We start from the raw sequence: 71,474 nt of genomic DNA, 5'->3' as shown, positions 1-71,474 counted from the left end.
AAAGCTTTAGAAGCACATGGTAGGGATTTATTTTCGGGAAGATGAGTCCAGAAAAGCAGGCGACGGTGATGGAAGCTTATGGCGGTGATGGCGAAATGGCCAACCTGCCTATGATAATATACTCTGAAAAACATAATAAAACATGTTCAACTGAAAACAAAACATGAGTTTTCTTCCCGTACAATTAGTCAGTTTACACGGACAGTGGGCCAGGGCCTAGGCACATATATCCCCCATACTTTTATCGCTATCATTTACCAAGAAATAAAACCCTATCCTATTTTTTATACGGTAGGAGTCGGATCCAAAGTACGTTGTCCCTCATTCCCTTGGGTTTCGGATTTCAAGTTACTTTCATGGTCTCTGTTTGAGCTTGAAGCATACGATTCATCCGTTACTTTGATGATAGAAAATTAGATAAATGACGGAGTGATGCGGCAATTAATTGCATTAATTGCGAATGGACAATAGATCTTTTCACGCTGACCAAATTTTATAATGTAATCAAACATAAATAAACGAGCCAGTAATTCAAGAAAATGAGCACAGATATAAGGACGGACCAGCGACCATCATTCAAAAAGATGATTTCAGCCACCGCCCTAGAGCTTTCCTGGCTGTCATTATCATTAGTATTAAAAATTATCGTTGGGTTTCGCTACATTATGTCAAGCCGTGGACAACTCATACTGATTTGACAACGCAAAGGGAAAAAACCCAACTTAGCCCCAAGATCGATGACGCCATTAAACGTTGCCTTCTTCCTCATCATTATAACTTAATGAGTTGAAGTACCGTGAAGTAAGGTCAACCGGTCTTTCTCTCCCACTCCTAAGCGGCTTCCTCTCTTTTCAAGTTTCTTCCTCTTCTTGTCAAGGTCCCACGTTGCCCATCGACATCGTTACAGGTCATACACGTGGTGGATGGCCACCCCTCGCACACTCTTCTTCTCTCTCACTCTCGCTATCGATCCATCTGTCTATCCTTCGATCTCAACTCCTATCTATCAGTATTAATTTGTCCTTCTAAATCGATCTACCAATCTAATAATTTATATGTTATTTCTGTCTATATCCATCTTTTTATATATCCATATATGTGTCTATATCTATCGACCAATTTATGTGTCCATCTTTATCGATCTACCGATCTAATAATTCACTTGTTTCTGTGTCTCTCGATCTTTATATCTATAAATGTACGTGTCGGTCAATCTTCGTCTATCTATTTGTATAGAGAAATAGATACATCTATTTAACTATCCATTTATCTATCTCTACGTCAATCTATCTTCAGTTGGTTATTTATCCGCCGACCCATCCATCTGTGAAACAATGGGGGTCCATGGGGGACAGAGGGCAACACAAGAGAGCGATCTCTCCACCAATAGTGTAAAACCTTGAGGAAGTGGACAAGCAGGAAGCGTGTTTGTTCTGCATTCATGCGAAGTTCAGATTCTCTTTGCCAGAAACTCGTCAGAGCTACTCGACAGTCAAACGGCGTATCGGCGTCGCCGCCGCCGGCGACATGTTGCCCGCCGTCGTGTTCACCGGCGTGAAGCGTTTCAAAGGATAATTTTAAGCGGTGTAGAGCGAATTACCCCGTGAGTTGAGAGAAAAGCCGGCAAACCCCTTTCAATAAGCTCGCATATGAATTCTTGGTGGTGGGTGCATTTACTCACCCGAAAATTATTCAGCACTTGATGACGGGGGAGGAAGACAAGCCTTTCAAGGCGTTGACGAGCGGAGAGTTATATGAGTGAAGATGTTTCTATCTATCTGGGTTTGTTTAGTCTCTGCTGAGTTCCTTTATAACTGAGCGAAGATATTTTTATGTGCTATGGTTTGATGGGGAGTAATGTGTCAACGTCTGGGGGTGATTTATCCTCCATTTAGCGGAAAATATCACCGTTGATGGGAAAGAAACACGTCTGCTTTGCGTAGAGTTCTATATAGTGGAGGCCGGACGTGCAAGGAGGAGGCACTGGCTGTTTCCCCCTTCAACGGTTTTCCGAAGGGGGCGAAGACTAGTCACAAAATGGAGTCATATTCAGCTCTCCTTCTCTTCTGCCTCCTATTTCTCGCCGCATCGCCTCTCGCTACCGCCGCCGCCGCCGCCTGCTCTTCGGAATTATTGGGTAATTATTCTCTTCCATCCATCTCGCACATACTCTCTCTCTAAATCTCTCGCTAGCGCCGCCTGCTCTTCAGAATTAGTGGGTAATCATTCATTTCTAGTTCTTTCTGACTCTCTCTGTCTGTATGTCTGTCTTTCTGTATGTCTGCCTCTCTCTTTCTCTCTTTCTCTCTTTCTCTCTCTCTCTCTCATCTATCTTTCTATCTACCGTTGCCTGCTCTGGGAATTTTTTGGGAATCGATGTCTTCTCTCTCTCTCTCTTCAGAATCATGAGGTAATCGATATCTTCAATTCTACACCGATCTGACAAGGAAAATATTAAATCTTCACCCCTCTGCATCTCTCTATTCTACAGAATTATCGGACTTCTCTCTCTTTCTCTCGCTCTCTCACTCTCTTCCTCTCTTGCTTTCTCTCTCTCTCTCTGTATCTTACTCTTTTTCTGTCGCCCTCTCTCTCGCACTTGCTCTCGCTCTCTCTCGTTCAGGCTCTCGCGCTCTCTCTCGCTCAGGCTGTCTCCTTCTCTCTACCGCGCTCTCTCTTACCCTCGACCTATTTCGTTTAACTCTCCATCTATCGCGCTCTCTCTCGCTCTGTTTCTCGTTCTCTCTCGCACTCTTGATATCTTTCGCTTTTGTTCTCTCTCGTTCTGGTTCGCGTTCTCTCTCACACTCTTGATCTCTTTCGCTTTCTCTTTCTTTCTCTCTCTCCCTCTCTCTCTCTCTCTCTAAATATATATATGTATATATATATCTGAATCTATATCAATCCGATTCCTTCCAATTGCCTTGAGCAACATCTTATTCACCAAAACTCGAAATAGAACCTACAAGAAACCGATTTCTCTCCCGCATCGAATTCCCCCCGAACAAAGTGAAGAGTACAGTCAGAAAGCATATAACAACGATAATAAAGACGATACTAACGAGCGTCGGTAGGTCCAAATAGCGTAGGTAGGCCTAACGAAAACCTCAACTCACAAGAACGTTGGCCCTCGCAGACTCCCTAAGAGCAGAAGCAGTCAACAGCTCGGCGGTCTTCTTCCCCGTCCACGACGTCCACAACCCCTGCGCGGGACTAGCGTCGCCGCCACGCCTCTCTGCCGCGCAACTCCTCCGCCGCGACCAGCTCCGCGCCGACGACTTCAACGCCCGCTTCGCCACCGCCGAAGCGACGAGCGCCGTCTCCGCCCCCCTCAATCCAGGAATCTCCTTCGGCGTAGGCAACTACGTGGGCAGAGTCGGCCTCGGCACTCCCTCCCGCGACTACATCGTCGTCTTCGACACCGGCAGCTCTCTCTCCTGGGTCCAGTGCAGACCCTGCTCGGGCTCCTGTTACAAGCAGGTCGGCCCCATCTTCGACCCTTCTGCTTCCTCCAGCTACTCCCCCATCTTCTGCACCTCTCCGGAATGTACAGAGCTGAGAGCCGCCACGCTCAATTCCCCTTCCTGCTCGGCCTCCAAGCGCTGCATCTACCAGGCCACTTACGGAGACGGGTCGTTCTCTTCGGGCTTTCTCGGCCGCGAAACGATCACTCTCGGCGGACTTTCCGCCCAAGGCTTCATCCACGGCTGCGGAGAGGACAACGAAGGGCTGTTCGGAACCACGGCTGGGTTATTCGGGCTGGCCAAGAACAGGCTATCGCTGCTCTACCAACTCGGACCCAGATTCGGCTACGCCTTCTCCTACTGCCTCCCCTCTAGAACCGGCTCTGGGTTCCTCTCTATCGGAGCCTACGACCCGAGAAGCTTCTCCTTCACGCCCATGGCGGGGAGCAAAATGGACGGCAGCCTCTACTTCCTTGGCTTGGGAGGGATAACCGTGAACGGCAAGGCCTTACCCGTGGGGGGAAGGGAGTATACCAGCGTGCCGACGATAATCGACTCCGGGACTGTCATCACGCGGCTGCCGGTGGCTGTTTACACCGCGTTGAAGGCCGCGGTGGTCGCGGCGCTCGCCAAGTACCCGCGCGCGGCGCAGTATTCTCTTCTTGATACTTGCTTTAAGGGGAGCTTGAAGACGCTGCCTGTGCCGGCCGTGAGTATTGCGTTCGCGGGTGGCGCCACGCTGAAGCTGCCTTCGGCGAACGTGTTTTATGATGTTTCTTCCTCGGTGACTTGCTTGGCCTTCGCCCAGACTAGCAACGTCGCCATTATCGGGAATCGCCAGCACCAGACGTTCAAGGTCGTTTACGACATTACCAGGGCCAGGATTGGGTTTGCTCCCGGTGGATGCGCCTGATCTTTCTCTCTCTAGCTCTCTCTCTTTACCTTTACCTCTTTATCCATTTGTTACGGATGCGAGAAAGCTTATACAAAGACAAGACACCAGAAACCACTCTCTGCGTGTTTGTGTCGCTAGCTCTCCATTGGTGCAGATGGAGGCGACTAATTGGGAGAAAGGAAAATCTCTCGCTACAGCTCCCTTTATCCATTGTTTCAGCAGCAATAAAAAACGAAGTTTATAGCAATACAGGTAGAAACCATTTTCTCTGTGTGTTTGTCTCTCGCTGTTTATTGTTACCTCAGGGAGACTTTTCCTAATTGGTTCTTCAGGAAGACTCCGTCTCTTTTTATCGCTCTACGTCTTGATCCCTGTCCTCTCCTGTTACAAGCTTACAGCTGCCAAAATGCTCACAGCTGGACCGCCGAAAATCCTTTGTGTCTCTCTATATCTATTCATTTATACTGCTGGAAGACAAAGGCTGACAGAAAAGCTAAAGGTCTCTCCGCATCTTTCTCTTTCTACTCTGCTGTTAGAACTGCAAGCCTGCAATAAGGCTCTTAGATAACTAAAACTTCCGTGCTCCTCTATCTCACTCCATTTCCAGATCTGGAAAACTGCTGCTGGATAGGAAATCATAATCTCTCTCTCTATCTCTTCCTCTCCTAATCTCTCTCTCTCTCTTCTCTCTCCCTCCCTCCCTCCCTTTCTCTTCTCTCTCCCTCCCTCTCTCTCCCTACTCTTTCTCCCTTTCTCTTCTCTCTCCCTCTCTCTCCCTTTCTCTTCTCTTTTCTCTCTCTCTTTCTTCCTCCCTCTCTCTTCTCTCTCCCTCTCTTCCTCCCTCTCTCTTCTCTCTCCCTCTCTTCCTCTCTCTCTTCTCTCTCCCTCTTTTTCTCTCTCTCTTTTCTCTCTCCCTCTCTTCCTCCCTTTCTCGTCTCTCTCCCTCTCCTCCTCCCTCCCTCTTCTCTCTCTCCCTTCCTCTCTCTCTCTTCCCCTCTCTTCTCTCCTCTCCCTCCTCCCTCCCTCTTCTCTCTCTCTCTTCCCCTCTCTTCTCTCCATTTCCCTCGCTCCGTTCTCCTTCTCTCCCCTCTCTCCCCCCTCTCTCTCCTTGATGAGAAACATACAAGTGCATCTCTCCCTTTCTCTCTTCTCTCTCTCTCTCTCTCTCTCTCTTCATTTCTACATCTGGAAGAGAGGTGATTAACCTAAAACCAGCTGGGATCCCCATGAAGTGGGAAACGATCTACGATGCTTTGCACTTTGGAGAAAGGGAAGAGCGAGAAAGAGAGAAACGCTGGGCCAAGGTCTACAACGATGACCAGAACATAAGACATTGGTAGGGTTGCCTTAGGAAACGTACCGCTGGGCGCTGGCCCCACTCTCCAACTACTCAAGTTAATGCGAATTTGGCGTATTAACAAAAACATTTTATTATCTCATCTGGGTATGTAAATATCTGATGGATAAATCGTTTGGCGTCGCCCACGTCCAATATGCCGCTTTCAACGATAGCCTTCCCTCCACGTCGTGTCCATGAATGGGTTGTGCTATTTTTTAACTTTAAGTCATTAAATGGGTCATGACGCTTAAATAGATTCAAACAAATGAAAAGCGGAATCATTAAAAGGGAGGCGGAAACAAACACAAAGAAAGATGAGCTGAATTAAAGGAGCGTAATAACATTGAGCTTTAACGAGAAGGATTGTCAATTCAGGGGTGTGACTCAATTTTTGAGATGAAGATTTGTGAATAAATTGATAATTAATTTTGAAAGAGGAAGGTAGGTGGTGGGGTTTCCTTGCCGGTCTGTGGCCGGTATTGATGTTGACAACTTTGGGATTATGTGGTCACTTTTTATTCGCTGCTGATTAACGTTCTGAAAGAACTTCTTACTCCGATCAATGCTAGGAGGGAAGAAGTTAAATATGGTCAAATTAAATTTACATAGGGAAGAACACGTAAATTATGGTCAATTGTAAATATTTTAATTAAACTTATTGAGAGAAGAATAAGTTAAAGATGCTCGATGTAAACATTTTAATTAAATTTGGAGGGGGAAGAAGTTAAAAGATGGTCAATTGTAAAAATCTTAGTTAAACTTATAGAGGAAAGAATAAGTCAAAGATGGTCAATTGTAAACATTTTAATCAAATTTAGAGAGGAAAGAAAGAAAAGACGTGACTAGAGAAGCAGATCTGAGAAAGCAAACAGTGATAGGAGTCCGTGATGATTCTGAGACGTTGAGATGTTATTCATAGATGTGCCTCAAGAAAACTGCCCCCCCCCCAAATTCAAGTTAATTTTTTATTCAATACTCTTCTCGGGGTATGTTCATACTGTGATTATAGTGAGAATATGCATCTGAATATTATGGCGGTGAGTTGATCCTGATCCTTAATTCTTTGGTGAGTTATTTTTGCCAAAAAATCATTGCAAGTATGTTGGCTAAACCTTTGTATTATGCTTATGTGTTAGAGTTTTTTATGAGTGGACTAAATGTTTAAAAGTAATCAAAACTTCCTTATGACCAGATCATTAGGATACAAGGCAAGCTTTGTAGATTTCAAGTACCATCTAATTATATTTTAGAGTATATATTCATAGGTTTGGGTCAAGGTACAATATTTAAGGTTTTTATGGGCAAGGCTGAAAATTTTAAGATAAAGCTTTTACCCAATTAAGTTTTGGCTTAAATTTTGATAGTTGGTAGGTTATATTTTTAAATACACCTATAACTCTTGGCTCTCTTTAGGGGAAAAATCCTCATACCCCGACATGCCGAGGTAAAAAATATATATATTAAAAAACAAAACCATGAACATATCATTTTTTACAATGAATCGCATCAACCTCCGAGCGATTCAAATTCGCATCAATATTAGGCACTGAAGGTGCTTAATATTGTTGGATTTTTTCAAATTTGTTTTTTTCTTGTGTATAAAGCAATGTCATAGGAATGACAAATCAACTCCAAGGCCAGAGGTCCAGTTTTGGGATAAGGGGGTGGGATTTTCTTTTAGTATTCTGTGTTTGAGGTGTTCTCAATTGTGGTGTTTTGGATAGCAGTGGTGGGTTGGTGAGGGAATAGATTTAGACTGTTATGGGTTGTGGGTCAAGAATTCCAGATCCAAATACTTATTGTGATGAATGGAATGATTGTTCAGCGACAGAAGAATGTTAACTAGGAAAATCATTTTCATTATTAATGATATCTCAAGAAATGAAAATTTATCTGGATTGGTAGGAAATAATAACATTCAATATGTATCAAACCAAAACCTAAGAAAACTCATCTTTCATACAGAACTGTGATTTTTTCGGGATATATTTACAAATTTAATAAAATATAAATGACAAAGATAGTTCATAATAAGTATAATCAGGGGAAAACTCGAACAGCTTTGCATGAAGAGAATTATTTTTTTATGCAGGGTAGGTACTCTATATATATGTGATAGGTGGAAGTGGCACCAGCTTAGTTCCAGATTTTAAGGCATAGAAATATGAAGTAGAAGAGAGGGCCCAGTTTCTACAATCTGCTTATATTGTGCTGAAATAAGTACACTCGATTACAACACAGTATGTCTCTTTCATTTTTTGTAGGCATGTGAAGACATGACACTATATGAGAAGAATGTCAACGTTTCATTTTATATGTGTGACTAACATAACCCCTCCCCCCCCCAAAAAAAATATTGAAATGCTAAAATATTTCAGAAACAATTTATATTAGTATGTTTGGAACTAGATAAGCACTAAAGGTAAGTCATGCTTATTTTCGGGCATGTGTTGGGTTCTAGTGCTTTGACTAAAGGCTTGAAAGCATTTTTCTATGAAACTGAAGCTATAATCAATTCCAAATAGATCACTAAAAGAAATCAAGTTTTGTGTACGTCATGGGGAACTTGTTCCACCCTGTCTTTTTCTTTTCCCATGTAGTTCATTGGTCAGACCTACGATTCTCTTCATCTTTATTTTTTGAGTATCACTTAAGAGCAATCACTTCCTATTTGTTTGTCTTGTCAGATAGAAAGAAAATGGGACCAACTCCAATCTTTAACACTTGTGGGGGTGGAGTGAAGGGGAGGTTTAGATACTACGGGGGCTAAAAGGTTTATGATTGAATCTCAGAGGCATTCTTATCATTTGGTAGATCCAAAACTGACGTAGGACGACTAAGGAAAAGGTGACTGAGGGGATGGATGGATGATGACGGGTAAAGGGTAATAGACGGGTTTGAAGGGAGGGATAAAACAGCCGCAGAAATACACGTGGTCGGATTCGGACTTTAAAATTTATGAAAAAACTAGTGGTGCAGCTCCGACCCTTGTCGAGGGCGGGAGTACTGTCTTCACCCACCACGATGATGCCGAAGCGTCGAAATCAATATCCGAATTCGCGTCACAAAGAAACACTCGAAAGAGAGAGAGGAATTGGGAAATCCAAACCAAATCTAATTCTGACGGCGGTGGAAACTTCTCGAGAAAATACTGGACGGAGAACACTTTTGACACCAAAGAGTTCAGGCGTACCTCGGCACCGTAGTGCGTGAAGAGGATGCGGGAAATTCAGATCGTGACGAGGCTGCGTGAATCCAGGCGTTGAGCGGCCCACTGGACGAGGAAGATTATGGGCGTTCCGGGCGTTGAACGGCCCTGGTTGAGAGTAGATGTCGTTGTCGCAGAGTCAGGCGTAGGCGAATACCCGTGTGCATGGAGTGTGCGGAGTGCGCGGAGCACACTCGAAGCGCGCGCGGCTTGAAGCATTGGACGGTATCGACGATGAACCATTGGACGGCCTCGACGCCGTCGGTGGCCGGTGTGCGGCGTGTGCGGGCGACCGCGTGCGCGGTGCGGGCAGGCGATCGGCGCGCAATGTGTGCGGGTGGCCGCGTGCGCGGCGCGGGCAGGGTTGGCGCATGGCGCGTGCGGGTGGTCGCGTGCACGGCACAGTCAGACGGTCGGCGCGCCGCGTGTGTGGGCGGCTGCGAGGCTAGGGGAAGAGAGAGAGAGAGAGAGAGAGAGAGAGAGAGAGAGAGAGAGAGAGAGAGAGAGAGAGAGAGAGCGCGGGAGGGGAAGAGGTGGAAGGCCGACGACGCAATGTGGTGGCGGCGGCGACGACGACGGCCGTGCTAGGGTAGAGGGAGGATAGGGAGGCTGGGCAGTCCTCCAAGAAGAGTTAAACAAAAACTCAATTCTTGAATAATGACTGCCTAATGTTTCTTGAAAACAATGGCCTATATATGGGCCCTGGAGGAAAGAGAAAATGACGAGAAATTAAAGACGATAAATTAAAGACGTGATTCATGTCACGCCAAAGGACAGTTGTTGATCTGCCTCTTGCGACGTGTCATGACGCGCGTAGGGACGTGCGCGGGTGGAGACGTGCGTGACGACGGTTGTGGCGTTTCTGTGTCGGAGATGTTGACTTCGGTTGACTTCGCCGTTTTGTCCGTAGTGGGAGTGTTAACTTCGGTTGACCGTGGCGACGCGTTCGACGGTGATGTGTTGGCATCCTCGCCATCAAAAACCATGGCCTTTATCGAGTTCACTTAGAGATTTTGCAACCTTGGATGATCTCACATCCTTGAGACTCACTTCATTGTTTGCTTGAAACAATAAATCACCTTGGTCTATCAACCTTAATAACTGCCTTCCTAAACTACAAATTTGATTTACCTTATATTTCAAAAAACTCTAGTGATTGAAGATGCCATAGTTAATCATAGAACCTTATCACAGATCTATGTGCCATATGCAGGAAGTCTTGGCATCATGACCAATACCCGGTTAAGGAAAGTAAAGCAGTTTCTCTGTGTACTTTGCCAGAGGTCAACTGTGATAAGACAAGAAAGCTATGACCAAACGGAGGGTCCTTGATGTCCAGGTTTCCCTTGGCTTCACAAGATCTGGAATGGGTGTTGCCTATGCAAGCCAAAAATGGCATAAAGTCGTGGCAGCATTTGTTCTACATTTTGTTGGTAAGCAATCGATGATGGCTCCATACAGATGTGATTGGACTTATTTGCGTTCCTTTATTTGAAAAAGAATCTGTAAATCTCAGAATTAAGTTTGATTGATTACTGTTTTCCCATCTTTCAGAGATGTGGCCGAGATTCATTCTACTGTGTCGGGTCATAACTTCTCAAATGGGATACGCTAGATCTGGCTTATGAAAGATTACATAGTCTCAAGCATGAGAAGGGGTTTTTCCATTAATCCAATTCTCAAAATCTTTTTTCTCATTTTTTGAGATTTTTCGTTGATTCATGGATGTTCTAGAAGCTCTTTTATATCTTCTCACCATGAATACTCTCTTCTTGGTTGATGGAGAATATCAAAAGGAAGAAATAGGGGATGTCCAGCTCTGGCTGGACTGCATGCCTAAAATGGGTTTCCCCTCCCCTTTTTATACTTCACTTAAGAATTTTCACAAAAACCTATTAAGTAAAAGTATATTCACCAATGCAATTATTATCTTTTGTGTGTGAGCTCGAGCGCCATGTATTATTCTAGTTAATAACTTTATTCACCCCATATTAAATATTATTCATTAACTATATCAACAAGTATATTAATTGAATAAGGATCAATTTAACCCAATCAATAGCTTAAGTTTTTAATATGTGGGGTTGCTAAGCAAAATCTCATAGTGTTCAAAATATCTCATGGAACTATTATCGCCATCAACTACTACGTATGTATAATCCTTCATTTGCGTGAGACTCTTGAATGACTTGGGCTATGCTTTATTATCAACGCCTGATATGTCATTTGATTAGTACTTATGTGTAAGGGGGATCATTAGATAATATCATTTGAAATATCCTCACAACCACTAGCCAAAGATTTAGTTGCATTATCAGGGGTTTTTCCTTTAAACCAATTCTCAAAATCTTTCTTCTCATTTTCTGAGATTTTTCTTTGATTCTTGGATGTTCTAGAAGCTCTTTTATATCTTCTCATCATGAACCCTCTCTTCTTGGTTGATGGAGAATATCAAAAGGAAGAAATATGGGATGTCCAGCTCTGGCTGGACTGCGTGCCTAAAATGGGTGTCCCCTTCCATATTTATACTTCACTAAAGATTTTTCACAAAAATTCATTAAGTAAAAGTATATTCACCAATGACACTTATATTTTTTGTGTGACCTCAAGGGCCATGTCTTGTTCTAGATAATAACTTTATTCACCCATTATTAACTATTACAAATATTACTCATTAATTATATCAACAAATAGATTAATTAACTACGGATCAATTCAACCCAATCAATATCTTAAGTTTTCATTGTGTGGGGTTTCCAAGAAAAATCTCATAGTAGTATTCAAAATCTCTCATGGATCTTTTATCGCCATCAATTACTTTGTATGTATAATCCTTCGTCTGCGTGAGACTCCCAAATGACTAAGGGTATGCTTGATTATCAAACTCTAATATGTCATTTGATTATTACTTATGTGTAAAGGGTATCATTAGATGATATCTTTTGCAATATCCTCACAACCACTAGCCAAAGATTTAGTTGCATCATCTTCCCTGAGTTAATCTCCTTGTTAAACAAGGCCTAGCCTTGTCTCTATGTAAATGGGCTTAGCCCATATTCCTCTCTCTCTCTCTCTTGTTCTCTATGTAAGGGGATGTGGTCACATCACAAAAAACAGACTCTAATTTTCCCATTCACATGGTATTAGAGACACACACTAGGGTTCTTCCACGCCGGCAAATCCTCTCTGACGGCTCTTCCTCATCAACACCTCTTTCAAGCATTGCCAGCGACGCCTAGTGCCGTCCCATCTCCTCGACGCCAGTGCCGTCACCTCCCTCACAGCAGCCATCTTCCTCGCGGTGACCATCATGTCTACTCGCTGCCAGCGTCACCATCTCTCCCATGGCGGCTATCTTATCTCTCTGCCATCTTCCTCGTGGAGAGAGATCTTCATTGCGGTGACCATCCATCTTCCTCGCGTCGACCAGCCTTCCTCGCAATGAGAGATCTTCTACGCAGCGGAACCATGCACTCTTCGACGCCATCTCCTTCGAGCAACTTCTCGACAATGCTCTTCTCCAACGTCTTCTCCTCGTCGACATCGATTTCTCAATGATGCCATCTCCTCAGCACTGTCCTCTTCTTGGGGACGCCATCTTCTCGGTGTTGTCCTCCCTTGGAGTCACTCTAGGGCTTCTCGTCCAGCTCATCGTGCTCGACCAGCACTCTGTCTTGAGGTACATACAACATAAGCGACTCAAATCCCTTGACAGGAATTACTTCTCCACTGTAGTCTCCACTTAGACAAGCTGCCCTGAGATACTCCAACGACTAAACCCCCAACCCCCAAACCCCAACCCCCAAGACCCAATCCCCAACCCCCAACCCCCCAAACGCCCCAAACCCCAAACCCCAAACCCCTAACCCCCAACCCCCAAACCCCAAACCCCAAATCCTGGGTTTAGGGTTTTGGGTTTAGGGTTTAGGGCAGCCATTGGTGTCTCCACTCAGAAAAACTGCACCAACCGGCATACAACCTGCACCAACTGCAACAACTATGAGTCAAGGGCGTCAGGGTTCGAGCACTTCCTAATGTCTCACAACCTGAGTCATCACTTGACAACGGAGCCCCCAAGCCTGACCTCACCTGAATACGCAGCTTGGAATCCGCTGGATTCAGCTATCATATCGTGGATGCTTCAGAGTATTGAGCAACCAATCGTTGAATCCCTCGCTCGAATCCACCTCGTCAAACCGGTATGGGCTATGTTGGAGAGTATGAACGCAAATTGGAGTAACTTTGGTCGCACGGTGGAGATCTTCGAAGCACTCATATCATGCAAGCAGGGCGATTCGACACTCCATAACCACTTCAGATGCATTCAGATGATAATCTATGAATTGACTATATGTCAGCTCATAATGACAGACATAAAGACACTAGAGTGTTGTTGCCGGGAATTGATCACAGTTGCATACCTTGGACGATTAAATCCGTCCATCTCCTCACAGATCAGGGGAACTATTCCCTCCAAAGAGAGTGATCCCGATATCACTCAGATCTTGTCAACTACACTTGGAGTATCTACCGGAGCAACATAGTCTCGTAGGGGACTTTTCTTGCCCCATTCATTTTGGCCGTGTCTACATCGCCCGCTCCATAGATGAATGACGGTCGACCACCTCGTGGGAAGGGACGCAACTCCTTTTCACCATGCTCCTAATACGACAAACAGAATCATCATTCTAACGAGTGTTGGAAGCAACTTGGGTGACCTCAATCCGCCCAGGCAGCAATGGAGGCTCTAGCCGCTCTAGTCGCACCTCCACCATCTAGCCTCCCCTCACCTGTTTTTCAGGTAACAATCACACCATGTGAGATGGATGCAGTATGACAATAACGAGGGCTCTCCAATTCTTCTTTCCCTCGGCAACATCTGCCCCATCCGCGTCAGGTACACATGACTTTCTTGCGTCTTAATTTTTGTCGTGCATTATTGACTCAGGGGCCTCCAAACATATGACCGGTACACCCTCTATCCTCTCCTCGTATACTCCTACCTCTCTCTCTCCTTCCGTCACCATTGCTGATGGTCAGACATGTCCAATCAAAGGTAATGGTCATACCACAGCCTCATCCCATCTACCTCTCACCCACGTACTTCATGTTCTCAATTTTTCAACCAATCTTCTCTCCATTAGCACCATCACCCGTGCTCTCCAATGCTCAGTCACATTTTATCCTATATATTTTACTCCATAGGATCTACATACGGGATGGAGGATTGGCTTGTGCCGTGAGAACAGACAGGGATGTACGAGCTCGTCACCGATGACATCCACTCTAGTCGTCAGGCATTTCTGTTTACCCTTCTTCAAAGTTATCTTCTCTTTTGTGGCATCAACGTTTGGGACATCCATCTTTTGAAAAATTACAGAGTATTTTGTTCTCTCACTAAATTCATGTGCGACTCATGTCAACTAGGGAAACATCATCGTTCTTCCTATCCACGCCGTGACGAATCACCTATCTCCTCTCCATTTGGTGTCGTCCATTGTGATGTCTGGGGTCCTTCCTGGACTCCCTCTATTGCTGGCCATCGGTACTACATCATCTTTATTGATGAGCATACCTGAGTTAGCTGGACCTATCTTCTCCATGAATGCACTGAAGTCTCAACTACAATAACTCAGGTTTTTAATGAGGTACAAACACTATACTCCACTACCCCAAAAGTTTTCCGCAGCGATAACACCTTGGTGTTAGTTCAGTCCTTAATTCAAAGCTTCTTTGTTGATCATGGTACCATTCATTAGATGTCATGTCCTCACACCTCGCAACAGAATGACATAGCTGAATGAAAATATTGTTCCTTTCTTGACATAGCTCGCACCCTCCTCATTGAGATGCATGTCCCTTCGTATCTATGGTCAGATGCCATCCTCGCTACCACATATCTTCATAATCGTCTTCCCTCTTCAGCACTCAATGGCGACATCCCACTTCGTCGTCTTTATCCCACCGCCACTCTTTTCCCTCTACCTCCACGAGTGTTTGGATGTGTTGCCTTCGTCCAAGATCATTCGCCCTCTCACTTTAAACTCGTGCCTCACGCTAAAAAGGGGATCTTCATTTGCTACTCCTGGATGTAAAAAGGATATCAGGTTCTCTTTCCATGTACTTAGACTTCTGTCATTTCAGCCAATGTGACATTCCATAAGGAATCTCTCTTCTTTTCTCCATAAATGGCTCCTCCTTGTGTTCGTGTAGCACCTCCACCGGCCTTCTCTCCTCTCCTTGATGTTACGGATAACCCTCCTTCTCTTCTCATTTGTCCAGGTTCCACATCATCGGCTTCTTCTCGTCCATCCTCTGCTCAGCCCCCTTCACTAGCGCCAGATGCAGATCCTACAGCCTCCGATGGTGACTCGACCACGGCCTCTCTAGCCCCACAGCCTGCCTCTCTAGCCTCGGATCCATCTCCTCTCGCCGATGACCTTCACCTTCCCATTGCCCTTTGCAAAGGTGCACATACGTGCACTCATCACCCCATCTCTAATTTGTTGCATATGATCGCCTTTCCCCCTCCTTTTGCACCTTTGCCCAGGCCGTGGCCTCTGAGTCATTACTTAGGACGTATGATGAAGCCGCACAGGTACATGCGTGGAAAGCCACCCTAGATCTTGAAGTTCTTGCCCTCGTCTCTCAAGAACCTGGACCTTAGTCCCTCACCCTCGAGACGCCAATATTGTCACTTCCAAGTGGGTGTTCACGGTGAAACACAATCTTGATGAGTCCATTGCTGAACACAAAGCTCAGTTGGTCGCTCGCAGCTTTACCCAGGTCTATGCGATTGACTACTTGGACACTTTCTTTTCAGTCGTCTGTTTGAATTCTGTTCGTGTGATCCTCTCTTTGTCGGTCAATCAAGCATGGAGTATGCATCAGCTGGATGTCTCTAATGCTTTCCTATATGGTGATTTGGAGGAGGAGGTGTTCATGGAGAAACCTCTGGGGTATGTTGCTCGGGGGAAGTCATCCAAGGTGTGTCATCTCCAGAAAGCCATTTATGGTCTTAAGTGGAGTCCTTAGGCGTGGTTTGCCAAATTCGGTGGTCTTCTCAAAACCTTTGGTTTCACTCCATGTCAGGACAATCCCACCGTGCTCACCAAATGCACACCTTCAGGTATTATTGTCCTTGTAGTCTATGTGGTTGATATGCTTATTACAGACAGCAACACCGCCGGCATTCAGACCACCAAGGCCTATCTCCAGCAACACCTCAGTCTTCGTGACTTGGGCACTCCTCCGTATTTTCTTGGCATTGAGTTCGCTTATCTGGGCAATAAACTCTCCCTCTCCCAACGCAAGAACCCTTTGGATATACTTCAGGAGACGGGACTTCTAGGGTGTAAGCCCGCTTCATCTCCGATGGAGGCCCATTCCTCATTCTGGGACATGTCTTCACCACTCCTACCTCACACTGACCAGTATCGCCGACTCATTAGAAAGCTCATCTATTTGACAGTGATGTGTCCCGACATTGCGTATGCAGTTAGTGTTGTTAGCCAGTTCATGTAGGAACCATGTCAAGTTCATTGGGCAGGAGCTTTAGGGGTACTTTCTTATATCAAGAGTGCACCGAGGTGAGGGCTTCTTTGTTGAAGATATCATCACCTTCGCCGAAGTTTATTCAGATGCATCATATGCAGCTGACCTCGGGAATCACAAATCTACCACTGGCCATTGCACATACATTGGTGGTAATTTGGTTACATGGCGCTCTATGAAGTAGAAGGTGGTCGCCTGATGGCGCACGCCATCAAGGATCACTGACGACGTCGTCCATGCCGACGGCCACCATCATCAAAAGCCAGGTTAAAGATGCTCAACTATCGTATTTTGTTTTTCATCGTTCTTGTTTTCTCGTGTTTTGCATTTTCCTGTTTTCGTATTCGTCTATTTCGTCGCACTTCAACGAACCCCGTGCCATGTTTTGTCATCCTTGGGGAGGGGTCCTTAACCATTTTGGAACCCCTCCCTTGTGCCCTTGTTTCTTTCTTTTCTTTTCTTTTTATTTTAATTTCACCTCTTTATCTTGTAATGAGGGGCCCCATTATATAAGGGCCCCCTTAATGGACACATTTCCCCCCTTTATTGACCCATTTAGGGGGCCCATTTGACCTCCTTCCTTTATAAGGGAAGAGGGAGTGCCCTAAACAGGTAAGACCAGGAAATTTTGAAGAAGAGTCGTATCGTGAGTTTCTTGGTCTCAACCCCCCTTTGGGGAAATCGCAAGAGGGAGAAAGGGGGAGAAGGAGGACGGTGAATCTCCCTGGAGGGTTGCTCTAAGAAGGGGAGAGGGAGATCGATCAAACTCCCCCTCTTCGACTCATCGTTCTACCCCGTCACCAACGGCCACGCACTCGGGAGAGTCCACGCCGCACATGGACAGATGCTGAGTCCTGCCTCCGCCGTGTTGGTCAACGACCTTCCTCCCAGTAAATTCGTCGCTGCGCGAGAATACTGGACCACTGACTGAGCTTCCCGTTCAGTATTGTTTGCGTTGTGGTGGAATTGACAAGGCCTCTCCTCTGGTCTGAAAATATCGACGAGAATTGGGTAGTCCATCGCTATTCGCCCAGGAAGAAAGATTAATCGATCAACGGAGATTAGTCGATCGCACATCTCCCTTGTCGTTCTACTCTGTCATCAACGACCTAGGCATTCGGGAGGGAGCACGCCGTTCACGGACGGACGGTGAATTGCTCCCTCCACGCCATGGAGGTCAACGACCCTCATCCTAGGTAAGCTGGTCGCTACGCGAGAACCTTAGGGTGACAACTGAAATCCCTATTCAGCACCCTGGGTGTGTGGTGGATTTGACGAAGGTCCTTCCGTTGACTTGAAAATTACTGACGAGGATTAGTCATTCCATTGCCGAATCGCCTGGGAAGGAAGCCCGATCGAGCAACGAGAACGAAGGGGAGTCGCGCTACTGCTGAAATTATAACCTTGATCGCAGACTCGACATCCTACTTGCCGCTGAGCCTTGATTGAATTCCCCTCCGATCACCAGTTTCTGGGCTGGTCGTAGAAGGGGTTCCCACGCCGTGGTCTAGATATATGTTGTGGGAGTTCATTGGCGAACAACATTGATCGGCACCACCGATCCTGGACGTAGATTGGATGATCAACGTATCCGCTGCTTCCAGCGCGTACAACCTCACTTATTGCCGCTCGCTTGTCGTCTACGGCACTCAGAGCAGCGGGTGACAACCGCTGCTGCTCGCCCCTGCTTAAGATCTGGTCGAGTCGACTGCACTGTTGCTCCACCGGCTCCACCAGGCTTGCTCGAGCCGTGCCAACACCCGGGACACTTCCATCGACCCCCTCTTCTCCTCCCGCCCCTTTACCTATGCTTCGTCATCATCGCATCGCTCATCGAGCAGCCGTTCACTCTCGGGCGCCTCTCCTCCACACCCGCTTTGACTGCCACCGACAGTCGATGAATTTTGCTCCATGAGCCACGCCGCCGACGAGGTATGCCGTCCTCTTCTGTCGTTCATTTATTTACCCTTTGTAGTATATTTTCGTCTTGACTCCACCGTGCTTGGGTTAGGTAGGTGAGAGAGGCGAATTGAGAGAAACTATGATACTTGAGTGTCTTACCAGTACGGACGTAACCGTGCATTACGTGTGAGCCCTACGGATAGATTTCGTTCGATTGTAGACGCCTTCATCGCTCCGAAGAGGTTTGAGAGGCCACCGTCGCCGTCACCTGACGACCCTGTCCAAGCTTGGAGCTCGGCGCCTCCCTCGAGTCGGAGCCTGCACGTACGACATGTAGTGCACTCATTTTGCGCATCGTAGTTACATCGACCCGTTAGGGTTACCCCTCGGACGACGACACCGTCGAGGTTCGATACCAGCATCACTAATCGGTACCGAGCCATCATACTCGGTGCTGACCGGACGACGTCCCCGACGACGTCCGGCATCATCGCCTGCTCTAGTGTAGAATCAGAGTATTGCGCCATGGCCTCCACGGCGCGAGAGATGGTATGGCTCCAATTTTTGTTCATTGGAGCTCGGCGTAGAGGTTCCGACATGTATGCCAATGCACTGTGACAACCAAGCTGCTATCTTCATCGCTAAAAATGAAGTGTTCCACGAGTGAACCAAGCATATTGAGGAAGATTGCCATTATATTTGCGACAAAGTAGTGGCAGGGGTCATATCGACTCCATTTGTTGCATTGTCCCAACAGCTTGTGGATATCTTCAGCAAGAGCTTTCCGGGCATCTCCTATGACGCAGTCAGCACCAAGCTGGGCATGTTCAATTTATATGCTCCAGCTTGCGGGGGAATGTTAAACAAGGCCTAGCCTTGTCGCTATGTAAATGGGTTTTAGCCCATATTCCTATCTCTCTCTCTCTCTTGTGTTCTATATGTAAGGGGACTTGGTAACATCACAAAAAAGAGACTCTAATTTTCCTATTCACACTCCTCTTATATTGATGATGGATGATCCCATCTTGACCACCTAGTCACCTTTATTTGCTTCTTACTATACCCGATCTAAGAATTGTTTGAATCCCGGTAAAAGATTCAGAAGCCATAGTCAAAACATAGTCATCCATCCAAGTGATGTCCTTGGTATCGCAGGTCAAAAGATCCTTTATACAACCTCATTGTCATTAGGTATAATATCATTCAAGGATTCATACAGATCAGTTTAGTAAACTCTTTCTCCAAAGAGCACACACTATCTATCCTTATTGTCTCCACCTTAACAGCCACAGGATCAACCATACTTATCATATAACTATGATTAGATGGTACTATTTTATTCGAATGATTCAATGTCTATCTCGACTATCCAATAAATAGGAATATTTAGAATACATGTTTAAAGATTAGTGATCATTGCATTATGATATCATGTCAATATACCAGGTTATTGCATGTATTATGAACTTCTTACAAAAATTAAAAATCAATAATGATGAAAAAATATTTCTATCAATGAACTTAAATAAAACTGTGGTGGCGTGATTGGCTTGACAACCACATAATATCCATCAACAGAACCATGTATATTTACCTAAATCATGGGCTAAGATATCAAAGTCAGAACGCCCGAAGAGAAGTGGCAATGAGAGTCCAATGATTTGGAGTTAGACTAGTCTAATCCAATGAGATGTACATTCAAAATTATAGGCATGTGGCTGGAGTTTATTCCGTTTTTTATAAATGTTTCTCCATAATCTATGGCTGGATGTCCAGATTGTGAGCTGAACTGATACTTCGATCCATTTCTGTATTGATTGTGTCAATAATATTTCTGGATGCCTCTGCTTGTGTAATTTCATTGAAATTTCCTCCCCCCCCCCCCCCCCGATTGACAATTGGTTTGATGCTTGAGTGGTTGGCTGATGACTTATTTTGATAAGCTGTGACATTTTTATATGAAAATAGTTGAGGTATCACATCGCCAGTCAGATTGTTACAATTTGGATTGACATTTAACATAAAATATCTGTACTATCGTTCAAGTCTATTCTTTAAAGCACGGATCAAGTTATATGCATCTTCTGCGTGACCTGATGCTGAGAGTTAATCATTCATTGGGTGGGTTGAAAATATTCATCAGCTGTCAATGAAGCTTTCTTGATTAAGTACTTCGGTTTGAAGATCCATGATTCTTTATTTGTTGAAAGATGGCAAGATTTTGATGAGATTGCTCCAAACTTCATTAGCAGAATTCTTTCTGACTAACCAAGGCAATATCATCTTGAACTAGGATGATGTAAATGACTGCATTTACTTGAGAATGATATCATATTCAGTTACATAATCACAATTTTCAATCATATTCCCATTCTCACCTAAACAAATGTTGGATAAATTTTTTCTGAGATATCCTTCAATAAGTTGAATAAATTGTGTTTACCGCATCAAGAAATTCTTCTATGAAATTTTCACTCAGGAATACCAGGAAAACAGGTTGGATAAATTTGGTGACATGCTTGTAGCTCTGATGCCAGAGTTTGATAGTCTCCATCCCAACAAAGGATTCTTTGAGCTCAGTGAAGCCATTTTGATCAGAACACCATTAGGCAATGCAGCTCTGATACCATGTGTGTTGACAAGATCCAACGAAAGGACAAGATCAAGAAGAAATGAGAGAAGAGCGAGAGAGAGAGAGAGAGAGAGAGAGAGAGAGAGAGAGAGAGAGAGAGAGAGAGAAACTTTGATATAGAGTAATCCATGATTATTTGATCATAATGCGCGAATGGTTTCTTACAAAATCATACTAAATAAAGAGTAATATTTGACCATTAGTCTCTTTTATTTTGAGTTCTAACCACTAGATGCATGATTCCTAACCACTTAATTTAATCCTAACCATCGGTGTTGTGTTCCTATTCTATCTTTAATGATAGCGGGTAGATGCATGTCCTATTTCTATGTTTAATCCAAACCATTAGATTTTAGATATAATAGACAGAGGGTATCTGTCCATATCTTAGTTAAATATCAATCAAGTTATCTTGTGTTTTATCTCTATTAGACAGTAGGCAGACCGACCGAACAGAATAGACAATAATTGATGTTTGAGATGGATTGGATCTTTTTGTCTTGAAAGATGGATTAGATATTGAAGAGAAACTAATCTCTTATTGTTGATGACAGAACATAAATTTCGTCAGGACGAAGCATCTTTTCTGAAATGACCAATTTTTCCAGAATTTCAAGCTGCCAGAGGGCGAAAGCTCTCATCTTTCACAATCATATTCAAGAATTGGGTTTTTCTAGCTGCAAAACATGTTGACTCACAGAATTTCTGAGTCAACGGAACCTTCAAAGAATCTTGGAGATGACAATGGCGTTTGCTCTTCCTATGGAGAAAATATAATAAAGAAAAATCACGTAGAAGCATTTTACTTCACATGGAGAAAATACCAGTGTAAGAACCTATTCATCTATCTTCTCTCTTCCCATCTACATGCAATATAAATGCATCTCTCTCCTCTCTCTCTGTCATAGAAGGTACCAAAGACTTTGACAAAGCCCTTCTTCCACCTTTTTGCTGCCCACCATCAATCATACGCCTTAAAACAGAAACAAAGCATGCGGATGTGACAAATATGAATGCTCACACAATATGGAGGTGATAAGACAAAGAGGGAGAAAGCAAAAACACGACCATTCAAAATGGTATATATATTTTTTTGAATTAAAAATGGTATATGTTTAAGAGAGAGAGAGAGAGACCAAAAGAATTGAAAGCAGTATCTCTTTCATATGAGAGACAGATGTCAAAAGTATCCTAGAGGGCCAGAATATGAAATGCTTTAAGATGAAAATTCGCACTTTTCAGTGTAAACTTAATACTTCACACATTTTGAAAGACATTGGATTTGAAAAGGTCTAAGTAAGCCCTCGTCCAATGGTAGAAGTAAATTTTTTCACACTTTGAACCAAAAAAAAGTTAGGAGAGAAATGATCTGAGTCGGCTGAAGGCTAAGACTTGAACTGCTTCCTTACGAGAGGACACCCACACTAATGAGGAAAAATTGAATAATTCTGCCAAAACTAAAATTCTATTTATAAGATGGTTAATAATTCAGTCCCTCATAGGTATTACACCCCTAGAGTCATAAGATAGCAAAAGAAAGTCAATAGGAGTTGACAATCAACCAAGTTTCTGGTTACACTAATCACATGGACAGATCAATTTGATCTCGAATGATCACGATTAGATTGATTCTCGACGAGACCTGGTCGATCAATTATAGTTATATATCGATCAGGATTCTAATCCATTCGTGACCAATAGATGCGGTAGAGTGTATCACAATCATGTCTGATCAGTTGGCTAATTCATCATTGATGGAAAAAAAAAGCAATAAAAAACAAATGATGAAACATGCTTCCTCTTTGTCCCTCACAATCGATCTTGCTTGATTGATAAGATTAAAAAAATCACTTAGAACATACCAAAAGATAGGCTCATACCAAATATATCGAAGGGTTAGATCATATGATCCATATCTACCAGTTATATTTTTTATCAAATCGTTGATCATATCGATCAATCAAGTGCATCATATTGCAATATTGATCAGCCACAAAGCTGCATTTCAAAAGCTGGTTTTATGGGATCTTTGGGCTTGCCACGTGGCAGCATCAGATTGAACAGATATGATCAACCATTCCTTTTATATTGGACCGACTGGACAGATCACTCTTTGAACGGGCCTCTTAATCAAATTGGATCAATCAGATCACAACCCCAGTCATTCAATTGATCAGATCTTATCGACTTGGGTGTGATCTGATCGTTGACCCATAAGAGACAGATAAGTGAGCGGGAAAGATAGATAGGGAGACATAGTGGGTACCTTCTCTCTAGGACCAGCAGTAGAGCCAGGATCATTCTTGTATAACGGATACCATTTCAATCTTCTAATACTGAAAAGTTTTCTGAGACCCAGAATCACCCTTTTTTAGGATCCTTAGCCATCTGGTCGTCTCTGTTCTTGTATGAAGCTACATATGCTCTATACTCCTCCAGCTCCATCTCCAGTTTTTCAATGTACTGGCCCGTGTGCTCCAGAGACTGTTCCAACTTGTACTTCTCCAGCGCCTAAAACATAAGTCCACATCATCATTCTTCAACAAATCCAGACCGAAAGGAACAGAAAGAAGTAGAGAGAGAGAGAGAGAGTTTGCCTTTTGCTTTGACAGTGTGTCAGGAGGGGACATGACATGAGGCTGCACGTAGTTCTTCCCCCGGTAAAATAATATGGTGTTATTTGGCGCTACATCAATAATTATGCCTTTACTTAATCTGGAAATTTCTTCCGCATATTCATGGACTTGCCCTGGTCTGCAGGGCCTACAGACCACTTTAACGGTTTCATGCTTCTTCCAATGAAGGTGCATGTTCAGAACTACTCCACCGAAGACTCCGCGTCGTCCCACGTTAACATAGTTCTTCTTTTTCTCGCCAGTTCGCTTGAGATAAAACCGTTCTTCCTCGGTTAGAATCTCAGGGTCACAGATGGGGTCGACTCCCCTGGGCAGCTCAAATTTCCTTAGTTTTTCTATCAGCCATTCTTCCTTTCTTTTCGCCTGAATAGAACCCATCACTGTCCCTTAAATGTTGATTCTTAACCCATAAATTTTGAAAAAAGAATCAGTGGATTTTAGCTCACCTTGCCAAGCTTGTACCTAATCCTTACTTCAGGGTTTGGAGATTTCATCTTCTTCTTGGCCTTCAACCGGAAAAACCTTAGTTCCTTCAATTTTGCCTTTTTGGACTTCTTCACATGCTTTGTCCCTTCATTAGCTTTTGTCTGAATCTTGTTATTCCTAGCTGTGGAGGGGTCAATTGAAAATCTTGCTATGTCATCTCCTGATTTCAAAGTCACTAACACACTGCTACGAACCCCAAATTCCTTTTGCCCATTTGGACCACTAAAATGAGATTTCCGCTTAGTTGGTGGGAGGGCACATCTTTTTTTCTGCTGTAGATGGGCAGATGAATAAGAGGAAAAAGGAATATCAATGGAACGCAAGAAATTATTTATCGCTAGACGAGATTTCCCAAATTTGTTTCGTGAAGCCCTACAATAAAAATATAGGAATTAATCAATAATGAATAATTTTACACGGAGTGTAGGTTCCAAAACAACAATCAAAAAATAAAAAAAGGCAGAGGGTATAAATGGTCAGAGAAATCAATGTTAACGAAATTAGAAACTATAAATTTGAAAAGGGAAAGATAAAACAAAATGGCATCCGACTCAGACATCCTTTTCGGGAAAAATGTGGATCACATATCGTAATCCCTGTGATAATTAACATAAGTGGAAATATTCATACCGTAGTAGCATTGCCGGGACCAAGGGCAAAATGAGATTGGTTTCTTCTACATCAACATCCAAGATCAATAGTAAGCATTATGGACACCTGAAATATATAGACAAATAAATGCAGCATGCGCTAGATCAAAATAAGATTTTTTAATGAAGAAAATTCATAAAAAAGAACATATCAAGCCATTGATGGTCTAAAATTACGAATACATCATGAAAATTATACGGCTACATCAAAAATTGGCCGCTGACTTCTGTTGCCTGGAAGTAATAGCTTTTTTAAACAAAGGAAACGATCAAATTTCCCAGGAAAAATTTCTACCGTGAAATATGAGAAATAATTTAGGACGAACGAAGTTGAACTGGAAAACATTAAATTTCAATACACAATATTAAAATAGTCTTCGGTCACTATAGATATATAACCCCATAAATATATCAGCAATGCAGATAATTACCGATTTGAAGATACGAAGAAGTTCCAACGCATAGAACCCGGAATTGAACGAAAGTCTAACCAAATCCTGATCAAATTAGAGATGAATGTATTCTATCGTTGAACCCAATAGGCACCAGAACAGAGATTAAAACATAAATCCATATACGTAAAAACTTTACCTCGTTCATTGATTTCTTTCTCCTCGAGACTGAAATTTACCGCTGCAAACTTCGCGAGTGGCGACTTAGAACTCAGTATATATTTATATTAGAACAATCGTCTATTTTTAGGATCCATAATTAATATATTCTGTTTATGTCCTCAAGAGTCTCACCATTTAAAAGCGAGTAAGAGACTAATCTTTTAAATATTGGAATTATATTTTTAAGTCATGATCTCTAGAGTTAAAAAAGTTCAGTGGAATGAATGAGTTTTTGCCTAATTAAAGCATACCATCTTCACATCCAGTGATTTAAAGAACATTGAGAAGTTAATGATAAATAAACGTTTCTTGTGCAGGGCTAAGTTCATTAGTTGTGCAGCTAATTGTCATTGGTGGTCAAACAATCTACTTCATAAATAATATTAAATATATCTAACTTGAGCATCCTCCCACATAGATCCTAATGGTAAAATAAAAAAGAAGCATCTCGATTAACTTAATAACTTCATGTAAATCTGCCAGTGAAATCCAGAACACTGATCTGTCCCCAAAATACTGTTGATGCAAGAGAAAAGGAGATAAAAACATTACCTCTAGGATCACATATTAAATCTAGTCTTTTCCTTTTTTCTAAAATGTTATGATTTATTAATTAGAAAAAATAATATAAATCCTATGACATTTTTTATTACAGAACACTAAAATGCACTTAATAATTTCATTGTTTTGATCCTTAATTAATCCTATGTATACATAATAGTGAAAAAAATTCTGAATACCTTGTTTTGGTGAGAAAATTAAGACAAACTCATACTTCATCTACCCTAAAATTCATGTTTGTGAAAGAAAATTAAAAAATAACTTTAATGTATTTGATCATGTTGATGTATATGATTAATTGAGAATACTTGATCACATACATAAAAGATTAGTTATAAAATACAATTTAAAGATGACTTACATCACATACATAATTTGTGTATTCTACAACGGGAATATTACACCACATAATATCAAAAGTAAATACTAGTTCAATGAGAAACAAATATCCAACATCTAAACTTTACTTCTAGCAAGTATGTTTCTCAAAGGCTAGGAACTGCATTTTATTTTGGATGGTAGTGAAGTCCATCAAGGTAAATGACATATATGCAGCATTCTAAGTCATGATATCATAAAAATAATAATTATCTGACACCTTTTTCAATTGTTTTAGTCCATAGGGTGACATGGAGAGATAGAAAAGAAGATGAAATTAACATTGAAATAAATGCATGCACAAAGACGAAGGAAAATCATTATTTTTTATATCATCCTTGAAGTTTAAAAATAAAAAGGCAGCATGATTCTGTGGCAGCACATGATCCATGGAAAAAAACTATTTGTAGATGTGTCGTTGTAATCCTTGTCACAATGTCATATGTTAATTATTTATTTAAATTACATTTATGTTTCTCTTTTTCTATGTAGGACATGTGTCATTATCAGAGCCAATGATCATTGATGACACAAAAATAGCATATTAATGATCTATAAAGCAGATTGAGTTGAAATTTTGAGGGCATACTTGTCTTTCTCACCTCTTGCCATCCGCATCCTCAGATCTATAAATTTGGCATGGATATATGGCAGAAACATCATTAAAAAATTTTCCTATGTTTGTAGGCTGATTGAAACCATGTGAGTCTAAGAGATCCATCAATCTCATTTTTGGTGTACTAGGTGTTTGAGGGGCAACTGAGAATAAAATGAGCTTACTTGCACTTCCAAATTACCCTAGGGATTTACAGTAAGTGTCATTGCCTTAGTTTTATTTCAATCATCATCATTAGCTTCTGTCCATATTATCATTACATATTACCATCACATCACACATTTTCGCTTATCTTATGCCTTTCACATCATCATGTCTTCATCAATTCCCTTACGTAAATGAAATGAATTTATCATCACATACTACTCATGTATCCCTCTATCTTCTAACATCGTTATCATCACTTCATCCTCATTTTTCATTCTTAATATCTCATAACTATTATACATTATATTAATCATCTTAATCTTATTAGTATTAGCACTTCCTCTCCTTACATTTTCCCCACATCACTATCCTGTATTTTATATAATGTTTCCTCGTCTTTTTTATTTCTCGTTAAAGAAAATTAAATCCCTAAATATAATCCTCTGTGGAGATTATAAGTACTCATCCCTAGCTATCTTTATGAATATCAGTACAGGTTTATATTTTTATTGGTTAAACTCTATAGCAGCAAAAAAATAAATTAAAACCCTAATTTTGAGTTTATGAACAAGTTCATAAAGTATTAAAACACCAACAATCATATGTTTAATATGAATACTCCCTATGATAATGTAGCTATTGGTCATAATAAATGAGGTTTACTTCCTGCCTAGTGTGATCCTAAAGAATCGTGGCATCCCGACTAATGATCGAGTGACCCGTATCGGTCACTCCCTCAGTTCACGTTCTCATTGTTGTCCCACATCTCCCCAGGATGAGACTATGGAGCACCTTTTCTTCCATAGTGAGACAGCCTTAGATTGTTGGCACCAAATCAAACACCATTGGCATCCACTCCATGGTACCTCCTCTACTCTGACACCGTTAGAGTGTTTTGGCAAGATGTATCTCTCGCCAACACGCTCTAAATGGAGCCCCTTCCTCCACGTCATTATAGCCTATTTACTATGAGAGATATGGAAAATGTGAAATTCTTCTTGTTTTGCAGGAACTCCCATGCGCGCCTTGGATATCATGCAACAAGTCAAGCAATGGATGTGGCGCACCCACCATCTTCTACCACTTTGCGCCCACATCTCAGCCCTCGCATGCAACCTCTTTTGCTCTTGGGGCAATATGCTGACCCTCGCCTCCATTCACTTTCAGCTACAGGTTGTTCATTGGCATCCATTGCCAATTGGCACCCTCAAACTGAATGTGGATGGTGCGGCCAAAGGGAACCCGGGGGCAGTCGAGGGAGGCGGTATCCTCCGTGACCATACAGGGAGTATCATCTGTGCATTTTTGGTTTTTAATGGCATTAATACAAATAAAGTAGTCGAGGTTATGGCGATACGTGATGGTTTACTCCTCTACGAGGAACAAAACCTTCACAATATCGTCATAGAATCGGACTCACAAGTGATACTTGACATGCTTCATGTAGGCAAATGCTCCCAATGGCGGTTTAAGCATGTATGGGAGGACATCATACGATGCGACCCTCGCACAACTAGTGTTCATCACCAGCAATGTGAGGGAAATCAGACAACAGATGCCCTTGCCAATCACGCGGTACACACACGAACCCCTACCTCCTTTTTCCTTTATTGGCAGGAACTCCCTTCGACAGCTCGTGGATGCTATCGTGTTGAATGCCTTGGCTTGCAGACTCTTCGCACGTGTCACACACTGTCGAAGGAGGGGTCGAGGGAGTGGTGGATTGCATGGAGCGCTAGAGGCGGGAGAGCTCATCCTCCCGATTGATATTCCGACTTGCCGCGCACCTCAACGTTGGCATTTGCGAACTGTAGGTTAGACTACGCACACTCCAAGTATCGCACCTGCTACGCTGACTCCACACACTCCTGCTGGCACGAATGACCATCTCCCAGCGATTGGCCCCCGCGATTGGCGTATTGCATGAAGCACGGCAGGCGGGAGCGCTCGCTCTCTTGCCTGACTGATGTCCTCGCCACGCACCTCATCTATGCTACTTGTCGACGGTAGGGAGGTCTTCGCACACTCTATGCATCATCACCGCTGCGGGGGGATCTGGAGAGACGCCGGCAGGAGCGACCTTCTCTGAGCACCTACCAGGTATCACTTATATATCTTCTCTTTTCCATGCACATGGGCGTGGACGAGTGGGATCCGAGTGTAATTGGGATATTTATGCTCACTCCACACCTATAAATGCTGATAAATAATCTACTTATAAATAAAATCCCCCTAGGTGGCATCAAGGGCACGGCTGGATCAGTCTACGAACACAACCGCAAGGTTGGGCGTACCCGGCACCGTGTTTTTTCCTGTAAAAAAAAGCATGGATGTCATGGAAATTAACAATATATCAAATGCTGATCAGTTTTATATTACATGTACCATCTAATGACCATTATATCGTTTATATCAATTTGAATTAACTTAATATTTTCTCTTTTTATACACTCTTCAGATTAGATCATTTATCATTACATAATCAGGTTCAAGATGGCAGACTTATCTACTAATCAACTGCCATGAAAGTTTCTTACTCTATATTTTAACAAATAAACACCACATTCTCATGCATATGTACGCTTTAAAATATGGGTGTCAAAAAAATATGAATGATAACTAAAAAGATGGAAATTTATATCTTGAGGAGCTTCCCAATCTTCATGTCTCCATTTATATAATGAAGTTAGGGAGAGAGAAAGACAGTGAGAGAGAGATAGAGGGAAAGGACAAAAGAGATGGACGGATAGAGGGAGGTAGCAAGGGAGAGAGAGGGAGGGATAGTGGGAGATAGGGAGGGAGAGATGAAGTGTAAGACAGGAAGGGAGGGAGGAAAGGAGAAAGAGAGAGAGAGAGAGAGAGAGAGAGGGAGAGAGATAGGTAATAAGTTCTAATCGAAGAAGAAGCCATGTGCTGTCGGTATTGGAAACGTTCTCAGTTCTTCAATTCATTCCGTGGCGCGAAATCCATCATTGGCTAAACAATTGTTTGGTTATGCCATTTTGGGCTTTGCTTTAATAGAAGATATTGCATCGTTTTCTCTCTCCCTTGTTTGATCTTACTCATCAAATGGCACTCAGTTCATATCTCTAAGTAAATTTGATCATTAAAAAGGTTAGGTCATCAAAACATCCTCGACCAATAGGGATAAATTTTACTTTAGATTAGTAAGAATCTTACATGTACCCTATACTCATTAATATACTAACAGAAAAGATTCAAAATAAGATCACAGATTGATGGATAGGATTAAACACATATAGGATTATCTTAGTGTAGTTGCAACTTACTAATCTGTACTTCATAAACACTTGATCTTTAAGGACCACTTCTTGGTGTTATTATCATTCTCTTCTTCCTCCTCCATCTACTCTCAAGCTCTTTCTGGAGTGAGGAGGGATAGAGAGAGAGAGGAAGTGGGAAAGGAGAGAACCACACAGAGAGAGGGGAGGGGAGGAGAGGAGAGAGAGAGAGAGAGGACGGGGAAAGGAGAGAAGCCCAGAGAGAGAGGAAGGGGGAAAGGAGAGAAGCAGAGAGAGAGAGAGAGGGAAGGATAGGAGAGAGAGTAAGAGGAAAGGAGAGAAGCACAGAGAGAGAGGGAAGGATAGGAGAGAGAGTAAGAGGAAAGGAGAGAAGCAGAGAGAGAGAGAGGGAAGGATAGGAGAGAGAGTAAGAGGAAAGGAAAGAAGCACAGAGAGAGAGGGAAGGATAGGAGAGAGAGTAAGAGGAAAGGAGAGAAGCATAGAGAGAGAGAGGGCAGGAAAAGAGAGAGAGTAAGAGGAAAAGAAAGAAGCACAGAGAGAGAGGGAAGGATAGGAGAGAGAGTAAGAGGAAAGGAGAGAAGCACAGAGAGAGGGGGGAGAGAAGGAGAGGAGAGAGAGAGAGGGGGGAGGGAAGGAGAGAAGAGAGAGAGAGAGGAAGGGAAAAGGAGAGAAGCCCAGAGAGAGAGGAAGGGGGAAAGGAGAGAAGCACAAAAAAGACAGGGAGAGAAAGAGATGCACAAAGAGAGATAGGGAAAGAGAGAGAGAGAGAAGGAGAGCAAAACAGAGAGAGAGAAGCAGAGAAGAGAGAGAGAGTGAGGGAAGGAGAGAAGCATAGAGAGAGGGAAGGGGAGAAGCAGAGAGAGGAGAGAAGAGAGAGGGAGGGAAGGAGAGAAGAACACACAGAGAGGAGAGAAGAGAGAGGGAGGGAAGGAGAGAAGAACAGAGAGAGAGAAGGAGAGAAGAGAGAGGGAGGGAAGGAGAGAAGAACACAGAGAGAGAGAGAGGGAGGGAAGGAGAGAAGGACATAGAAAGAAAGGGAGAGGAGAGAGGGAGGGAAGGAGAGAAGAACAGAGAGAGAGAGAGAATGAGAGAAGAGAGAGGGAGGGGAGGAGGGAAGAAGAGAGAGAGAGAAGGAGAGAAGAGAGAGGGAGGGAAGGAGAGAAGAACACAGAGAGAGAGAGAGGGAGGGAAGGAGAGAAGGACATAGAGAGAAAAGGAGAGGAGAGAGAGAGGGAGGGAAGGAGAGAGAGAAGGAGAGAAGAGAGAGAGGGAGGGAAGGAGAGAAGAAGAGAGAGAGAGAGAGAAGGAGAGAAGAGAGAGGGAAGGAGAGAAGAAACGAGGGAGAGAGAGGGAAGGAGGGGATCACAGAGAGAGGGAGGGAATGAGATGGGAGAGAGAGAGGGAGGAAGGAGAGGGGGGAGAGAGAGGGAGGAAAGAGAGGGAAGGAGAGGAGAGAGAGAGAGAGAGAGAGAGAGAGAGAGAGAGAGAGAGAGAGAAGGAGAGAAGAACAGAGAGAGAGGGGGGAAGGAGAGAAGAACAGCGAGAGGGAGGGAAGGAGAGAGAGGAGAGAGGGGAGAGAGAGAGAGAGGGAGAAAGGAGAGGGGGGAGAAAGAGAGGGAAGGAGAGAAGAAGAGAGAGAGGGGAGGAGAGAAGAACAGAGAGAGAGGAGGGAAGGAGAGAAGAACAGCGAGAGAGGAGGGAAGGAGAGAAGAACATCGAGAGAGGAGGGAAGGAGAGAAGAACAGCGAGAGAGAGGGAGGGAAGGAGAGAAGAACATAGAGAGAGATGGAGGGAAGGAGAGAAGAATAGAGAGAGAGGAATGGAAGGAGAGAAGAACAGAGAGGGAGGGAAGGAGAGAAGAATAGAGAGAGAGGGAGGGAAGGAGAGAAGAATAGAGAGAGAGGGAGGGAATGAGAGAAGAATAGAGAGAGAGAGAGGAGGGAAGGATTGAAGAACAGAGAGAGAGAGAGGGAGGGAAAGAGAGAAGAACAGAGAGAGGGAGGGAAGGAGAGAAGTGTTGGATCTCAATGTGGGCTTACACATAATGTACTGTATATCCACGGTTATTATTCGAGATATTTATCCCACTCAATGTGGTTTTAGAAGGACGGGATTAAGGCATCATTATCTATAGCTATGGTTACATATATGTGTGGCAACCGAGTCAGTTACATTACCGTAATGGGTGGTTTTGTAAACTTATATGCCCATGAAGGCCTACAAAAGAATGGTTGTGGTCCCTAGATCATGTAAGGACATGAGACCCTCCAGCCCCCATTTGCAGAAGAGGATTCAGTCTCCACTGCATTGACCCAGAATATCCACTCCAAACCATCCAGGAAGATGGACTCTGGTATGCTTCTGCTGAAGTTATTTTCCATATAGAAGAACATAGAGAGAGAGAGGGAGGAAAGGAGAGAAGAAGAGAGAGAGGGTGAGGGAGAGAAGAGCATAGAGAGAGCAAGAGAGAGGGGGAGAGGGAGAAGGGAAGAAAAATATTGAGAGAGGGAGGGATGTATGGAGAGACAGAGAGAGGGGGGGAAAGGAGAGAGAGCAAGAGAGACAGAGTGAGGGAGGGAAAGCAAATTTTGACTCATAAAAAGTAGTCAAAAACAAAACTCAACATGCATATAGTGCATTGACCCAAACGGGATGGTTATTTCATCTGTGGACAAAAAAATTGTCTTGTCCAAGAGTTCAAACAATGGACGGGACAAAGAATCATCCACCTATCCTCGGACGGGAAAATTGTTTCATCCATGGACGAAATGACCATCTCGTCCGGAGCCTGGGACGGTGGACGAGACAGTTTCTACATCCTGCGGGAGTCATGTATCCGCTTGAGAGTTCCGCTGAAATTTGACACGTGTGCATGTCAAATTCCAAGTGGCCTAATGCACTGCCTCGTCCCGCACGTGGGATGGGATGAGAATGTTTTGGACGGGATGGTTTTCAAAAGGGAGGGGACGTGGATGAAAATATTTAGGATGGGACGAAATCTGGACCAGAAGATTTGAATAAAATTCTAAAAATTGGGATGTAGTCTGAGATTTTCGCCCAAATACAATGCTGGACATGGATGAACCTTCTAAACCATAGGTTGATGATAATACTGCAGCGACAGTTGCACCTTTAGGGCTAGTCATTTCACACGCGAGAGCCATCGTTAATGTCATTTAGAGATCCACACAGCGAATGAAGAAGTATGTTGATATGTGCAAAATGTTTGCGCTCCCGAATTTGAACAAGATAAAGGTTGACTGCCCAACGTGCTGGAAATCCACTTTCATTATGTTAGAGCGTGCTCTTGCCAAGAGAGAGGTATTGGACCATATGTTCCTTTAGACATCGACTAAGGATTACGACCAATGTTAGGAGGACTGGGAGTTGATTGATGAATGTATGGGCATCCTCGGCCCACTGTGCCAGGGTTTTGACTTTGTGTGTTTGGCGAAAAATTGCCAATCATTTAGGTAAGATTATTGGTCGCAGAGCTTAAGAATCACCTTGAGCAGGCTATGTACAATGCAGGGGCAGTATTGGATGCTGAGTGGAGGGATGCATTGCTGTCGGCATGTAGTGCTATGCATACCAAGTTGATGCAATATGCATTGGTACTTTGGGGCAATCATACATTCGCTAATGCATAAACATTGGATCCATTTTCCAAAATAGAGGTTGTGCATATGTCATGTCACCAAGATGTGCTTTCCTATCTTAGAGGTCTTTTAGAGTATGCATCTCTTTCAAAAGCCACTGAGAGTGGCTTAGAGCAGACACAACTGTCAGAAAGTCACCGTCCGCCACAGCATGTTTCCTCCAAGTGACAGTATACATGTCTGTGCAATCATGAGCAACCATGCTGCATGCCCAGATAAGATTTGGATAAGTATCTAAACATCCCATGCAACGAGGAATCCACTAAGCTGGTGGAAGGACATTGGGACGCGATACTTACCGAACTTGACCAAAATTACGTGACAATTTCTTACCATAAGCCCGTCCAATGCACTGGTGGAGCAGCTTTCCTTAGTTGGCCGAGTCATCACCACATATCAAAGATCACGCCTAGATTCATAGAGCATTGAGATGCTGATGATGCTTCGGGCATGGTTCCATCGTGTAGACCAGTACTTCTCAGACTCCGATGATGGCTTTGATGACGATGACAGCTCGTGTGATGGTGTGTTATGTTCTATCACTTTATGATTTTTCCGTAAGTGGTGCTTCTTTTTCTTAACTCTCTCTATTCCATGTAACAAAGGGGGAACAACAGGAAGGCACTCGACAGGTTTATGTAGCTGCTACATTCTAACGTTCACTATAAGTTGTGCTAGTTCACCATCTTTTTACATCATATCCTTTTTTTAAAATAGCACGACGGTGGGAAATGATTCTAAAACCTTTCTGATTTTTTTCACATTCCCTCATCTGAGAATTTCAATGCTCTAAAAATTACCGATGGAAATTAATGTTTTATGTTTCTAGGTTATGAAAATTTTCTATTGGTTTTTAGATGATTGCCGACTTCCACTCATTTATGCCAAATTTATCAGTTTAATTCCTACCCATGAAACTGACTTTTTCTGCATTTCATATACTCTGAAATCTCTATCAATGGCTTCGTCCCTTTAAAACAACTTCTAATAGACGCATGATTGTCCGGAGGATGCTAGTAATGCTTCAAAATCTTGTACCACAAATTAAAATTTCAAGAGCAGCACATTTCCTATCAGAATTCTATACACATGCTGCTCAGATCAGAGTTTCTCAGGAGCTGGAGAAAATTATGCTTGGTTTGGCGTAGATTTCTACGATTTTGTGTGAAACATGCATACTTTTTTGTATGATTTTGTGTAAAACTGGTCGTTCCTTTTTCTTAAACTGGTCATTCTCTATCCTTTCTTTATCTCCCTTGATTTTTTTCTGTGTTACAATCTTTTTTTAGTGGGTGAGTTTGCCCCCTTTTGCGTATACATTTAACCAATGGTAGAACAGTTCTTTTCATGTTGGCATGTCCCTGTTTTTCTATAATTTTCTATTTATGGTTGGTGTGAAAGAGAGCTCAGTTTAAATTTGCATGATTGTACTGAAGCCCAACTCCATATCCATATCATCACAAGGTAGAGTCCATATGCCTTCAGATTTATCTTAACTCCATGTGTTTTTCAATCAAATAAATCAGGTTATCTAGATATCGATAAATTTTGGGAGGTGAGATCTCAACAGAAATTTTGATTACGCTGAGATTAATTTTGATGGATGTTGAATAATGACCGCAGGCGGTTGAGAGTCTTTGGGTTTTTTGTTTTTCATTTTAGACGTTCACATTCCCCAAATCCAATTTGGGTCACCAATCCAGCATATTAGAAGTCACATAATTCCATGAAATTGATTGTATCCAACACTCCAGCAACCCTGAAAGAAAATTCCTTCACATAGTGTTTTAAATATTTGTGCTTAAGCAGGTGAGAGAAATATTTTAGCCATAAATTAATCTCCTTCTATTTTGGATTAGATAAAGAGACTAACCAGTAGTATGTAGATGACTATACCTGTAACAGTACCTACATATGAACTAAACTGAATCTACAATCAATGTAACAAAGGATAAATGGGATATAAAAATCTGATTTTACACTAATTATTGGTTAAATTATTCATTTCGCGCGATTAACTTAAGCATGGAATTACTATAATAGGATGGTAATGGCATGTATAAAAATAAATTATATTCTTACTCAATGAGGGATTAAATATTTATTTCTCCTCATTCTCTTGGAAATTCATTGTATTTTTTGGCAGTTTAATCTACGGATTAAATAAACTTAATTATCTGATTTTCCCCTAATTATCTGTTACATTATTCACTTTACACATCGAGTTTCGAGTTACTATTCTAAAACGATAATTGCATGTCCACAAAAATATTTAAGTGTTATAAAATGTGGGGGTTGATTAATCAGTTTTGGACATTTTTTTACAAATCTATTGAATTATTTCTTAATTCAAATCTGATTGCATTTCTCTGGAATTTTATTGCATTTTTAGGAACTTTAATCAAAGGATAAATGGGATATATTGCATTCTTTTCTGGAAATCTACATTTCTTTCGAATCTTATTGCATTTTTTCCAAATTTAATCAAAGGGTAAATGGGATATATTGCATTTTCCTACATTTCTCTGGAATTTTATTGCATTTTTCCTGAATTTAATCAAATGATAAATGGGATATAAAAATCTGATTTTACCCTAATAATCTGTTAAATTATTCGTTTCATGCAATTAATTTATGGATATTCATTTCATACAATTATTTTAAGCATGGCATTTTTTCGTCCACTATTCGTCCGTCCATCGTTCGAGACATCCGGACGGACGGTTATTTCGTCCCACTGGACGAAAACCGTCCTGTCCGGATGCCCACGGGACGAATTTTCGCCCCCGCCTTTCGTCTATGCCCTTGGACGGGACGGTTGTTTCGTCCTGAGACGAAACAACCGTCCCGTCCGCGTCCCTGCACCATGGTTCACGTAGGTCAGGACGATCATGCATTATTTACGCGCATTTTCGTCAACGAATATTTAATTGGACTAAATTTCGATAACAGCGAGGGCCAAATAATTCTCGGCCCACTAACGGGCTCTATAAAACCCAGTCCCGAAGCTATATTCATTTTTCCGCCTTCATCTTCTCTATCCTGCTTGTTTTCTTCAGAAGATCTGTTCATCGCTGAAGTTTCTACCGAGGAGATCAAACCCACAATTCCCGATCGAATTCTGCCTGCGGCGGTGTAGCAAATGGCGCTCAAGTTTCTGAACAAGAAGGGATGGCACACTGGAAGCCTGAGGAACATTGAAAATGTTTGGAAGGCGGAGCAGAAGCACGGAGCCGAGCAGCGAAAGCTCGAGGAGCTCCGAAAGCAAATTCAGGAGGAGCGCGAGCGCGCTGAGTTCCGTCTGCTCCAGGAGCGTGCCGGGCTTGCTCCGTAAGTGGATTTTATCTCTCTTTCTGGATAATTTATTTCTCGATTTGGGATCTAGGGTTTTGTTCTGTTTAGGTTTTCCTTTGCATTGGTTGTGGATTTGCTTTCACTCTCTGGATAATAAATTTCTCAATTCGTATTCTGGGTTTTTTTTCTGTTTAGGATTTCTTCCTTCGAGCCTCTCTAAAATTTTGCTTTGGATAGGCTTTGTACAATTAATTGTATAATATTTTATTATTTTGTTATGCAGGAGACAGGAGAGGTTGGAATTTCTGTATGAGTCGGGGTTAGCTGTTGGGAAAGGTAATTCCGAGGGTTTCAAAGCTCTCCAGCCTCCTTCAAAAGCAGAGTCATCGTCCACCGCGGCAGAACCCAGTAGTTCCAAGGTGATTTTCTTTGATTCAGATTATATCAACGATTATTTCTACCCTTCAGATTCATTCAACGGATAGAGATTTAGCGGAAGGAATTCGTTAATACATGTTTGGGCTGAATTGTATTATTTAACTCTAATCTCCGGAAAGATCAGTGAGCGTTCAAAAATAGAAAATTTTGGATCTGAGCCGCTGACCCGTTCCTGACATTTGAAAATAGTCGTGGGAGCAAAAAATCCTTGAATTTGTCAGTTATTATCTCTAAACCGCAAATTAGAACAAATCATGAATCACAATGTTCTATTCCATGTTGAGACAAAAGGGATAGAATTTTTTTTTCATTTTAGAATCCTCTGATATTTTTTTAGGAAAAATATCTGTTATGCTGCCATGTTTAGTAAAAATACAGAAGTCTAAACTCATAACTTTCCAAAAATGTTATAATAAAGTTGGTTGTACTCTCACTATCCATTAAGAACCAAACTAGTAATACTAAAGCTACGAATCATTTCTTTTATTTTTGCAGTCAGAGGCTCCGGGAGCTCTTTTCCAGGGGGACAAGCCCCAATCAGCGAATGACGCGTGGCGGAAACTCCACTCCGACCCATTGCTCCTCATCCGGCAGAGGGAACAGGAGGCCATTGCTCGGATCAAGAACAATCCCGTCCAGATGGCCATGATCAGGAAATCAGTGAGTCAACAAAACCTTATATTTTGATTAATCACCTGTTCAGATACAATTTATTTTAGTAATTTTTTATTTCTAGATAATAAGTTCCACTTAGATCGTTCAAACTTAATTAAGGCGAGAAGGAAAAAATAATGTTTAAATTTTAATCTGCCAATGTTATGAAAAAAGTCGTGTATAAGGACTAGTTTTTGTCTTCTCACTGTCGCCAGGATGACGAAGAGACCAAATTTCATCATCTCTTGCCTTCACCCCTTCGTCAACGTCAGTCATATGTCAAGAAATTGTTGACATCATTCTTCTGCAGGGGGATGATGAGGACAAAATCATCGTCATCTCTGAAACTACGGACGATGACAGTCATAGGTTTTTGGATGATGATGACGTCAATTTGAGTCATCCTCGAGAATTGGATGGATAGAGAGATTACAGATAATCCTTATTATTTGATATTTGTTCATTTGCAGGTGGAGGGTGAGAAGAAACAAAAGGAGAAACGCAGCGACAAGAAGGAAAAGAAGAAGAAGAAGACAGAAGAGAAGAAGAAGAGACATCGCCATAGACATTCTCCAGAGTCCAGCGACTCTGAGGACAGGCACAAGAAACCAAGGCACAGAGAGGAAAGAAAAGAGTCAGAGGAGTGGCAACGACGGGCAGGAAAGCGGGCAAACAGGCCGCAGATGAGCGAGGAGGAGAGGGCGGCACGGCTGAGGGAGATGCAACTGGATGCAGAGGTGCACGAGGAGCAGCGGTGGAAGCGGATTAGTCGGGCATCAGAGAGGGATGCCTCTGAAGCGGCGCAAGACGGTGGCGGGAAGAACTTCCTTGACGCTGCTCGAAAGAGCATGTTCGGAACGGAGGCGGGTGGCAGCGCAACCATTGAGGAGAGCGTCCGTCGCCGGACTTTCTATCTCCAGGGTGGCTCTGCGGCTGCTGAGGCCAATGGCTTTCGACGGCACTGATACCCTGTTTCTGTGTCCTTGAAGCACTCTAATCCGAGGAGCAACTTTACAGGTAAAGATCTGGGTTCTAATTCGTGTGAAAAGTTCTCTTGTTCTCTACTCTTATTCTCATGTTATTACAAGAATGAAGTTATGCTAAAGTTTTCCCTGAGTAATTTTTTTTTCTATTTGGCAGAGCTTGTCTATTGCTCGGTAACAAAAAATAAAGGGATGATATCTTTCTAATCTGTGTTGATATTGTGGAAACCTGAAGAAGAAAGTTGAGCTCTCTTTCTCTCACGCAAAAATTGTTTGATTATTTTGCTCCTTACTACGAGAAACTATATTATTCCTCTCTTTCTCTGCCTTTTTCCCGTTGAAGATATGACAGTGTGGGATTTCTTTGATTACACATAATATCTCTCTAAATGATTTCTTTGAAAGCATTTAGAGAGATATTATGTGACGGGTCGAAGGCCAGCTCTATATGTGATACAACCTGGCATTATGATAGAATAATTTGTAGAACAATATGTTGTAATCGATAATTATCAACAACCGGTATCAGAGCTGTGTTTGGAAATTATTTATTTAAATGTTGGATTGTATTTTACTTGCTACGATGTTGAAAAACTGATAATTTGGCCAAATTTGGGTTTGTTAACCAAAGATTCATTAGGATTTGTTGATAAGAGTGGGAAACTCAAAGCCTGTAGATGTTTTAGTTTGTGATTGGCATCCGCATCTACTAAAAATATATAATCCAATTCGTGACTGTGTTAGGAGTGGGGCTATGTTGTATATCCTTGATATCAATGAGTTATATATTAGTTGGAAAATACTGGCATCATAATATGGTCCAGTGACATTTAAGACTACAAAGACAACACTTTGGCAGACAGTGCTATACTTTTTGATCGTACAAACTAGTGTTCGCTGTCCCGATATCCGTCCGATATCTGGTATCGGACAACCGATATCCGATATCTGGAAAAAAATGGGACGGTTCCGGATATCAGATATCGGATATCAGGCGATATCCGTCTATCAGTGGTTAGACGGATATTGGTACCGGATATCGGAGGGGGAGGGACGAGACGGATATCAGACGCCGGATATCGGTTTTCGATGTCCGGATATCGGTTTTCGATATCCGGATATCGAAAACTGATATCCGGCAATTTTTTTTCAGTCGTCTGCAATCCCATATGGAAAAATTCTAATTTCCTTGGGACTTTATATTCTCCCCAGCCATCTTACAGTTAATTCTCATCTTCGCCAGCTCGCCGCCCACAGATAATACCTCATGTAATTTTAAAATTTTAAAATATCATGATAACGAGGCTAAAATTGCGTAATATAGTTTATAAAAATAACAATAAATTTAATATTACATAGCAACTAATGTTATTAAGAAATTAATATATTGTTATTTTAAGAAAACAAAATTGCGTTAGATAGTTAATAAATGGAATAATAAATTTAATATGACCTAACAACTAATGTTATTAAGAAATTAATATATTGTTATTTTAAGGAAATAAAATTGCGTACTATAGTTAATGAAAATAACAATAAATTTAATATTACATAACAACTAATGTTATTAAGAAATTAATATATTGTTATTTTAAGAAAACAAAATTGCATTATATAGTTAATAAATGAAATAATAAATTTAATATGACCTAACAACTAATGTTATTAGGTAACTAATATATTGTCATTTTAATGAAATAAAATTGCGTAATATAGTTAATAAAAATAACAATAAATTTAATATTACATAACAACTAATGTTATTAAGAAATTAATATATTGTTATTTTAAGGAAACAAAATTGCGTTATATAGTTAATAAATGGAATAATAAATTTAATATGACCTAACAACTAATGTTATTAGGTAATTAATATATTGTCATTTTAAGGAAATAAAATTGCGTAATATAGTTAATAAAAATAACAATAAATTCAATCTTGCATAACAATTAATGTTATTAAGAAATTAATATATGGTTATTTTAATAAAAAAAATTGCGTTATATAGTTAATAAATGGAATAATAAATTTAACATGACCTAACAACTAATGTTATTAAGAAATTAATATATTGTTATTTTAAGAAAATAAAATTGCGTTATATAGTTAATAATTTAAATAATAAATTTAATATTAACTGACAACTAATGTTATTAAGAAATTAATATATTTTTAATTATAGTAAAATAAAATTCCGTATAAAGTTAATAAGGTTACTAGGGTAGAGTGTAATATATTAGTGGAATGGTTATGAGAATGCCTGACAAGTGACAACTAATGTTTTATTGAAATCAGTAAACTATATTTTTATGTGAATAAAACTGCAGAAAATATGCAATATAATAACTAGATAGTTGTAGAATTGTTATTTTTAACTAACAACTAATGTTATGAAGAAATTAATATACTGTTATTTTAAGAGAATAAAATTGTGTAATATAGTTAAGAAATTGAATAGACGAGTAAATATACTTGGCAGTATATTTAATTACAGCGATTAATTTTTTTTATTGATACTAAGATTATTTATTGGATAGTTGGAGGAATATAGTAATGCCGGATATAAATTTATAACAAGAACTGAAAGTGTCTATTTAAATTGAAATAAAATTTAATATTATGGATTCATTTGAATCGTCTTAGTAATTTAGGGATATTCAATTACATTTTTGGAAATGTATCAAAATTTAAATAAATTCAAAAGAATCCATACACGTCGTTAATTCGACATTTGTAGCAAAATTCATATGTATGCTATGACTGTGGGTCTGTAAAAAAAACGTAGTCCCAACGGCTCTGTCAGAGATTTGTGCTCACTTGATCATCACCTGTGTTGCAGAAGATAAGAGATCAGTAACGATAATTACGTAGAAATAAGAACATCTAGTTCAGTTATGTGATGTGTACCTCGTTAGTGGAGTGAACACACCCTCATTTGGCACAGTCTCTGGAAGGAACTGGTTGAACTTGTCCCACGCCGACCTCGTTGTCACCGGTGCCGGTTGCACGTGCCGCATAGTGCTGTTAAGCCACTCGTCCAACTCTTCACCTCTTGGCTGCCCCTCCTCAGCGGCCCCTCTCGGGCCACGTCTCAACCAGTCACTGGGTAACAACGACCGTACGTATGCGATGGTCGCTTCTCGGACGCCCGGGCGGAGCATTGACCCTTTGTGGCTTGGATCCATCAATGCCGCAGCTGTGATCGCCTCATTCGCCCACAATATCTCAGCATACTGTGCAAGCTTGCAATGCATCGCTCTAGACGCCTGAGCCATGTTCGAACGATCTCCTTCGTGCAAGCGTCGAACGGATGTGAAGAATGTTCCATCTTCGACTTGCTGGACCACTTCCTCCATGTGAACCTTGAGGTCGTCTATGAGATACAAGACATCGCAGATCGCCGGCGTCACTGTCTTGCAAACATGATCAGTTGATACGGCGAAATGGCCAAGGATGCAGCAGAACTCTTTTACCAACTCCCACTCGTCCTTCGACAACTTCGACGACATCGCCTTCCGGCCAAAAGCCGTCGAGACTTCGTCAAGTACATTACGCTTCTTCTTGGCGGCCGCCAACATAGTGTACGTGCTGTTCCATCGGGTTGGACAGTCTAAGACGACCATGTTGGAGTCCCCGACTTCAGGGTCGTCTTCACAGAATAAGAATATGAATAAGAGAAAGAACATGGAAAGATTCAAAGAGTGTGATAGGATCAGGGGAACGATTCAAAGTGTCATTCCACTTCAATGGAATGACAGAAAAGGTGAGTGACAGAGTGAGAGAGAGGGTGGAAGAGAGAAAATTGAGAGAAATAAGTAGGGAGTAAGGGAGAATGTGAGAAGGGAGGGAGACTTATAGAGATAGAAATATAAAGAGGAACAGAGAATGCGATAGAATTCGATAAGAAAGGGAGAATTAGAGAGAGAATTACACTGGAATTGGATGAGAGAAAGGGAGAGTCACAGAGTGAGATAAAGGGCGAAAGAAAGAAAATCGGGAGAAAGAATTACATAATTAATCACAGAGTAATTCTCACTCTGTGAAGAAAGGAAGAGTTAAATATTAGAAGATAGAAAGAAACATAGATTGCGATGGAATGAGAGAAGAGGAGGAGAATTAGAGGAATAATTCCAGTGAAATGTAATTTGAGAACGAAAAAAGGATCGTAAGAATGAGAGAGTAAGAGAGAATATGGAAAGAAATTCTGCTCAAGAATTTAGAATAATTCCGCTCAAGAATAATTCAAGCATAATTTAAAAATAATAATAATTCAAGCATAACAGAAGAAAAAAACTTGGCATTCTCAGCATAACACCAACTTGTGATGGATCCTCTTTCTCATTAAATCACTACTTTGTCTCCTTTCCATTTGAAGATCAAGAACAAAGTCACGGATCAGATTTCAACAAATTAACAAAGCGAAAATAAGAAGATCATTGCGTGACAAGATTTTTTTCATCTTTTGAGTTTTACTTTCTCTATTTTCCATTCTAAGATCAAGAACAAAGTTTCGCATCACAGTATAAAAAACTACAAAGTGGAAATGAGGAGATCATTCAGCAGGATTTCATTGCGCTACGAGATGAAAGCAGCAGGAAATTAACAGAAGACCTACCTATGTAGCCGCAGCCGTCCTCCGCCGTCCTCTGCCGTCTAAGCCATCTAAGCTCCACAGAGTCCGTCCCGATACCGAGTCACTGAATGTCACCGAGTCACTGAATGTCACCGAGTCACTGTGTATTTTCGATTCAAAAATTTTGAATCGAACATACACAGTCAACCTTAAGAAAATTAAGAATAAGGTTGATCAGATGTGGATATCGGTCTTCGATATCCACGTCCTATATCTGATACCGGCATCCGTCTCCGTGAGACGGAGACGGATGCCGAATCGGGACGGATATCGGTATCGGATATCGGCACTGTAGCAGCTGATATCCAATACCGATATCCGATATCTGGATATCGAAAAAACAGGATACCGGAATTTGCCATTCTGGTATCCGGTACAGTATCCGTCAAGATACCGGCATCTGGTACCGGTATCGGGACGACAAACACTAGTACTAACTATTTCCAACACATAAGTGTGGTTTATCAGCTTTTAACGAAGTTATTATTTTCTTGTATTGCTTTGATCAATTTATAATGACAGTATATGATTGATTGCATAATATGCTTACCATGAATTTTGATGAGTTTGGTATAACTCTGGTGGAATATGATTAGAGTTTTTGGCTGTGATCAGACGATAAGTAACACCTTATACATTGAGGTAGAGTAACATTGAAGGAAAAAGAGAAGTCCAGTAAGAGGCAGACTCGATCAAAATCATGTACTGACCAGTTGCAAAAGAAAGTGTATTTTGTCCAAAGAAGAAATTTGATCAGAAAAATGATGGTGGATAGAGTTATGAAAATGGTACACATGCTCAATATAGTGATAATGTGGAAGTATAATCTACCCTTTTTCTTATGGGTTAGTTGGAAGATTTTGGATAATAGACTCTTGTCTTTTATGTCAATATCCCAATCGGTTTGATGAATTAATATCATATAAGTTGCAGTGGAAAATACTGCTATTTCGTAGAATGTTCATATTGACACTGTGAAGTTGTGCATGATGTCTTGATTAGAACACTAGCTAATGCTTACCAATGGCTGTCTTTTGAGAGATTTAATTAGGATTTTAGAAGTAAAGATCTGCACATGTTCAGGAGAGAATGAAAGGAGCTCTCGTGATCAGGAAGGGGAGGTGATTAGGGTTCGCCCAACTGATATCCCTCCGTCATCCGATATCGGACAACCGATATCCGATATCCGGGAAAAAATGGGACGGTGCTAGATATTGGATATTGGATATTGGATATCGGACGATATCCGTCTCTGAGGGGTAGACGGACATCGGTACCGGATACCGTAGGTAGAGGGACGCGACGGATACCGGATGTCGGATATTGGTTTTCGATATCCGGATATCAGAAGCGGTATCCGGATATCGGTACCGGTATCGACTGAAAAAAATTAAGCTATCTATCTCATTCATTGGTTTATTTAAATCTAACGACTTACGTTTTGATATGTTATCAACCTCGATTAATATACAGTGTAATATTTTTATTTTCTTCCATATGGGATAACTGGATTTGTAGTTTTTTATTAAAATTCGAATCCTGTTATCCCATATGGAAGGCATACAAAATTGTGTGCTGTATATATTACACAATGTATATATATTAAATGAATTAATATTATATCGATAGATTTTATTTATATTATAATCGGCTTATATATAATATATATCTATGATATTAATACTTCGTCTAATAAATAAAGGCCGAAATGTCTTTTATCTTCCATATGGGATAAAGTATTCAGAGTTTGTTAATCTCAAAATCCTGCTGTTATCCCATATGGAAGAAAAAAAAGTTTGACTTGTATATCTTACAGGTAGCAATAAACAAATTAAAAGGCTCTAAATACCCTCTACCACAAGTTGATTCACCTAATCGCTCTTTAACAATGAATGAAATATATTTTTATAAAATATATCGGTGTTGGATATCAAAAACCGATATCCACACCCGATATCTGATATCGTCATCCTTCCCCTAAGACAGAGACGGATCTCGACATCAAGACGGATATCAGTATCGAATATCGGCACTGTAGCAACCAATATCCAATACCAGTATCAGATATCTAAAAAGTTCATAATATGTTATTTCAAAGCAGAAATATCTAGGGAAGACCTCCAACTTATCGACATAAAAACATTTCAATTGTCTTACAAAAAATTTCAAGATTATTAATTTTAATGCGTGATTAATCTTATAGAAATAAATGTAAACATATAAATACATTATTTTAATGAATTATCTAAGCATTCCAGCGCGTATCATTAATAGATTCCCTCATGTGGCATTGAGTAGCTTTTAAATTTTATTTATTATAATAATTTGTCCCGAGGTGATTATTTTTAACCTGGGACAAAAAATCATCCGATCTCAAGATATGGACGAATTTCAGGACAAAAATTCATCTTGGGGATCACCGGACGGGACGGGTTTTGTCCCGTGGGGTGAAAAAACTGTCCGTCCGTAGGTCTCGAACGATGGATGGATGGATGTGGACGAAAAACCACCGGATTCACATCCGACAGTTGAGATCTCGCCACATGGGCCTCGCTGTGACAATTTGCATCAAGGTCCCTGTATTTTTTCGTGTGTACAAACTAACGCCGCTCAGAATTAATTGTACATATGTCCATTTGCATTCTCTCCTTCATATTTCCCTTCAAAAATTTAGAAAAATCTATATTAGTATATTAAAAATATAAATGGGTTTTTTCGTCTAGGATGAATTTTGGGACAAAAATTCATCACAGGAGGACTAGAAGGAACGAAAAACCGTCCCGGATGATTGGCTGCGACGGTTTTTTATCGTTGGATGAAAAACTGTCCCGTCCTTCGTACCTGAACTTACTCTAGACGTCAGACGAGATGAAATTTATCCCGTCCCGTCCATCAACCATATCCGGGACAATCCGGAACTATATTTATATGTCATTTATCATGGTTTTAGGAACTGTATTGATCGAATCATGCATGAATCATTATGTTTGTATTATGCATGCATAAAAATTTTATCATGTGTTTGATAACACTTTTATTTTATAATATTATTTAATAAATATATATACTATGTTAAAAATAGACCTCAAAATTACTCTAGAATTTTCCGCTATCCATTACAAATTTTACAAAGCTAAGAAAATTTCCATGACTTTGGTATTTAATAAAAAAGGATCCACTTAATTAACACATATAAATAGAATTTATAATCTTTTTTTTGGAATTTTTATTTCAACGAATCTATAGGGTCAGTAGTGGTAGTGACCATACGGATCAGGCTAGTACGTTATGGACAAAGAGTAGGCCAATGGGTCAACTGTCGTGAGAGGGACCAATGACCTGACTAACGATTAGGCCTACTTTTTTTAAGGGACTAACTAGAATCAGTTTCATTGAGATAAAATAAGTTCCAGTAAGAGATGGGGTAGATGTTCCAGTTAGGGTATATTTATATTCCAAGAAGGGGATAGCTTCCCAATTTTGACCAGACTGCTTAGATAGACTCTAGCCCGCACATACCTGAATAATTCATGCCATTTGAATGTGTGTATTACTCTTTAGAGAGCATTATCCCGAAATTTCATCGAAGATTTATTTTCTCATGAATTTATTCATAGATGAGAGAGATCAGACCTAGAATAAAGTCATCTGCTATACCAACCAATTGATGGGCTTTTGAAATCCACATAAATCCAAATGTTTTGTTTCATCAACTGCTTTAAAATTCCATTCCACACTTGCCTATGGTCGGTGTGGAATTAGATACTATATTTTTAAAAACACATGATTTTAGATTAATCCCTGATGTAGAATATTTTAAATATAATGTTTCACATTTTCTTACCAACCAAAAGTCCATTAATCACCATAATTTTTAAGCATTCTAATGTTTTTCTATTCCCTTGCATTTTTTATATTTTAACATATACTGTTAACACAAACAATGATTTGAAGTCAAAAATACATTTGGAACAAAACTGACATATTATTACACAAAATTCCAGCTTTTCATTGCTCAGTGATGTTGTCATTAATCAGTCGCCTGATCTGAACATCAATTTACTATATTGTTTATGTAATTATTGATCAGATAATTGAATTGATTATTAATTGATCAGATGATGCATCACGGTCTGCCTTATAATTGATGTTTTTAGGTAATATAGATGTAAACTTTTATAGTAAATAAATTAAATATAGATTTAAGATAGATTGTATTAACTCTACCAGTAATTTATAATGTATTGCATTTTGTCTCAGTTAGTAATAAGACAGAGCCTAGTCCTTAAATCTTGTCTTAGCGCTACCCATCATTATATTTCCAAAGGCTCATCACGCTTGCAATCCATTGCATGGATATATGAGAGAATTCAGGGTGTCGCAAATTCAAATCAATATATTTATTGTGTATATATATATACATTAGAGAATATTGTATATATGTATATATATACATTAGATAATATTGGGCTGGTATTTAGCCACCAGGGCCCTCTAACGCCAAATGGCCTTGATCTACCTTGAACAGATCCCATTCAATCTCTGAAGAGAGTTCACTCAAACTATAGTGAGTATTGAACAAAATGGGGTGGGCACCCGAACAAGATAGAACCAAAATAATGGAAAAAAATCACTTTTTGCATATCATTTTGGATTATTTTGATATCACTCTTCATCTAATACAAGGCAGACTCTGGATCTGATATCACTATTGGGTTCTAGGGTCTCGATATGGATGAAAACTCAAAACAATGTGCAACTGAAGACTTAAAACAACATCATTACGGTGTTGTTAAAACATGAAATGAATTGCCTTGACACAAATAGCATATGTGATTTCTTGGATCCTCAAGTGAGACATGTCAAGTTGCATATGTTTAATATCTAGACATATATGTACTATCCTTGGCACGTCAAATCTCCTCCACCTTGATGAGCTCCATTCATGCTAAGTCATTGTTGTTACGCTATCACGATCATATTGATAATGGAGTGGCGCTTTGGGGAGAAGGGAGAAGAAGGGAAAGGCCCCTGAACAATTATGGCATGGGTGGATTTTGTTTAGGGCCTTTTCCAATTTATACTAAGTGAGTATTTTTTATAAAGACCACAAAAATTTTAATAGCTTCTACCATCCAAAAGACCGTTTGTGTGTGATCCTCTAGGCCCACCTATCAGTCGAGTTAATGACTCCAACAGCCCAATAATCCTTATTGGCCTTCCATTTTAATTAACTTATATCATCATAGAGATAAATCAATGTCGGATTAATTTAACCCAATTGATAGGTTGAGTCTCCAATGCGTGGGGTGCCAATCCATACCTCATGCTCTAGAAGATAAGGAGTGTGTATCAACTCACAAATGGAACATGTTTGTCATCGACTTGACCCTCCTAGGACAACTTAGGGTATGGTAAACTATGAAACCATAATCAGTCATTCGAGTTAGTACTGATGCGTTCAAAGATTATCACAAAACTCTTCTTCCATATTTCACTGCCTTGGCCAAGGACTTCATGTTATTATCTTCTTTGAGTTGTCTCCTCTTATAATGACAATCCTATTTTGACAACTCAATCATCTTTGTCAACATCTTGATGCACCCAAACTAAGAATGTTTAGAATCCCATGATTTGAGACTTGCCACATATATTTGCATCATCATTTTCAAAGATTCCCCTATATTTTAATCCTAATTGTGATTACTGGAGTGAGTTACTCATTCAAAATTTTACCTGGGTCCATTCTTGAGGCTTGAGAGCAAAGGGTTGAAGGATATATGTTGTGGTAGGCCAAGATTGTGAAGAGAAATCACCACTCCAGCCATTCCGCATATGACAATCAAGATAACATAATCTTCATTTTTATGCATGGATTTGCCTTTTCCAATGCTATCTACCTCTACAATAACCTAAGTATTCACCATCCCATCTCAAGTAGCAATTCCTTTGCTCATCGGTTCGCTATCGACTCCATTTATGTTCCACCCGCAAAGCTAAATCTACATAAGCGGTCCTAGCTTCATGGATCGCCAGCACATAACTGCTTCATCACAAATAAGTTGTGTTTACTCATTTGTCCGCTCTAGTCCATTCACATCACCGCCAGAAATGATCACCTGCTCTGTTGAAACACTACCTAAATATTTAATTAGAATGAGTTATTATTTTTTCACAAGAAATTTCACTAAATTCTCAAAATTATTCTATAAAGTCTAAATGAATAAGGTTAACATGATAACTATTTTCTAGTCATCTGAAAACAATGATGAATTGATTTCCATTAAGTGGATGTTATGCAATTAGAGTTAGTTCATGAAAAAACAATAAAAATTGTACAGGTATTTTATGATAAAATTACAATTCTCTTATTCAGTACTTAGTCCCTCTGGGTTACATGTTTACTTGCCATGTTGTTGAAATGCAAATTATGAATATTTTTTATAAATAAAAGGCTTAAATGACATAATCAGCTTTGGTATATCACAATTGTGTTGAATTGTTCAAGCGTTTGGACTCAAGACGTATCCACACAATCCTCAACATGTTAAATATGTTCATTTTCACCTTGATGAGCATTTTAAGTGATCTATCAGCATCATAACACCATTATAATCACATGCAGAGGAAAAGACACATAAAGAACTATATGAGGGGTAAAAATTGTTTAGGGCTTTCATCTGTTTATACTCAAAGATATTTTTTCGTAAAAGCGCGCAAGCAATTTTCTGGATTATCTACATAATAACTCAAATATCTAATTTTTTATTCATATATATTATTAATTATCTATATAAACATATAGATTAATTATTCAAGGACACTTTAACCTAATAGACTGGTTGAGTTGACATATGGATTCATATAGCTTATACATGTGTGATGTCAATAAGCCTGGTTGGGTAATCAAATGAATAAACCTTACTGTTGAACCTCCTTGGATAATCGAAGCCTCTTCCTACTACTTAACCAAAGTTGGATCACATTTTGAACACAGAAAAAGAGAGCAAATGAGAGTAGCTATACACATGGATTAATTACTAAAATGCCCTTCCTTTTTTTTGCTCTTTCCTTGCCATTTTCTGCATTTTTCTAATTGTTTGAGTATTTTTTCATATGTATTTCATACCTCATGATGGCAGACGTTGTCGAGGACATCGTCCTGTCGGCACCAAGTATGATGACTCGGTACCGAAGATAGATAGTGGTATCAAACGTTCACAATGTCGTCGTCCGACGGAAAATTAACCCTAAGTGGGTAATGTCACTATGATGCAATGTGTGATGCGCCTAGGTATCATACATGCAGGTGCCAACTCGCAGGAGGTGTTAAACTTCGAGCCCAGTGGAGTTGCCGGATGATGGCGGTGGTGACCTCTTGAGCCTCGAGAGAGGGGACGAAGGCGACTACGGCACCGAACGGAATCAATCCGTTGGGGCACATATGTGATGGGCGGGCTCGGCCGTACAGGAAAGACGCTCAAGAAGATCGTAGTTCATGCTCAACCTTCCCCTCTCACCTATATCTAATCCGAGCGCGATGGAGGTAATCAGAAAGTATACTGCAGAAAATAATATGACGGGCGAGCAAGGAGACGACGTACCTCGTCGGTGGCTGCGTGTTGGAGTCTTTCTGCGCAGATATGTCTGGAGCGATCACATGCGATGTCAGAGGCGTGAGGTGCCGGAGAAGGGACCGGCGTGGTTCGACAGCCTTCAGACTGGAGCGGACAATCAGGATTCAGAGGAGGAGGGGGATGGCGGCAACTGAGCTGACTCGGTTAGCAGCTCGGTGGAATCAATTACTCCTGGTGGGGAGTGGCCGGTAGGATGGTGCAGTAGGGGAGGAGCTTCGACTCTGGCGTTCAAATCCTTGACCGGCAGCAATAAGAGCCACTGTGGTGGCAAATTAGCACCGCTGTTGACAAGGTGCTTCGTCAAACCACAACGGGGCAGGCCATAGGGGAAGGAGCCCCATCACAAGATCTCGCTCACAAGCTCTTGGACGGAGCAGGGATCACGCCAGGAATGCATGATGACCCACCGTGGACCCTTGGAAGCGAGCAAGATCGTCGCTCCAGCGTCGTAGGGTCAAACGATGTCTCAGATCATGGGTTGCAACCTGGTGTCTCCCAGTTGGTCGGAATGGCAACCCGACAGATGTCCGGTCAACAAGGGTCGACCAGGCATTTCGATCACTTGACCTCTCAACCTGAGCAGAATTGGTCAGAGGACTCGCGTCCCATGATCACGGTCAGCAGACTTCACGACCCGACAATGACACGATCAGACGGCTCCCGATCTGGTGACTTTTCCGACCAACGGCCGGCTGAGCGTCCTGGAAAGGGCGAGAACCAAACATGGCAGGGAGTCAACCTTCAGACGGTTTGGTCGGGGCGCTGCACAGACGGCTGAAACAGATCCAGTCGCGATCGCATGATGCACCGGATGAAGGCCCGTCAGCGACGCAGCTGTTGCACCACGTTGGACGAAGAGTGAGGTCTGTCGAGGAGAGAGGAGCAGGGCAAATGCTGTTTTGGGAAGCAGTTGTGCCCTCCTTCTACACCTAGAGCCCTATTTCTCACCACGCCATCCCCTCCATCAGCCTCCTCCTTGAAGGCGGGACCTACTTTCTCTTTCAACAACACAACTCTTTAGAAAAAAACAAGTCCAAGAACTCTTAGGGCGCCCTTCTTCCCTTATAAAGGAGGGATAAATGGGCCCTAAGAGGACACAAGAGAGAGAGTGGGGAGAGACTAATCCACTAAGGGGCCCTTATAGAATGGGTCCCCTATTACAAGAAAATAAAAATAAAATGGAAGGGAGTGAGGGATGGGGAAGGGGCCCAAGTGCTCAGGCTCCCACCCCATCCTAAAATGGAATTAAAAAGGGCCACGCACACGAGAAAACACTGACGTAAACTGAAATAAATTGATGAAAAATGTGAATAAATGGAATAAAACCAGATGGAATCGATAGGTACAAATGTGCTTTCACCCAAGATATTTGAACCTGAGCGCCTTCACGGTCGCCTTGGTGTGCCGGTCGGGTTGAACATGAACCGGTGGTGGTGCTGGTGATGTTGTTGGCATCTCCAAAGACGCTTCCGGGAACTCTGGCTGCCGCACGCTTTCAATCCTCCCAGGGCTGGAAGAGCTCAAATCTGACGAGTTTGAGAGAGTAAACGACAACGGCCGAAGGGGATCCGGTCGGAGGTGTCGTAGCTCTGCTTCTGTGAGCCACATGTCATTCGCGCTCTTTCATCCCAGCCACTGCACCAGGAACCTTCGTGATACCCCATCCTCTGCATAGTCAATTACCTCTTGAAGTATACAATCGATTGCCTCGTGCCAATAGGGTGAAACAATCGTGGAGTGGTCGCAGCAAACTCACTCACATTGAGGAGGTCTAGAGAGGCCAGCTTAGGGGGAAGAGAAGGGGCTCAATACGGAACCAGGTCTGCCATGTTAAACGTGGAGCTGATTCCCCACGTAGGGGAATTTTGACGACGGAGGCGTTATCGCCCACTCTTCGAAGGATCGAGAATGGGCCGGTGCTACAAACATATAGTGTTGTGACCAACCCGGGAGAATAACTTTTCGTCTGAATTCTCACCAACACTCGGATTTCCACATTGGACACTCGAGGTTGGCTCTGCGAGTCAGCAGCCTGCTTGTACTTTGCATGCCTAAATGTAGATCTAACATGTTGATGACAATGCAGCGGCAAAACATGTTGGGCGAATGCAAAGTGAGGACATTCTACAGGTGCTAGGATAGGGGACCGTTGAGGGACTTGATCGTTAGCGATCTTAGGTGGGGTCAACCCGGTGGCATGGGCCTCCAAGGAGTCAAGTGTGTGGATGGCGCGTGGGGTAAGGCAATGGCGGTTGGCAGTTACCTTGCAGATGGTGCGGCGGTCGTAACGCGTCTGCCGCTCGTCATCTTGGCCAGCGAAGAGTTTGGGATTTACACCGGGACAAGGAAACTCCTAAACATAGCCGTTGGGGATGGCACGTGTGTGCTCCGGGCGAATGGCGCGGGCAGCCGCACGGGTGGCAAGATTGGTCAGACAATTGAGGCGGGCGGCTCTAGTAGCTGGGCAAGCGACACTATGTGTAGCGCGAGTCTCCTGGCTGGTTGCACGGGCGGTTTAGTGGGCGGCGCAATTGGTTGGACAAGATATCATGTCATCGTCATTGCATCTCGGCCCTTGGGGGGGCGTGTGATAGCAGACGATCATTAGCCTAACCATCCTGGTTGGGCGCTCTTCGATGCTGGCTTCGTGGTATAAGGGTACCACATGACCCATCGTCCCTGATGCAGAAACAAACACATGTTCGCTTTGCCTGCTATGGTGATGTCATTATCATAGATCCAAGGACAACCCAAGATAATACTTCCTACTTTCAAGACGTCACACAGGACGGTCTCATAGTATGTCCCCATTTTTAACGGGGCATGGCATTGTTGCTTCACCGATAGTGACGAATTGTCAACCCACGACACGTTGAATGGAGTAGGATGAGGCATGGTCATCAACCCTAGTTGGGCGACCATCGCATCCAAAATGGCGTTGACACAACTGCCACTATCTAGTGTCAACTTACACGCTTTGTCGTTGATCTTGACAAACGTGTAGAAGACCGACGTTTGTAGAGTCGTGTCGGCCAGCAGGGTTGTTCTCTGTGGGACAGGCGTAGGGTTAACGTGCGATGTAATGTCAGGTGGGACGAATGCCCACTAGTGCATGGGCGGTTAGCGACAATGCTAATGAGTCACCGAGCGCTAGAGCGTGGAGCGGGTGCCAGAGTCGTACCGACATCCACTATCTGGATGTACCCAACCTGTGGGTCGGGTGACTTGTACCCATTCGTGATCTCCTCATCTACACGACAGTCTTCGTCGGGTAATGGATCCAATTCTCTGTTCTGGTCCTGCTCGGCCTCTCTCGTATCAATTAGGAGAGCCAAGGACGGACATTGGCTAGCTCGATGCGCTTTCCATTGGCACTTGAAGCATGTAAGTGGTGCTTGACTAATAGTGGTGTTGTGGGCCGAAGTGTCGCTCGTGACAGCTTGAGCATGTGAGTGGCGTGCGCGGAAATCTCATCGGTCAGATGCTCCATGTGCTCCACTAAGTGGTAGGCTTTGTTGACCTTGGCAGGGTTGCACTTAAGAACCTCGCTGCGCAGGGTCGGCTGAAGCTCGTGGGCAAATAGACCGATGATGATTCACGGGTCCTCCACGAATCAACACCGCATCTGTCCGCCAAGTCTTGTCTCCACATATTCGACACACAAGTCGTCGTCCATGCGGTACCACTGGAAGTCGGAGTTCATGCTCAACTCCTTGTTGATGACCTTGGGTTTCCTTCAAAGACGGCGACGTCGTCACACACGCACTTTTGGATTCGAGCGTGGTGCTCTTCTCGTCGGAGTTTGTCATCATCTGATTGCCATTCGAGTGCAGGTAATCCTCTTGACGTTGGTCGACACATCGTGGAGGGGGGTCGGGCTGCGGTCGTGGTCATCCCAGTGTCGGGGATGACCGTCGCGGGGTGAGCGGATGTCGGGCATCGCATGGGGCGAGTACCGGGGAACCTCATTGATAACACCCTAAATTTGGTCTTTATTTCATGCTATTAGCACAATTTTATGCATTTAAAGAGCTTAAAATGGGGTTGTTATCATTATTTACATGAAAATATTGTTTTCAAGTGATTTCTGATTTTTCCCTAATTTTCTGTTAATTCTATGAATTTTAAGGGATTTATTTGAGCTTAAAATATATTTTTTTAATGAAAATGGCAAGTTTAATATTTAATTTCACAATTTATCATTACAAGGATGAATCAGTGAATTTTCTAAAATTTTCTAGGATTTTTTTGGATTTTTCTAAGATTTATTTGAAGAAGAAATGCATTTTTTATAAGAAAAAAAAGATATATTTATAAGGAAAAAATGTGTAGTAAGATAATTTTCAAACTTTGAAGGGCTTTTCGTAAATTTTCATTGCAATTATACCCTCAAAACAGCTCTCGGTCGTGGTTGCAGGCGTAAAGATGTTATTTAAATTATTCTAGGGTTTTATTGCAAATGATTTAATAATTGTTTTAATGTTTTTAGGAGAAACCGGAGGAGAGAGAGTGCGCAAAGGGCATATACACAATTACCTATGGGCGGCGTCAGACTGCAACTCCAGTTTGTTTTGAAGGTTTTGTTTACAAAAGCACAGGGAAGTTTTCGACTGCTTGACGCGGCCCCATCGTGGCCATCGGATGAGAATCCTACGGTGCGTGATGAAAACGGGCGCGGGGTGGTAAGTTCACCACCCACACGACGCGTACAACATGCGTGCACAGGCAGTGACGTGGCGAGCTCTAATCAGTCAGAGGGAAGACTAAACGCACGCATATGTGCATATCAAAACGTATTTAAAAAGCGACTTTTGAGTTTTTTTCTGTTTTTATTTTCGTCAGGGGGGTACGTGGCGCAACGCGAAGAAACCCGCCTGGAGAAGTTGAAAAGTCACCGGCCAGTAGGAGGGCGACACATCAGCGCGTAGTTTAAGAAAAAATATATAAATAAATGGATTTAAATCCAATGGCTAATATTGGTTTAAATTCATTTATTCATAACTTTTGATCCAGAAGTCCGATTGAGATGATTTTTTTATAGATTTGCTTGTATTGATCCCCTCTTTCTATTGGTATGGTTGGATTATTGAGATCAAGTCCAAATTGATAGATAAAAATTAGTTACTAATTGGGGGTAAAATGGTAATTTTTTCCATTTTACCTAGGTATAAAAGCCAAATTTCGAGAGGGAGTCATTCTTGATGGTTCTCTATCAAAGCTGCAAGACAGAGAGGAGCCCCAGCCTGGATCAACCTGTTTGGTACATTTCCCTTCATTGTATTTGAATTTTGGTGTATTTTGGATGTTGTTAGTTGAATTTCTTAATCTTTCTTCTTGATTCTTGTCTGAACCTCTAAATCGCTTGGCTTGAGCGGCATGTACAAGCCCTGATTATGATTGAGAGGAGAATTTGAGAGATTTAACTACGTATTCAAGTGCATTCCCATAGAAAATTCTAAAAAAAACTCTAAATTCTAGGGTATTAAAATTTATTTTTATTTATTTATTATCTTATAGTGTAGTTAGCTCTGAAATATCAAATCTATAAAAAAACAACCAACCAACTAAAAAGCTTTCTTCTTAATCCCTCTAAATTGCATTCCTTGATCTTTTTATTGGATCAATTAATTCAACTTAGAGTTCCCTAATTTCTTCTACTCTTCTCATCTCTTCTACCTCCCCCTCTAAATTCTTTGTCTAATTAGGTTAATTTGATTTTCATTGAAGATCAAGTTAATCCTAATTATCATAAAATTATCGAATTGAACTCCTTACTAGCCTCCCTTGGACGATACCTCTACTCATCATTGTGCATCTTAAGTGAGGTTTTATAAATTTTATTGTATAAGCTAAAATTGACAACGACAAGGGATTAAAATTGCATAAAATTTACCCCTATTTTTGGCTTATCATTCCTTGTATTGGCGGTGGTGGGGCCAAAAATAGTAGTCACGATGAGCCGGTGGATTGGCGTTGTGTCTACGATTGTGGTGCCAGACGTGGTCGTCATGGCAGGCCGGTAGTTCGGCGTCGTACTCACGATCATAGCGCGGGACGTATTCGTCCCGGCGGGCCGGTCGGTCGGCCTCGTATCCTTGATTGTGGCGCCAAACGTATTCATTTGGGTGGGCCGGTGGGTCGGCTGCATAACCATGATCATCGTGCCAGACGGTGTTGTCTAAACGGGCTAGTATGTTGGCCTCGTGTTCCCGATAGTGGGGCCAAACGAGTTTGTCTCGGTGGGCCAGTAGGTTGGCCAGGTAACCACGATCGTCTCACTGGACGTAGTTGCCTTGGCCGGCTGGTAAGTCAGCCTCATACCCTCAATCATTGGGCTAGACGTGGTTGCCTCGGCGGGACGGTAGATTGGCGATGTAACCATGATCGTCATGTGAGATGTAGTCGTCTTGGTGGGCTGTGGGTTGGTCTCGTGTCTTCGGTCATATTACCGGACATGTTCATCTCAGCGGACCGGCAAGTCGGACTCGTACCCACGGTCAGGGTCGTCCCGTGGGTATCGTCTATCCCAGGCACGGATGTCCGCTGGGTCGTGTGGGGGGTGTTGGGCTGGGCGTCGATTTTGAAGCTCCTCGTCTAGCCTCCGATCGTGCTCCACGTACTCGTCATCGTCGTAGGAGCTCCTTGGACGTTCCGGGTGTAGCGCTACTGGGCTGAGCCGTGGGCTCGCTCTTCAGCCACGGACGCTAGTATGGCGACGTGTACTTGAGGTAGTAGGCATGCGAGCATCTGCTCCATGCGCTCGGCGATGGCTGCCATGGTGCGAAGACATGCCCTTGGCTCCTCAGACGGGTCTTCCCGGGGTCGATGATGTTGGCACGGTCTTCCTTGGCCGCGTCCTACTCCTCGACAGCGTGCGACGGTGGCCCGGGGTGTGGCCTCATCAACGGGAGCTTTCCCGTGCAAGCGACAACTCGTCATCGCCCCATCCTCATTGTCACTAGGTGACAAGACACCAAGTGACCGCGAGGAGCTACGTGGGGATCGTCGGGTTCCACGGTGGGCACGGATATGCTCACGTGGACTGGATGGCCTGGCAGTACCCGCAGCGGTGGGTGCGGTCCGTGCATGCTCCGTAGGTGGCTGTGATGGGCCTCCTATGGGTGTCGTAGGACGGGGTTCCGAGAGGGCCATGGGGCGGCCTCTCTCGTCGGGTGGCGGTTTGGTTCATTGTAAGGAGGTAGAACCTCTGCGCTGAGCCCTCCTGCTCGATCGCGTCTCGATGGCCATGTTCCTAGGGTACCTAGATGGTTTTCGAAAAGATGATGCAATGCAGAAATGATGGTTATGCAAAGTCGAAGACGTGTTGTGAGCGTCCACAACTGGCTCTGATACCAATTTGATGGCGGATGTCATCGAGGACGTTGTCCGATTGGCACCAAGTATGATGGTTTGGTACCAAAGATAGATAGTGGTATCAAAGGTCAACGGTGTCGACGTCCGACATCACAACATCTTTCAGGAGATAGTTGAAGGCTAAGTAAATGGGCCAAGTCATTGTCCACACTACTTTTATTTATCTTTTGACAGCCCAAATCCAAAACGATTGCATCGAGCCCACTCATCCTACGGACTAACTCCATAAACTGTTACAACCATTTATAATCCTCCCCTGATCCTCTCGTAAATTTCTACACATATGATGAGAAAATATTCATTAGTTGTAAACTAATGTACTTCATAGATGTCACGCAGGATAGTTCAAAAATATATACAATATGCAGAAACTGATATTTAACTAAATTTCAAGAAATAATCTATTAACTTTTGGATACATGATAAATTCAGGGGTTATATGTCTGAAATAATATTAAATGCATTGTATTTTAAATTTTCATAACGTGTTATCAACACCCTCTACTCAGTTCCCTTGTAGTCTCTTAGTAATGCTTGTTAGGTTTTTCTTGGGCTACCTATCCATCCTCTAAATAAAAGAAATGGTTATAAAATATCAATTACCTTGTTAAGGGGAGAGCATCACCTTGGTTCAAGAGTGCAATCTAAAATCAAAAGCAAATTAGATAGGTCATCTACCATTTCTAGGATCTCATTTGGATTGAATCTATTAGTAACTACATCTTGCGTAGCACATAGATTCAGTACCCCATCAAGATCTTGATTGGAAATTTAAATTAGGCATTATCTGTCTTCGGAGTAGGGCATAGAGATGTAGAGAGAGAAAGTAAGCTTAATTATTTTTAGCAAATTTTAGTAATAGTCAATTATGGAATGTATTTTTATTTCAATTGGAATTTAAATCAGGCGTTGAGAGTCATCAAATTAAGTAACAGAAATCTAGAGATACATTATAAGGCTTATCGCTTTTATCAAACTTTAGTAATCTTTAGTTTTGAAATGCATTTTTTTATTGGAAATTTAAATCAGGCATTACCTTTCTTCAGAGTAGGGCACGGAAAACTAGAGAGAAAGTGTGCTTAATAATTTTTATCAAGTTTTACTAATATGTGGTTTTAAAATGTTCTTTGTTTCTTTTTTAAATTTCAATCAGGCACTAAGCGTCTTAAAATTTGGGCGTACAAATCTAGAGAGAGAAAGTGAGCCAAATCAGTCATATTATACTTAAGTGGTGTCAAAATTTTAAAGGTATATTTATTTTGATTCACAGTTTTAGTCAGGCATTTAGCGTCTTCAAATTAGGGCATAGAAATCTAGAGAGAAAAAGTGAGCATAATTATTTTTATCAAGTTTTAGTGATATTCAATTTTGGAATGTATTTTTATTTTTATTGGCAATAGAAATCAGGCCTTGAGAGTCGTCATATTAAGTAACAGAAATCAAGAAATAGATAATGAGGCTTATCCCTTTTATCAAACTTTAGTGATCTTCAGCTTTGAAATATATTTATTTATTGGAAATTTAAATTAAGCATTATCTGTCTTCGGAGTAGGGCACTGAAATCTAGAGAGAGAAAGTCAGCCTAATTATTTTTATCAAATTTAAGTGATATTCAATTTTGGAATGTATTTTTATTTCTTAGTTGGAATTGAAATCAGGCATTGAGAGTCGTCAAATTAAGTAAGAGAAATCTTGAGATAGAAAATGAGGCTTATTGCTTTTATCAGATTTTAGTGATCTTCAGCTTTGAAATGTTTTTTTTTATAGGAAATTGAAATCAGGCATTATCTGTCTTCAAAGTAGGGCACGGAAATCTAGAAAGATAAAGTCAGCTTAATTATTTTATCAAATTTTAGTGATATTTAATTTTGGAATGTATTTTTATTTTGATTGGCAATAGGAATCAGGCATTGAGAGTCGTCAAATTAAGTAACAGAAATCTAGAGATAAAAAGTGAGGCTTATCAGTTTTATCAAACTTTAGTGATCTTCAGCTTTGAAATGTTTTTTTTATTGGAAATTTAAATCAGGCATTATCTGTCTTCAGAGTAGGGAAGGATATCTAGAGAGAGAAACTGAGCTTAATTATGTTTATCAAATTTTAGTGATATTGCATTTCGGAATGTATTTTTATTTCGATTGGTAATTAAAATCAAGCATTGAGAGTCATCAAATTTAGTAACAGAAATCTAGAGATAGAAAATGAGGCTTATTCGTTTTATTAAACTTTTGTGATCTCCAGTTTTGAAATGTATTTTTTTATTGGAAATTTGAATCAGGCATTATTAGTCGATGAAGTAGGGCATGGAAATCTAGCGAGATAAAAAGTTAGCTTAATCATTTTTATCAAATTTTAGTGATACGTGGTTTTGAAATGTTCTTTATTTTTGTTTGACACTTAAATCAGGAATTAAGAGTCTTGAAAGTCAAGGCACAAAAGTCTAGAGAGACAAGGTGAGATTAATTGGCTTTATCAAATTTTAGTGATATTTTGTTTGATATGTATCTTTACTTTGATTGGACATTTAAGTCAAGCATTATCACTCTTTAAATAAGGGAACGGAAAACTAGAGAGAGAAACTGAGGTTAAGGTTATTCATATTTATCAAATTTTTGTGATATGTGGTTTTGAAATGTATTTTTACTTTAATTGGCGATCTAAATCAAGTATTATCAGTCCTTAAATAAGGGGAAAAAAATCTAGAGAGAGAAAGTGAGCCTAATCGGTTTTATTCAATTTAAGTGATATTAAATTTCAAAATGTCTTTTTATTTTATTTGGAAATTTAAATCAGGCAATATCAATCTTAGGATTAGGCACCAAAATCTAGAGAGAGAAACTGAGCATAATAGTTTTTAGCAAATTTTAATGATATGTGATTTTGAACAATCTTCATTTTGATTTGAAATTTCAATCAGGCATGAAGAGTCTTCGAATTAGAGTACAAAAATCTGGAGACAGAAAGTGAGCCAAATCAGTTATATCAAATTTGAACTATATTTTGTTTTATAATGTATTTTGATTTTTAGTGGTAATTGAAATCAGGCATTAAGAGTCTTGAAATTAGGGCCTAGAAATCTAGAGAGAGAAAGTGAGCCTAATTAGTCATATCAAACTTTAGTGGTGTCAAATTTTCCAATATATTTTTACTTTGATTCACAATTTTAATCAGGCATTAAGAGTCTTAAAATTAGGGCAGAAAAATCTAGGGAAAGAAAGTGAGCTTAATTATTTTTATCAAGTTTTAGTGATATTCAATTTTGGAATGTATTTTTATTTTGATTGGCAATTTAAATCAGGCATTGAGAGTCGTCATATTAAGTAACAGAAATCTACAGATAGATAATGAGGCTTATCGCTTTTATCAAACTTTAGTGATCTTTCGTTTTGAAATGTTTTTTTTTTAATTGGAAATTTAAATCAGGCATTATCTGTCTTCGGAGTAGGGCACCGAAATCTAGAGAGAGAAATTGAGCTTAATCATTTTGTCAAATTTTAGTGATATTCAATTTTGGAATGTATTTTATTTCTATTGGCAATTTAAATCCGGCATTGAGAGTCGTCAAAGTAAGTAACAGAAATCTAGAGATAGAAAATGTTGCTTATCGTTTTTATCATACTTTAGTAATCTCCAGTTTTGAAATGTATTTTTTTTAAGGGGTTATATCACGGTGTGGCCCGAAATTTTTCGAAAATTCGAGTTACAGCCCTTACTTTTTTTTTGCCACGACACAGCCCGAAGTCCCATTTGGTCCGCAGCCTGTGACGTGGAGTCTACGTGGCTGCCAGGTGGAGTTCCGGCGGAGTCCACCTAGGCAGAATCCACGTGGCAGCCGCGTGGATTCCACATCACTGCGCGATTTGAAGAAAGAAAGATTTTAGCCCGCCCAATGTGAGTCACCCTGGAGAGAGCTGAGAAAGGCGACGAAGGAGAAGGAGACGGTGGAGAAGGAGGAAGAAAGGGCGCGAGGGAGAAGGGACTTCCGCGCTGATCAACGTCGTTGGCGCCGGAATCGTTGCGAGCACGCCCTTGCCCTCGCCCTCCTCGATTGGCTGAAGCGGCCGCCCTACTCTGTCGCGTCGACGGTCCTCACCTACAACACCGTCATCAACGCCTGCTCTCGGGCCACGGAGGTGCCCTGGGATAAAGAGGAGATGGGCGAGCTAAATTCATGCTCTTCCATACCCATTCGTTCATTTGCGCTTGCTGTTCTAGGGTTCATTGAAATTTGATCTTCAATTCTTCTTCCTCGCCGATTCTTTTTTGCTTTGGGAAGAACACTGACTTCCGATAATGATGTCAAAGTGGCATCATCTGTTGATAATTTTGTTAGTAGCAGCGAAGAACCTAGAGAAATTTCAGAAATGACAAGGACATCATCTGACGAATCTGATCCCAAAGAGGGCAATGCTCCCCAACAAGATAAGGAGATCTATGACCAAGATAACTCAAATGTTGGCCAAGATAACTTGGAGGTGGATCAGGGAAAAAGAAAGCGTCTGGAAAGGGAAGGATAATGATCATGCGTCGAGCCGTGGATACTTCAGGCACCAATAAGATACATGACCATAAAAGTGACAGAATGCCTGAGAAATTGCTTGAACAGCTTGACGAGGTTCGTTTATCTCTTTCCGTTTGTTGGCATTGGAATTTGAATGATTAAATGAATTCATGGATGATTCTAAAATGAACTTTAAATTGTATTTAAAATGCTGTTATTCGATTCTAGATTCAAAGCCAAATACTTTGGAAAATTGGCTTTGATTCACAAGAATCACTAGCATAGTTTTCTAACATTGTTTAGCACAGAATAAGAAACATTTTATCCAACGTATTGACTTTGATGAATTTGAGCCTTTTGCTGCTAAACAATGATTTTTCTTGTTGTCAGGCACAGTTTCTGGTAAAAAGTGCAGTCTCTACTGGTCAATCAAAAGAAGCAAGACTAGCAAGGGTGAGTTGGCTGTGTACTCTTAACCTTTTATTGACTTGTTTCTTGTTTTCCCTTGTACATTTCTAGACTAAATCCAAAAATTTTCATTTGTTGGTTGAGTGTGCGTCCTCTACTTTTGATATCTTCTGTGCATAATATAATGCCAATGCCACCCGGCAGGGAACATTGCTGAAAAAATATCTTCAGTCTCAGCTCAGTTCTTTCTTTTATCTTCAGCATATTATTTTCCTATCCTCTTCCCCAAATTTTCGCACCTTATTTTAGGAGCCAGCCCTTCGTTTTTACGTTCTGACCATAGTTATTTCCATTTATTTTATTCATTTAACGTCACAATGTCAGTCTTCTCACCTTGATGTCCTAACTAATGCTTGGAAACAGGTTTGTGCCGGGCTATCATCTCGGCTTCAGGAGTACAAGGCTGAGAACGCTCAATTGGAAGAACTCCTCATGAGAGAGGTAGATTCTTCAACGACGGATTTGCTTCCATACTTGCGCAAATGTAGATTCTTCAAATAACTTCTTTTTACTTTTTATCTGCTGTTTATCAGCGAGGACGCAGTAGTTCATATGAAGCTTCCATCAAACAGCTAGAACAAGATTTATTATTGGCCCAAATGGAAATGAGTAAAGTGGAGTCAAGTATGGGTGATGCGCTGACCGCTAAAAATGCAGAAATCGAGAAGCTTGTTGGTTCTATAGACGCTTTCAAGAAACAAGCATCAACAGCAGAAGGAAAACTTGTGTCCTTACAGGTTTCCTGTCTTTACTCTTTTTCCTTTGTAGCTTATGAATTACATTTTAAGACGGCTCCACCATCCAAGAGACATCTATACTTTTTCTGTCAACTGCCTCCACAGGGTTTTGTGGAGCACTTTTGAATGAACTTTTCCCCATATTAAATATGAACCTCGGATGCAACATATGGACTCACTTGATAGAGTGCTCCTTGATATTAAACTAACTCCACTCTTAGATTACACTAGTGTCTCCCTTTGTAGGACTGTTCTTTGGCTTTGGCTCAACTGATTGAAACAATTATCGTTCATTTTAGTGCGTTCTTCTAATAATTCATGTAATGATTGGAAAAGATCTCATTTGCAGAACTTCCCATTTTGAACCAGGCAAATATGGATGCTTTGATGAGAGGCCGTGAACTTAGTGAGACAAGGGTGATACAGGTAGTTCACTGCCTCTATTATTTTTAAACTATACTTGAGACTAACGATATTTTTTGAACTTCAAAATATTCTTTGACTCTTCTGTTCGTCATATTTCTTGTCTTCTCTTTCTTCTCTGACAATCTTATTTTATTCGCCAGACGCTTCGTGAAGAGCTCGCTGCAGCTGAGCGCAGAGCAGAAGAAGAGAGGATAGCGCATAATGCCACCAAGATGGTCTAAGCAGCATCTATGAGAATGTCTTCTGTTCACTTCTTTGTTTCTATTTCTTGGTTTAATTTTACACATTTTATTTTTGAAGGCAGCCATAGAAAGAGAAGTTGAATTGGAACACAGAGCTGTGGAGGCCTCAAATGCACTTGTAAGAATGCAGGTACGTCGTTCTGATATTCCATTTGAAGGTATCTAGGTGTATGTGCTGATGAAGTGGCCAACGCTCTTGTATAATGTGAATTCTCTTTGGGTCATTCTGACCATTTTGCTCTGCGCATTCAAAATTCTTCCACGTCTCAATGTTTCTCTAGTGTGCCCATTGTAACTAGTAAGCAGTTAAGTTGACATAATAAATGATATTACAAGTTTCGAGAATGCCTAATATAAATATGCATTATAATATCTGTGATTATTGTGGTGCTTTACAGCCAGGTTATGCATATATGAGCAATTATAATGAATTTACTTAAATTAAAACAATACAGAGAGATTTCTGATATGATCCCGGCCCCTCCATGTTATTTACGTCTTTTGTCCGTAGGCTAATACTCAATAAATACATGTAGCCCCTCAATGAAGAACATGCACGTGATGCATTCATTGGGTCTGATTCAGCTAGAAGAAGGGGGGGGGAGGGGGAAGAATAAGCAGGAGAGATTGTGTAGAGGGCTGGCCAATATGGGAGAGGCTCCATATGCATGGGCCTAGTCAATACCGCAGAAGCTTCCTAGGAAGTATTCAGGCGTTGATACGGACCTGCACTGCCATTGTACCAACCGTGTTTAACTCGTCTCAGTCTCTATCTATCCATATGTAGGGCTTCCTTTTCTTCAAGTACTTCCTTCTTCACTAAAGACCTGTATCGTGGTCGCTATCAGTTCCTGTGTACCTTATGATAAAATAAGCCAGTTGTGTGTCTTTATGAGTTGATTGAAGAGGTTATTTTTAATTGGGTTAGAGCTTTCTCATTTGTCTCTGAATTTGTCTATTTTGGCCTGCCAATCCTACTACTGACTGATCAATTTTCAAAGGTCTGCAGATGAAAGCATATCAAAGGCAATGGATTTGGAACACAAAGTTGCTCTTCTTGAGGTTGGATGCCCTTTTTTTTCTCTTCATTTTTTGATGTAGCACCTTTCATGTGGGTTTGAACCTCCAGTGAACTCCATTGGCTATTTCAGGTAGAATGTGGATCTCTAAATCAAGAGCTTCAGGACATGGAAGCCAGGATGCGGCGTGGTCTGAAGAAGTCGTCGGAGGAAGCAAATAAAATTCTGCAAGTAAACAAAGCAAGCGTCTTCTTTTCTGTTTAGCTGGATATTGCACGTGATTAAACCTTTCACTTTTTTTGTGCGGGAAGATTTGGACAAGATCATCACTTTTTTCACTTTCTCTTGGTAGATCTGTGCCTTTTCTCTTGCGGTCGTCATGGATTTAGGCTGCTTCAGGATTCAATTTCTTGCTTCTTTAATTGGTGGGTCTCTTTGCAGAGCAGATTCTTGTGAGGATTGAATCGTTGACCCCCCGGTTCCCTCTTGGCCCATGCTGCAAGATCTAATGGAAAGAAAGAAGAACACGACGAATCTATTAGCCACCGGACGGAAGAAGGTTTTTCTTGCCCCAATTCCCTTTCATGTTGCTTTTTCATTGTCCCAAGCATCAGTTTCTTGCTCTTTACGGATATTTCATGCTATTTTTCTCATTTTTTATCCTCATTTCTATTCAGTTGCAGCAATATAGGCAAAAGAAAGATCATAAATCTCCCATGGTTTGTCGAGCGCCTTTGAAGATGTTGTTGCTAGAAATTACCTTGAGGAATGCCAAGCCCTCTAGAAGAAAGCAGAATCAATCAAAAAAGGAGAAACACCTCAGAATAACTTCTCCTGCCTTTCCCAGACGTAGGAGACTGAGTTCCCCACAGCCGGGCTGCATTATGTGCCAGGTGAGACGAACAACTATATTGCACCATGCGTTTATTATTAATAAACAGCATTTCAATAAAGTTAAACATTATTCTTGATTGGCAATTTGAATTTAAAATATGTTCTTACTGGGTGAGAGCAGGGGACGGTGAAGGAGGCATTGAAATGACGGGGAGCATGCAGCTTATCAGCTTATCAGAGAGCTAATGACGGGGAGCATGCAGCTCGACCATGCCTGGAGGTTGACCCAGCACGGACCGGAGGTGGCCCGGAGGTGGACTGCTTGGCTCGACCCTTCCCGCCCCCTTTGATGTGCCCCGGGCGTTCAATGAGGCCATATCAATTTTTCCGACATCTCGCAAGCATGATGGATCAGTTGTATCGAATTGTGAATGAGGACGTATCATTTTCGCAGACTTGTGAATTATATTCTGTTCTATGACTCAATTTTGAGGTCGCGAGGAACATAATGAAATATGTTTTATTGGAAGACAATTTCTTGGTTTATTGGAGAATACGTACTATAAGTAGGCATGACACTGGCCGATTTAGTTCGTAAGAACCTATTGTTTTACTGTGAAAACATGGGCCACGACGAAGAAGAAGGGCGAACAGGAAGGACGAATAAGTACCGAAATGCATGGATTAATCAACGGCGATTCAGAACGGCGAACATGAACGAGAATTCTGTGGAATTGGATAACAAAGTTTGTATCATCAACCGAGAACTGAATCCTGTTCTACAAATGTTTGTTTAGGGCGAGCGATTAATAAGCTTGAGCGCGTTGTGTTTCATAGCCGAATTGCAACTTCACCGTCGATGGTCTTTGACAATTGGCAGATATGTAGCTTCCTGAGATCCCTGCATGATTAGTGAAACAAGTTAATTGGTTAACATTCGGAAAAAAACGATGACACATGTAAACAAAGTTAGACATAAAATTGAAACTGTACCTGGCCTCCAGCTTCCATTTTTGGTTGGGTACATGTCTTCCGATTATGCCCAACTTGGTGGCAGAGGGAGCACGTCATGTGCAGGCCTCTCCTCGACAATCTATGTACTGTGGGTTCTTTCTCAGCGACGTCAATCCTCCTCTTCAGCTTGGGCCTTCCAGGTTGTCTCCTCACAAGAGGAGGGAATACATAGCTCCCATCAACTTCACTCCATAGTTTTTTGCCATTCATTGGCAGGATACCATAAGTGTAAGCTAGTTGGTATACGTCTTTCTTGAACCATTCACTGACAAAAATGACGGGGTCCTCCTTGACCCAATGAATGCAACATATAGCATGGGCGCATGGAATGCCCCTTAACTCCCAATATCTGCAACTACATGTTCTGTGAAGTACATCGACCACAAACCTGCTTCCCAAGTCTGTGACCTCGAATTGATACTTCCCTGCATGCCTAAGAGTGCATCTCCTGGACTTCTTCTTGTTCTCTTCGACCACCTCCCTTATCCGAGGGCATAACGTATCAGTTCTATTTGAAAATAACTCCCTTTTTTTTGCTACCCTCTGCATTATTGCACCTCTGACTTCCTCCAACATGTCGATGATTGGCTTAGACCTGGCCTCCATGATGTAGTTGTTGAAGCACTCGCAAATGTTGTTGTCGATCACCTCACACCTTCTGTCCTCATTAATGTACGCCCTGCAAAACTTCTTTATACCTATATCTTGGAAGTCTTGCGCGGCTTGTGGGTTCACACTGCTCATCTCCCTCATCAGCTGTTGGAAATCTTCGTGCGTGGTTGCCTTCGCAGCTTTCCAGAATAAGTTCTTCAAAAATGCCGTGGAATGTCCTTTCTTCTTCCAATTCGCGTAGATATGCCGAGCACAATTCCTATGCTCCGCATTGGGCAATAAGGAGGACACTGCGTTCTCCAGTCCCTGCACAATGTTAGACGGTACGCATCTATTAATGTACTACACGTGTCTAACAGTAAGCGATAAGAGTCCAAAGAAATAAATTAAGTACCTTCTGTTGATCGCTCATAATCGTCCAGCCATTTCCGTCCACCATTCCTATATCATTCATCAGTAGCTGAATAAACCACGTCCACGAAGATTGATTTTCACCTTCAACTACCGCCCAGGCGATGGGGAACATTTGATTATTCCCGTCCTTGCCGACAACACTCAATAGTTGGCCTTTCAGTTCGGTCTTCAAAAAACATCCGTCCATTCCAATGACTCATCTACAGCCTTCAAGGAACCCTCTTGCTATCGAATCGAAACATATGTAGAGCCTCTTAAACCTAACCAAGGAATCTAGGGTCGCTCTATCGAGAACCAGCTCAAAAGTACCACGCCTATTTACCCTCTTTAACTCGGCAACATATGCAGGAAGCATGTGGTAATGGTCGTCCAATGTTCCTAGAAGCTTCGTGCGCGCCTCGGCTCTGGCTCTATAGCATGTTTGTTTTGAAACAGTGATTCCGAACAGATCATTTATTTCCCGCATCATATCTGTCACCTTCATATCCAAATTCATTCGAATTTTCTCCAAGAAGTGTTTCGCAACCCAGTGATAATCAGCTTGGCTATTCCTCGGCGTCCTGCTGCACATATGAGTATCATTAAGCGTTTTCACAACAAACGCCTCTCTCCTAGCATCCAAACTAGCATATATCCTCCACGGACAGTTTCCCTTGCAGACGACCTCCACTTTCCGGTCACCGGACCTCGGAAAAGTGATGTTGAATCCGTTCCAAATAGCGTGGTCCTTCACAGCTGCCCTAAATTGCGACGCCGATTCAAACTTCATGCCCACTTGAAATATAAAACTCTCATTGGGGCATCTCGGATCATACGTATTGCCCCTGTATCTGTACCTTCGATTTTCATCATCGTCATCGGTACCATCGGGGGTTAACATATCATCCTCTGAATCGTCATACTCGCTATGATCTACCAATTCGTTATTCCATTCCTCACTGGAATATTCGTCTGGTGCACTTAAATACACGTCACGTTCCTCAACTTCCTTACAGATATCATATTCTGAGTCATCATCGCTATTATACTCAAAACCAAACACCTTGCACTCGTCATCGGCCCTGTTAAGTGACGGATGGTAAATAGTAATAGAACATGCATTAACACCATAAATTTTCGTCATGCAGGTTTTATAAAAAGATTATACAACCCACAGACATATTTATAACTCTGCAGAGAGTTCAACGCCAAAAAAAGTACATTACCAATTTTAAAAATAATTTGAATCATCAACGCGAAGAGGGTTAGTATTGCGATGTGAAAATATATCTCAAATAACATTGGAAATAATTAAAAATTAAAATTATAAGACGTGCAGGACAAATAGAGATAATAAAATCTTACATTACTTGAATCCAAGCGTCCACTGTCGAAGAAGAGAAGAACGCCTAAAAGCGCAAAAAATAGATGACTATGATGGGAAGAGGACAACTCTTCATATTTTTCATAACAGAAAGCAAAACAAATTCAAAATAAATTAAATAGGGATCACACTTGTTCTCACCAATAAGTATGAGAAAGAAACACCATATCCTCCGTGATCAATAGAGAAACACCAACATCTTTGTCATGAAAATAATCTTATTCATCCAAGAGATATAAAGAGAGAGAGAGAGAGAATAATGATACACATAATAAGAGAGAATTGCACGAGTGAACTCAAAACATTTATACCAAGCGAGAGAAAGGAAATGCGGGAGAGATAACTTATACGAATGCAAGAGAGAGAACGACACAAATTTAAAAAATAAACATGGTAAGATGAAAAGAAGAGAGAGAAAGTTAACTTTTACACCGAGTCAAAAAACGCAGCTCACCGTAAACATCATTTATGGCAGAGAGGAACTGAAATTTTGAAATGCCATTGTATGAGATGTTTAAACTGATAGAGAAAGTTACATGAGTGGAGTGTGAAAGTTCTACATGAAGACAAAAGTAACAGTCATAAATAATCTTCAATGAAGAGAGAGAGAGACTAAAATTATCCAAATGTCATTGAACAAGATGTCAAAACTGATAGAGAAATTTAAACGAATGTAGTCTGCAAGTTTTACACGGAGACAAAAAACAACAGCCCAAGCGAATCTTCATTTAAAAGAGAGACTTCAATTTCCCAATGTCTTGTAAATCAAAAGAGCAGCTCAAGGAAATCTTCCTTTAAGAGAGAAAGAGATCGTAAAATTTTCAAC

General features: G+C 41.4%; 4 protein-coding genes and 1 long non-coding RNA gene across 8 annotated transcripts; 4 read left to right on the top strand and 1 right to left on the bottom strand.

The window, feature by feature from the left end:
• The first annotated feature begins 1,953 nt into the window (after window positions 1–1,953).
• Window positions 1,954–4,630, top strand: LOC144712602 (aspartyl protease family protein At5g10770-like). The gene is made up of 2 exons (XM_078586851.1): window positions 1,954–2,137; window positions 3,137–4,630. Exons 1-2 carry the CDS (start codon window positions 2,038–2,040, stop codon window positions 4,375–4,377), a joined length of 1,341 nt encoding a protein of 446 aa, XP_078442977.1. The 5' UTR covers window positions 1,954–2,037; the 3' UTR covers window positions 4,378–4,630.
• A 17,141-nt stretch (window positions 4,631–21,771) lies between these two features.
• LOC144713264 (RNA-binding CRS1 / YhbY (CRM) domain protein) lies at window positions 21,772–25,440 on the bottom strand. Of its 3 annotated transcripts, XR_013583987.1 has the most exons (7): window positions 25,358–25,403; window positions 25,198–25,263; window positions 24,747–24,833; window positions 24,077–24,488; window positions 23,592–23,993; window positions 23,261–23,505; window positions 21,772–21,967 (listed from the first exon to the last, which is right to left on the bottom strand). XR_013583987.1 is itself a non-coding variant. In XM_078587826.1 (5 exons), exons 2-5 carry the CDS (start codon window positions 24,755–24,757, stop codon window positions 23,356–23,358), a joined length of 975 nt encoding a protein of 324 aa, XP_078443952.1. In that variant the 5' UTR covers window positions 24,758–24,833; window positions 25,358–25,440; the 3' UTR covers window positions 22,796–23,355. The 3 variants fall into 3 exon arrangements, 1 of the variants encoding a protein (XP_078443952.1); XR_013583986.1 differs by lacking the exon at window positions 25,198–25,263 and having other exon boundaries at window positions 25,358–25,440; XM_078587826.1 differs by lacking the exons at window positions 21,772–21,967; window positions 25,198–25,263 and having other exon boundaries at window positions 22,796–23,505; window positions 25,358–25,440.
• An 11,575-nt stretch (window positions 25,441–37,015) lies between these two features.
• LOC144713073 (uncharacterized) lies at window positions 37,016–39,701 on the top strand. 2 transcript variants are annotated; one of them, XR_013583949.1, is made up of 5 exons: window positions 37,016–37,334; window positions 37,582–37,717; window positions 38,232–38,396; window positions 38,861–39,407; window positions 39,531–39,701. XR_013583949.1 is itself a non-coding variant. In XM_078587555.1 (4 exons), exons 1-4 carry the CDS (start codon window positions 37,147–37,149, stop codon window positions 39,353–39,355), a joined length of 984 nt encoding a protein of 327 aa, XP_078443681.1. In that variant the 5' UTR covers window positions 37,016–37,146; the 3' UTR covers window positions 39,356–39,529. The 2 variants fall into 2 exon arrangements, 1 of the variants encoding a protein (XP_078443681.1); XM_078587555.1 differs by lacking the exon at window positions 39,531–39,701 and having other exon boundaries at window positions 38,861–39,529.
• A 23,857-nt stretch (window positions 39,702–63,558) lies between these two features.
• On the top strand, window positions 63,559–65,151 carry LOC144713077 (golgin-84-like). Its single transcript, XM_078587560.1, has 5 exons — window positions 63,559–63,633; window positions 63,910–63,972; window positions 64,351–64,428; window positions 64,521–64,724; window positions 65,074–65,151. Exons 1-5 carry the CDS (start codon window positions 63,601–63,603, stop codon window positions 65,086–65,088), a joined length of 393 nt encoding a protein of 130 aa, XP_078443686.1. The 5' UTR covers window positions 63,559–63,600; the 3' UTR covers window positions 65,089–65,151.
• Window positions 65,152–65,463: 312 nt separating this feature from the next.
• LOC144713343 (uncharacterized) lies at window positions 65,464–66,977 on the top strand. The gene is made up of 3 exons (XR_013584023.1): window positions 65,464–65,522; window positions 66,402–66,454; window positions 66,544–66,977. It is a non-coding gene; the product is annotated as an uncharacterized LOC144713343 (long non-coding RNA).
• The last annotated feature ends 4,497 nt before the right edge of the window (window positions 66,978–71,474 follow it).

The sequence above is a fragment of the Wolffia australiana genome, chromosome 15 (genome assembly GCF_029677425.1).
Source record: "Wolffia australiana isolate 7733 chromosome 15, ASM2967742v1".
NCBI lineage: Eukaryota > Viridiplantae > Streptophyta > Magnoliopsida > Alismatales > Araceae > Wolffia > Wolffia australiana.
This window is presented reverse-complemented; position numbering and strand designations above follow the sequence as displayed.

Bases quoted from the DNA above. Each gene is read 5' to 3' on its own strand.
- LOC144712602 (XM_078586851.1), top strand. From the start codon at position 2,038: ATGGAGTCATATTCAGCTCTCCTTCTCTTCTGCCTCCTATTTCTCGCC. The intron at 2,138-3,136 runs GTAATTATTCTC...TGGCCCTCGCAG, and splicing joins CTGCTCTTCGGAATTATTGG to ACTCCCTAAGAGCAGAAGCA.
- LOC144713264 (XM_078587826.1), bottom strand. The intron at 23,994-24,076 runs GTGAGCTAAAAT...GGTTCTATTCAG, and splicing joins TTAGGTACAAGCTTGGCAAG to GCGAAAAGAAAGGAAGAATG. The intron at 23,506-23,591 runs GCAAACTCTCTC...CTTATGTTTTAG, and splicing joins ACACACTGTCAAAGCAAAAG to GCGCTGGAGAAGTACAAGTT.
- LOC144713073 (XM_078587555.1), top strand. From the start codon at position 37,147: ATGGCGCTCAAGTTTCTGAACAAGAAGGGATGGCACACTGGAAGCCTG. The intron at 37,335-37,581 runs GTAAGTGGATTT...TTTGTTATGCAG, and splicing joins GAGCGTGCCGGGCTTGCTCC to GAGACAGGAGAGGTTGGAAT. The intron at 37,718-38,231 runs GTGATTTTCTTT...TTATTTTTGCAG, and splicing joins CAGAACCCAGTAGTTCCAAG to TCAGAGGCTCCGGGAGCTCT.
- LOC144713077 (XM_078587560.1), top strand. From the start codon at position 63,601: ATGCCTGAGAAATTGCTTGAACAGCTTGACGAG. The intron at 63,634-63,909 runs GTTCGTTTATCT...TCTTGTTGTCAG, and splicing joins TGCTTGAACAGCTTGACGAG to GCACAGTTTCTGGTAAAAAG. The intron at 63,973-64,350 runs GTGAGTTGGCTG...GCTTGGAAACAG, and splicing joins AAGAAGCAAGACTAGCAAGG to GTTTGTGCCGGGCTATCATC.